Source organism: Cupressus sempervirens, chromosome 1 (genome assembly GCF_028749045.1).
Source record: "Cupressus sempervirens isolate cs-2001-9-10 chromosome 1, ASM2874904v1, whole genome shotgun sequence".
Taxonomy (NCBI): domain Eukaryota; kingdom Viridiplantae; phylum Streptophyta; class Pinopsida; order Cupressales; family Cupressaceae; genus Cupressus; species Cupressus sempervirens.
The window spans coordinates 864981724-865053812 of NC_143118.1; positions in this window are offsets into that span (position 1 = coordinate 864981724).

Sequence of the window (72089 nt, forward strand, 5' to 3'; positions counted from 1 at the left end):
ATGTGTGATTTTGAATACCTATCTAAAGTTCAATTAAGATCAAGGAAAATACATAGTTTTGTTTCATTATTTTAGTATAGTGAAATGAAGGCAATTAGAGTATTGCTTGAAGTTGTGGGAGATATCTCTATGTATTGTTTAAGGTTGGATTTATTTGCATGTTAAATTTGACCATTTCATTTTCATCTCATACTTTATTGCATTACCAATGCTGGGGAGTCATAAGATGTGTGAATTTTAAGGATTGACTATGTTTAGGATCTAAAACTCAATGTCTAAGTTAGTTATGTCTAGGACTAGCTTGATTTTCCTCTTTCATTCTTAGGTCAAGAACGTATCCAATTAGTTTAAGAACTAAAAAAATAATTAAATATAATTCACAAGGGACTTTTACCTTTCAATTTAAAGGAAACCTATCAACCTAATGATGGATTATTCAACTGTTAGTAGATGATCATCTCTTGCAAATTTTGGCATTTGAGAGTTTATAGAAGAAGGAAAAACTATTTACCAATATATTTTTGGCTACTTTGCTAGGGACTTTGAATAGTCATTAGACCAGAAAAAGGTTTAAAATGAGGAAAAATAATGCTACCTCATGAGAATGTGTTTCTTGTACTCCAACCTAAGCTTGGATTCCAAGATGACCAAGAAGATATCATTTCTTCCTCAAGCACATTTTTCTAGAGATATAGAGAAAATACTAAGTACTACAACAATGTTAGTCAAGTGCTTGAATAAGAAGAAGCTAGTGCTGAAGCATAAAAAAAGAGAAATCTAAAGGAGAGAACTTTGAAGAGTGTAGAGAAGAGAAGAACATGAAGCTTGCCAAAAAAATTAATTTGAAGTTCTAGATCAAAGAAGATTTCTCAAGAGTACCATAGAGCAAGGTGGGCAAGATCTAGTATTCAAAAGGCTTGCAGAACTTGCCTTGCCAACATTAGAAGTACCCCATTGAAGAAATGATAGGAAGAGTAGAAGTAGACCACCTTCATCTCCCAAGGCATAAATTTAATTTTCTACCACTTGTCAAGTATTGAAATTACATGAAGTAGCCATTCCTCCTATTATTAATTTTCTAGAATACCTTGCATAAATAGTCATGGCAGCTCCTTGGGCCACTACAATTGTTCCTTTACAATTTAAAACATATCATCCACTTCCTTTGGGCTCTAGGAATAATTTTCAAAAAAATTAGGAGAAGGGAAAATTTGTACAGATGAAAATATCAAGGCTTTCTTTCCAGCAACTCATATTTTGGGAGTTAGATACAAAGATTTGGCTGTTAGATTGTTTGTTGAGACTCTGGTTGAACTATGACCAATTGGTTCTATCATTTAGGTGATGCCACAATTCCATAATTACAAGTTGGGAAAAAATGAGATCAACATTTGAAGCATGATTTAAAATAACCAAAGATGAACACGCATTATTATCATTGCTAACTTCTATCAATAAGTAGGCTTCCATAAACATGAGATATTTTGTTGCTCACTTTAAAAAAAATTCTAACAAGATCCCTACAACTAATAAACCCATCACAAGTAACCTAAAGACATTATTCATAAGCTCTATGCCACCTAACATTAATTGAAATCTAAGGAGGGCTCGTCCTACAAATTTGGAAAATACATAGAAAATGGATGTGGAGTTGAAAGATGCCATGATCTTGGTGAGTAGGTGGAAATGTGAGATACAAACTAAGAAAAGTACTAGTGGTACTAATTCCTCAAGTGAAATGATATAAAAAATTTCCAATGAACTTATTTCCATAAAAGCATAGCTTCCTAGATTTATCATTCCATACTAGTGAAATTTCCAAGATTAACCTAGGAGGAACAATGATGAAATAAATTCCATTAGAAGAACTTCGCAACTACCTAGTCTGCAACAAAGGCTTTCCATAGAACCCTCCACTAAAAAAAGGGAACATGTGTGTCTTCCACCTAACAAAAGATCATGATGGTGAATTTTTACTTAAGATAGCTCATATGATTTAGTTACTATCAACTAATGAGTTGGACACTGTAGTACCCAATGCTAAGATAGGTTTGTGCTCGAATGATGAATTTGGCAATTTATTTTTTGAGCATGAATCTAACTGAGAGAAACTAGGGGAATGCTAGGCTACCATAGATGGTACCTCATACACTATGCTAACTCAAATTCAAAAAAATAAGACATTGGTTCCTAATCCTCCTTCAATGACTAATGATGTGTTTACTTTAGGTTCTAAAGATGTCACCTGAGGAATGAGAATTCTTGAACTAAGTAAGGAGAAAAATTCTTTCAATTTTGTAAATATTCTAGAATTTAAGTTTCCCCTATAGATTACTTTAAATCTAACCATGTTGGGTTAAAAAGGTTCATAGATAATTGTAGGGGAGTTAGTGAAAATTTCACTCATAATGTTACTTCTATGGTAGAGGAAGAGTCCATGATGTCCAACCTTTTTGAACAAGGAGAGTCTTCTATTTTGGCCACATCCCAAGTTAGAAACCTGATTTTTTGTATGTATCCTTGTATATGGTTGTAAGATGAGTAATTTTATAATTTATTCAAGTTCTTCTAATGATGTGATGCCTTCTCCTATAGCTAGATCCTTAGGCCTCACTCTTACAAAAGTTCATGGTAGGTGCTACTCCATGGATGCTAAGCAAGTCCTATTGCTTGGCAGATCAAGTATGCTCAAGTAGCCCTAGCCACCCATCCATAGAAGAAATTAGTGTTACCTATTATGGTCACTAATATTCCTACCAATTATAGATTGTTACTAAGTACAAGCTTTTACAAAGATCTCAGTAGAGAAATAAAATTGGATTGGTCTTAAGACTTAATCCCTATGGGAGGTAAGAAAGTTAAATTAGAACCAGAAGAGAAGGTGAAGTTCACAATGTTGAAATTTGATAACCCAAAGGCCCAAATACTATATCAAGAGTTATAATTTGGAAACTAAATTTTATTTTCTAATGATAGTGTCAATAAACAAAAAGATGAAGAGGAAAATGAAACCTCCACTAAAAAAGAAACACCACAAGTTTGGATGCTGGAATTTGATGAAAGTTTCTCCTCATCTAGCTTTGGTACAACAATTGTATTGATACCACTAGAAGGTGAACCCAAACCAATGGTATTAAAACTAGAGCTTAGGAATACAAAAAAATAGCCAAATATGAAGCTTTACTACTTAGAATAATTGCTACAAAAGAAAATGGGGTAAAGATTCTAAGAGCTCAAGGTGATGTCGAGTTGATCATACATCAAGTAAAGGGTCAATACTCTATTAAGAACCATAGGTTGAAAAACTACCAAAATATATTGTTGGATGATATTGAAGGACTAGATTCCTTCTCAATTAAATCCATGCTGAGAGGGTTAAATACCAAGGAAGATTCATTAGCAATATTTGCATCTTTACTATTTCCTCATCCAAAGTTTAAAGATTAAAGATATTAAGAGAAGATCATGTACAAACCATCCATTTTTGAAAACATAGAATATTAGAAAGTTTTTAAAGATGATAAAATCTTGCAACTATTTTTGGAAAATACAAGGACCCTCCATAAAGATGATTTAGAAGACCACCCAAAAAGTTGTCCTAGGAATCAAAAGAAAGATGAATCTGGTGCAATTTAGTTACAAGTTAATCTTGTCCCTCCTTACTTTGTATCATTGGAAAAATTGTTTAATTGTCATGATACCTCTATTAAGGAGAAGAGGAAAAGAAGGGGTCCCACTAACAGGGAGTATGAGGAGATGAATATTGGATGTGAGCAAAATCCCATGATGAATAAGATTGGGAAGTGTTGCACTCAAGAAGAGAAGGAGGAAACTAAGAGACTCTTTCTGGAGTACCATGATGTATTCACTTGGAGTTATGAAGAATTAAAAATTTTCATGGGTGGGGAATTCAAAAATCAAATCCCCTTGAAGCTTGATGCCACTCCATTCTGGAACAAATAAAGGAATTATAATCTAAAGGTGGTTGATTCAATATTTTGAGAGATTAATAAGATGCTATAAGAGAAGATTGTATACCCTATCCAATATTCTACATGAATAGCCAACATTATACTTGTTAGAAAAAGAATGGAGAAATAAAGATATGCATGGACTTTAGAAACTTGAATCAAGCATCCTTGAAAGAAAATCATGCTCTCCCCCACATGGATCATTTGTTACAAATAGTAGCAAGACTTGAGATGATGTCTATGCTCAATGGTTTTTCAGGCTACAACCAATTTCAAGTAGAAAAGAAGGATCAACACAAGACTACTTTCACCACTCCATGGGGTATGTTCACATACCACATAATTCCTTTCAGCCTTATTAATGTTGGTGCCACTTTGCAATGAGGTATGAACCTATCTTTCACTGACATAAAATATAAAATCATTTTTATATATCTTAATGACCTAGCATTATTTTCAAAGAAAAGAAAAGATCATATAGGGGACTTGGACCCCTAGAAGTTAGTCTTTTGTGTGGATGAAGGAAAACTACTTGGCCATATAGTATCTTAGGAAGGCATAAAAATTGACCCAAAATGAGTCAAATCTATCCAAAGGTTGAGTCTACCTACAAATAAAATTAGGGTAAAATCATTTTTTTATTAGGTAAATTTTATTAGAATATTCAACCTAGTTTTCTCTGAGATTACTAAATGTATTGTGGACATGATGAAGGGAAACTCAAATTTCAAATGGAGTGATTCTAGGAAGCAAGATTTCAGAAACATAAAGAATGCAATAGCCCATGCCCCTATTCTATGTTATATGGATTACAAAAATGATTTCATAATTTATTGTTACTCTATTGAACATATTTTATTAGCTATACTTATGCAGGAGAATAGAGGAGCCTAGACCCCCATTTCTTTTATGAACATACCTCTAAAGAACCATGAGCTTGAATATTCTCAAAATAAGAAACATGCATTTATTGTGGTAAAAGAATTATTTTATGTTTTACATTCTCATTTTATAATGTATGTGCCTGATGATGCAATAAAGAGCATATTAACTCAGTAGGACGTGGGATGTAAAAATAGAGGAATGTGGATAACAAAGACATAGGAGTATGGCATAGAAATCAAACCTATAGAACTGATAAGGGAAAATGCATTGGGCAAGACTATGGCAGAAAATGAATTGAAAAAAGATCCTAAAGAAAAGTAATTGATTTTGGTGGTAATTCTACAAGACCCATGGTTTGAAAATATTATATATTTCTTGACTTATGGTGAATACCCTAAAGGATTAACAATAAAATAGAGAAGAGACCTAAATTTGAAATTTGACAAATATGTCATCAAGGAAGATAGACTATAATAAAGATCAATAGATGGAACATCCCTCAGATATGTGGACAAACAAAAACAAAGAGATTTTTAAATACATTCCATGATGATGCTTGTGGTGGACACTTCTCCTCTTTGTTTATTACTTTCAAGATACTAAGATAGTTCTATTAGTAGCTAGGAATGTTCAAAGATGCCTACCATGTTGATCTCAGATTGGTTTTGATAGTGAGTGTCTATAAGCTTAAGTCATTTACTTAGTTCATGTTGAACAAGAAATGTATGCTAAGCACAACATGTATAAGATAGAGCATGTTGAGTTTATAGTGAGTGTTGAGTCACTCAAGTACTGAGCAGACAATGTATGTTGAGCGATATAGAAGCTAACTAAGTAGTACATGTCGAGTCATTCAAATGTTGAGTCACAGTATAGAAATAAATGTTTGTTGAGCATAAGAGACTACTAATGCTGAGGAACACAATTTTTTTGAATTACAAAATTTTGGTGATAAGGATGAATCTCAAGTTGGAATCCCTATGAATTACATGCACCCAATCAAGTAAAGGGAAGGTTTAAGACACAAAATGGATGAGTCATAGACATTGATTCATACCCAACCCTAAGTCGCCTAGGTCTTCTTAAGGAGGATAAACCCTAAATTGTATACGTGTGTGTAAGAAGTGAAGAAAGAAGTTTGCATGCACAAATAAAGCATTCATGGTGACTAAGGTATTGTGAATTTAAATTGCATCACAAAATTAGTTAAAGAAGAATAGAGGAAGGAGATAGTGATCAATAGAGAGACATCTGATTAAGAAGGATCAAGAATACATTAGTTTAGAGGTGATCCATCATCAAGCAACAAAGTGCTAACCACATGATCAATGTTGAGACATTCTAATAGGTGAATTAGTTAAATCTCTTAATAGGATAGTCCTAAAAAGTTGTATTGAAATCTTTTAATAAGGTCCTCACTTTATTGTGAGTTAAAGTCATTTAACAAGGCACACTTTTAATAGAGTTTTGAAATCCTTTAATAGGGTAAGATCTAATAGTCTTTGTAAGCCTCTAATAGGGTAGACCTTTCATAGGGTAGATTATGTCTTATGATCAAATATTGTAACCTTCATTGGATATACTTTATTACTATAGGAGTGAAGATTTGTGGATGTCATCCCCATGCCAGTTTTACCTTCTCATTGGAGGGTTTATGGGTAATCATATTTGGTATCATATATGTTTGAATTCTTACTTGTTTACATGATTTATATGTACATGCATTACATGTTATTTTAGTTTACTTATTGAATGTATGAGATCAATGTGTGTTGAATGCTAATATTGATTCACACCCCCCTTATAATTCCAAAAATTGGTATTAGAGGCTTGTTCTTGAAAGAGAAGCTTTGTATCTTTTAGGAAAGATCTTCAAAATGGAAGTCTACAAGTTGGAAAATATCATTAAGAATTAGGCAATTGAAATACAACTCATTCTACATCAACTAAATGAAGCAAGAGAAGAATTAAAGAAATTTTTAAAGAGAAGGGAGGAAATTTCTATTGAGGAGAATGACACACAATATAGAGAGATGGACACTACTAAGATATTTCCTAATGGAGAATCCAATGATTTTGATGCAACAGTTGTTGACCTAATGGAAAAAAATAGAGCCCAAGCTGAAGAAATCATAAATTTCAAATTAGAGCAAGAATCACAAGCCATACTACTATGTGAGATAATTGAATAGAAAAATAAAGCTATGGAAGACAAATCCATGATCGAAGATGAAAAAATAGTTTTGAACAAAAGATTGGAAGAGAAATCATTAGAGTAACTAAGATTGCTAACATGTAATTGGATACTTTGAGTCAAATGATGAATGCCAACTATGAATTCAATGTCAAGGACATTGAGATAACAACATTGAAGTTGTAGAATGAGCAATCACACTTTAGCCAATAAAAATTTTAGGTGGAAGTAAATTGCATACATGTAAATACATCAAGTAAACATGAAACTAAACACATGCATCAACAACACATAACACTAGAATTTGGTAACCCAGAAACCCTTCAGGAATAAGAAGGTAAAACTGGGGTGGGGATGATACCCACAAAAATTACTACAGCAATATTGTTCAACCACTTTTGATGGTCTGCCCTATTAAAGGCCTACACTGTTAAAGGCTTTACACTGTGTCAATAGTGACCTAGTTAAAGGATTTCAAACACTTAACATGAAGTGTCACCCTGCTAAAGGATTTAATCACCTTTTGATAAGGATCTACAAATAGTTGTTAAGCCAACCTATCTACATGGGATTTTCTTTCTAATACAATGGTAAGAGAGTATTAGGTATTATAAACCTGATTGTTTGCAATCCTTGATTACTGAATGCAGGAACTTGTTCTAGCTCTTTCTCTGATTTCAATCCTCTGAGATCTTATTTCTATTTGTCTACCTTTCTTTGCTCTGATCAACTAATTAATGAATTGCTGCTCTTACTTTCTAAGTCTCCTCTCATTTTTTTCAATGAACCTTTTGTCTTCCTTAAAAAGACTTTGAATACTTAGGGTTAGATATAGATCTACGATCCACATTGAATCTCAATTTCCTGCTCAATACTTGTCTTTTGCTGATTGGTTGCATGCCTTTCCAAGTTTTTCAATTGGATGCATGTAAATTACATAGGAAATGTAAAAGATTCGTTCTTATCTCTATATCTTTTGAGATTTATCTTATGTTAGCTACAAAAATAGTTTACATCATAGTTTGTGCAATCACAAACTCTTATGCTGATATCCTGAGTTACTCGGCTCCTGAAGCATTTCTGATGCTCGGCACATGTTGTTTCCTAGATAGCTTGGCACCTAAACAAAATTATATCACTCGGCACCTACTGTTACATGGCACTTGTTAACACTCGGCACCTACTGTTACTCGGCATTTGTTAACACTCGACACCTATTGTTACTCGACACTTGTTAACACTTGAGACCTACTGTTACTGCTCGATACTTGATATAGCTCGACACTTGATATAGTTCGGCATTTCATATTACTCTGCACCTACTCTTTTTTTGGCATTGTTTAGTGGAAAAATGGTTAAGTGTATTGACACTCAGTTGTCAAAATTATTCTTTAAACTAAAAATCTCCCCCTTTGACATGAGTGGCAAAAACACTTAACTAAGATCCTTATGACTCCTTGTTAGTTGATCCTGTATGTACACTCAGTGATTTCTGTCCTATTTCTGCATTCTGACTAATCAAAATTTGCTATCTCCCCCTTTTATCATACTTATCATTTCATTCTTGTACTTAACTCCCCCATACTGAATCTCTTCTTATCACTCCCCCATACTTATTCTCTCCCTTGTTGACACTTATGTCAAGGGTCTTACAAGGAAATGTTGTATTTGGAAAAAAAATGTACTATTTACTTCAAGGAGTACCTTCAGAGCTGCATCCCAATTTGCTAGTGTGACATCCAATGACTTATGCTGGATGGAAATCTCTACTGCTAGGTGTACAAGTCCATTAGATGAAGAAAGATTGGGGTCTTTCTTGAGGATTGTCTCTGCATTTATCTGCTCCTTGTGAAGTAGTTCCAAATGAGGAGTTATTGAGGATTGAATTTGCATCAATTTAGCTTTTGTGGTTGCCTCCTCTGCTACTAAGACAACTACCTCTCTTTGTGTGTAAAGTGATTGGTAAAAATACTTCTCACTCTGAGCTAGATTTGTGGGGAGTTGCATGCTAGAAATCTTCAAATTGTTCTCCAAGCTTAGTTTTTTCTCGCTAGTGTCCTATGTGAATGTGGAAAAATCACACAACTTGTTGTATAGGGAAAAGATGTTTCCTAATATAGTTTTAACTGTTTTAATTTTCTTTGCCAGTTCTACTTGTGACAGTGCTATATCACCAGATATTTTATTATTTACCTTGCCTTGGAACTTCCTTTCTGACCATTCAAGCAATTTGGCATTTGTTTCCTGGTCTTCACTAGTCACTTGGTCAACTATATCAGATAGTTGCTCTATAATTGGTCTTGACTAATCTAGAAATTGTAAGCAGAAAGCTTCTATGAATATGTCTTTGATTTCATTCAAGGTAAGATTATTCTTTTGTTCTTTTCTTAGTGCTTCTTGCCTCCTTCTTCTATCCAATGCACTTTGAATTTCATTGATCTTCTCTTCAATGAGAGTGCTAGATTCATAATATGGGATCTTTATTTCTTCATCAAGCTCAGGAACTCCATAGTGAGGTTTCCTAACTACCTTTGATGAGCTCGAGCCTAGTGTCCTAATTTGTAGTTGTAACCCATCAGTGCTCAGCTGCTGAAGAGTCTGTGTTGGATTACCAGATTTTGGTAATGCAACTAGTGTTTGTATTGTAGACTCCTCCTTCTTCTTTGTCTCATCTTTTTCTTTAGCTTGAGTATCCCTTTTATGATCGCTAGGTGGGGTTGAACTTGTTTTTTGTTCAAATGTTTCTTTTATTTCCCCTGCTACTGTACTCGGCATTTGAAGTGTATAAGTGACTACACTTGGTGGAGGTGGTGGTGGAAGAAATAGAATACCAGTAGTTTGTATGGTCAAGGGTGGCACTTGTGCTTTTACCTTGACTATCTTTGGTTTAACTTCTGGATTCTATAATTCATCAACATTGACCAATATAGGATTTGAACTTAATTTTCCTACTAGTGATGATTGGTCAAGGATTTCTAAATCCTCTACAGTTAATGGATTGATGTTTGGATTTGAAGTGTGTAACATCTTTTATTTTTATAATATCTACAAGTGTGATGGTGGCATGAGGAGGACTAGGAGGAGATACCTGTGTGTCTTGCACACTTTGATCTTATGGCTCAACTATATCTTTCTCTTCCTCTTTCTCCTCTGTATGTGCCTTTTCTTTCTTTTCTTCTTCACTCTTCTTCTCCACTTGTTCCTTCTCGTTTTCCTTGGTTCCTGACACCTTTTTTTCACTTATCTTGGCACTTGCCTCTACCTTATATTCTTCATTATACACATCTTCTATTTTCTTGTAAACTATTTTCCACAATCTTGTGGATGTTGTAACTACCTCTTCAATTTTATTTTGTAATATGTTGAATGCTCTATGCTTGGGAGTGAATCTATTATTATGCCTTTTTACTGCATTTGTTACTTGATCTCTAGACAAATCAGGCAACAATCTAGCTAATGTTGACTCCCTTATCTCCCTTTCCATTTATAAACAAAAATGTCATTTATCCTCTACAATTTTGTACAATTCTTTAGGCATTGATTCATCTAATTCTAGAGGTGTGTGCTTATATTCAGCCACCATAGCATACACAAATTACTCTAATTTATTTTTCTCTTCTTTGGTGAGCTTAGAAAAATTCAAGTTCTTTAAACCTTTCAAATCACATTCCTAATTTTTGAACATAATCTATCAACATCAGTCTAAGGTTTGTGTCTTACCACTTGAAATTGACTATTGTGCTCTGACTCTGTCTTCTCCTCATCTGTTTTAGGCTGGGCAACAAATTTTCTTTTCTTAGACTTGCCAACAGTCTTCTTTGAGTCTTTCTTCTTTCCTTTTGCCTCCTCTTGGGCTTTTTGTGCTGTAGCCCTTGTGATAGGTCTCTTTGGTGCAAGAGAAGCTACTTTCTTTCCCTTGGATTGAGGAGCAGGAGGAGTTGTGGCCTTTCTTTTAACTTGTGCTTCCTCGGCTTCTTCTTCCTTAGCACTTTCCTCTTTATCTTCTCCTAACCCTTGAGTCAGACCTTGAGGTTTATCTCCCTCTTCTTCAATGTCTTCTCCTTCCTCTTCTGATGTTCCTTCTTCTTCAACACCAAATTTTCTCTTGATTTGTCTCACCATTTTTTCTTTCTTCTTTACTGCAGAAGCAGTCTTCAAATTTTTGATCACCCTTGATTTAACAACATCATAGGTTCCAAAAGATTTTACATTTTTATCAGCTTCTTCTGCAAGGAGGGTTGTTATCACTGCAGAAGCTTGATCAATATCAAGTTCATAACCTAGTGGCCTAAGCCATCTTACTCTAGGTATAATTGCTTGTATATAGGTATAATCTATATCTACAAGAAAATGAATGTCCTTTTCATATTTCTCAATCAATGAGACTGGAATCCTCATTCTTTGTTTCATGGACTTTTTAAAGTCCTCAAAGTAACTAGTCATTTGGGCATCAAAATTTTCACCCATCTATTCAATGTATCCATTGATTTGTTCAACAATTGTTTTGTTTGGACTCCATCTTACCTTACCCACAAAAGGGAATTCTTTCATCTGATAGAAAAATGTGCACACCAAAACTGATCCAAATTTGCATTGGGTTCTCTTGCTCTTCCTTATAGCTCCTAGATTCTCATTAATCTGTTGAAACATGAGCTCTGCTAGATCATAAGTGTGATCCTTTTCAATTATCTTGTATGCAACATCAACTGCTATACAAGGTACACTGTTTAACCTGCTTGATTGATAGAATCTGTGTGAAATGATTCTCACAGCAAAATCTAGTAGGGGATCTATGACTATGTCAATAGTCATTCCTCGATTATTCCATTTAGCACTTGTGTTTTTCTCTATTACTTCCCTTTTGTCACTTCGTAGGGTCTTTGGTAGATCTAGGGTTGGAATACCAGTAACCCTATGAATAGTTTTCTTGGTGAATTTTACTGGCCCTGACTCTAATTAAAAGGCTCCATCGTGTATTCTGCTCAAAACTATCCATACCCATTCAATTTTGAAAACAATCAGAAATTCTAGGGTTTTGGTTAATCCTTTTCTTTCTATTATTGAGAACTAATCTTTCAGTCTTTTGTTCTCACATAGCTTGTCATATGCATTGTAGATCTCTAAATCTCCTATGGCTCCAATTTTGTAGTTATAACATCTACAAACATCTTGGACCATAACAAATTTATTAGGAATAACTGATAATGCACCTGCGGGATCATTCTTGTATGCTACTTCTGGAATGGGCATGAATTCAGGTTGTTTAACTTCATTGCTGACTAGCTGTATTTCATGACTCTCTCTACCCTTAGTGGTTCTTAACCTAGATGCCATTGTTTACCAAAATAGGGTTTATGATTTAAACAAGTTTATAAATTTTACGTAGCTTGGCACTTAAGTAAAATACCTCAAATTGATGAAACTTGTCCTGAATCACTATTGAAATCTTCACAAATGGCTTCTAAGTTGACCTTGATCTTCTCCGCTCTTCTCAGCTTTGCTTCATGTTTGAATGGTGGGAAAGTGATCAAAAATTGAATTTATTTACCCTTCAAAATAGAGTAATTAATGCTTAGTGCACTGACAACTGTCTACTCAGCACCTAAAGGGTTTCAACATGGCTCAGCACCCATTGTGTTTCACGTTGCTTGGCTCCTATTGATATTTCACAACTCGGCATCATCTATCAACTTGGTCGCTGTTAGCAACTCAAAACCTGAAGACAACTTTCACAAATCTTGCAAAACTCTAAATTTTGACTTAGCATCTTTGCTTATGCTAATGTTTTTTTCTTTGCATTTCTTCTATGTCTTGGAACTGATGTATGATGTAACTTGGTTTATCAATCCCACACACTTATTCTTGCTTAATTTGATGAAGTGTGATCACTTGACCTATTAGGTGAAGTGATCTCTACACTTGATGTGCTATACTCATCTTTCTTCTTCTATGTCTTATTCATTTCACTTCTGATATGTCCAACATCTATCTTTGCCTTTCCATTGCTGAACTCAGAACTTGATGCCTTTGACCTTGTTGGGCAATTCTTGCAGACATGACCAATTTTTAAGCAACTGAAACATGTAGTTTGACTCAACCATCTTTTATAGTTTCCCTTGAAATGCATTCTTATGCAATTTTGGGGTGTATGTCCATATTCTTGACAATAGTGACAACTGTACCTGGTGTTGTAATCCCAAAATTCATGGTTTGATGTCTTTGCTGGTTGATTTAATTTCCACATAGGCTTTGATCTACATTCAAAAGCTCTATGTCCATATTTTTTGCAATTATGATAGTGACCCTCAAATCTTGATGTCTTAGTAGTTTTGGTTTTGCATTCATATGCTTGATGACCTTGCTTCTTACATTTATGACAATGGTTTATACTTTTAGGTTTATCATGTTTATGGGCATTCTTGCTTCTACATACATTAGATGTATGTCCTTTCTTTCCACATAAATGACATGTAGGTTTATCATCTTTACTTTTATCACTTCTTTGTTCTGCACTCTTTGATGATTCTCCAACTTCAGTGCTGTTGTATCCAAGTCCTGATGTATCATGGGTTGATCTTGGGGATTTTAGTAAATGCTCAAAAAATTTGATGGCTTCACTTGACTTGTTGAGATTCTCTGCCACCTCTTTTTCTCTGTTCAATTCATTCTGCATCTGTTCATTTTGCATCTTCAAAGTAGAGATCTCAATATCTTTCATATTGAGTTCATGATGAAGGTTCATCATTTGGGCAAGTGTATCCATCTGCATGTTTGAGATCCTTGTCAATTCAGTACATTTTTCTTCAAGTCTGTTTGCAAGATTTCTTTTGTCATTTTCCATCATGACCTTATCATCAACTACTCTTTTCTTTTGTTCGGTAATTTCACATATCATTATGGCCTGTGATTCATGTTCCATCTTGAGAGATTTTATCTCCTCTGTTTGAACTTTGTTTTTCTCCATTAGTTCTGCTATTGCTGCATCAAACTCTTTAGTGTCTCCATTGGAAAATATGTTGGTGGTATCAATCTCATTGTAGTTTATCTCATTTTTGGATATGGCTAGATCCTTCCTTTTTTTTAATGAATTTCTCAAGTTGTTTCTAAATTCCTCCAAGCTATCCAGAGAAAGTTGCACATCTATCACCTGATTTTCACTGATCTTTCCAAGTTTGAAAGCTTCCATCTTTAGATCTTTTCCTCCAATTTGTTAGGCTTTTCCTTGTGAGAACCTGGATTCACTCTGATACCAATTGTTGGAATATTTAAATATAGAAAGAGTACTTATGAGGGGGAGGGGGGGGAGGGGGGGGAATCAGAAGTATCACACTTTAGCTAATAAAACTTTTAGGTGGAAGAAAATTACATACATGTAAATACATCAAGTAAACATGAAACTAAAGACATGCATCAACAACACATAACACTCGAATTTGGTAACCCAGAAACCCTCGAGGAATAAGAAGGTAAAACTAGGGTGGGGATGATACCCACAAAAATTACTATAGAAATATTGTTCAACCACTTCTCATGGTCTGCCTTGTTAAAGGCCTACCCTGTTAAAGGCTTTACACTGTGTCAATAGTGACCTGGTTAAAGGATTTTAGACACTTAACATGAAGTGTCACCCTATTAAAGGATTTAATCACCTTTTGATAAGGATCTACAAATAGCTGTTAAGCCAACCTATCTACATAGGATTTTCTTTCTAATACAATGGTAAGAGAGTATTAGGTATTATAAACCTGATTGTTTGCAATCCTTGATTACTGAATGTAGGAACTTGTTCTAGCTCTTTCTCTGATTTTGATCCTCTGAGATCTGATTCCTCTTTGTCTACCTTTCTTTTCTCTGATCAACTAATTAATTAATTGCTGCTCTTACTTTCTAAGTCTCCTCTCATTTTTTTCAATGAACCTTTCATCTTCCTTAAAAAGACTTCGAAGACTTAGGGTTAGATATGGATCTACGATCCACATTGAATCTCAATTTCCCACTCAATACTTGTCTTTTTCTGATTGGTTGCATGCCTTTCCAAGTTTTCCAATTGGCTGCATGCAAATTGCATAGGAAATGTAAAAGATTCGTTCTTATCTCTATATCTTTCAAGATTTATCTTATGTTGGCTACAAAAATAGTTTACATCATAGTTTGTGCAATCAAAAACTCTTATGCTGATATCCTGAGTTACTCAGCTCCTGAAGCATTGCTGATGCTCGGCACATGCTATTTCTTGGATAGATCAGCACCTAAACAAAACTGTATCACTTGGCACCTACTATTACTCGACACTTGTTAACACTCGGCACTTGTTAACACTCGGCACCATTACTTGGCACTTGTTAACACTCAGCACCTACTGTTACTCGACACTTGTTAACACTTGGCACCTACTATTACTGCTTGGTACTTGATATAGCTCGACACTTCGGCACTTCATATTACTCAGCACCTACTCTTTTTTTGACATTGTTTAGTGGAAAAATGGTTAAGTGTATTGACACTCAGTTGTCAAAATTATTCTTTAAACTAACATTGAGAAATGATCTAAAAAAGGAAAAGGAATTTTTTGAAAGTTTTAATAAACCAAATGAAGCCATCAAATACTTTGAGAAATTGATGAGATCCCTTAGACCCAACAATGATACATCTAGACTAGGATACACAAGTACTGAAGAAAGAGAGTTATCCAAAAATGCTAAAGAAGGGAACAACAAAGGTAAGAATTCCAAACCTACTTGTCATAATTGTGTTAAGAAAGGAGACACTGCAAATGTGTGCAAGAGCAAGACTATAAATTAGAATGTTATGAAAAAGACCATGAGTCAAAATCATAAGTACAACAAACAAGATCATCAAGCACATGAATGAAGAACTAATACCATGCACACTCAAAGATTTGAAGGATACTATTATAACTATCAAAAGTATGGACATAGAGCTTTGGAAAGAAAACAAAGGGAAAGAACAATGAAAATTCTTATAACTAGGATTATAATACAAGATATAATTCTCTTTATTGTTAAGAGTATGGAAATGTTCCTAAGAATTGTATTAGAACACACTTTAGAAGTGACTACAAAAGGTGCTTGAGCCAAACCACATGTTTTAGTTATCTAAAGATTGCTCACATCAATTGATATTGTCCAACAAAGTCAAAGGCACCAAGTTGTGAGTTCAATAAAGGTAAAGGAAAAGGTAAGGTAGATATTGAAAATGTCAAAAGTAATATGAATAAGACATGTAAGAAAAAGGAGGATTGCAACACATCAAGTGGAGAAGGGATCACTTTAGCCAATGGGTCAAGTGATCACACTTCATCAAACTAAGAAATCAAGAGGTATGTGGGACTAATATTCAAAAATTATATCATATATTAGTTCCAAAGGATTTAGTACTAAAATGATTACATACACATGAATAAAGATGCAAGATGTTATTAGGGATCAAAGAAAAATCTTTAAGTTTTTCATGTTACTATGATAACCGATTGAAATCCTAGAGAATGTCAAGCTAACAAACTAGTTAATTCTTATTGAGCTACAACTACAACAATTGATTGAAAACCTAGGAGCAATAAGAACTATCAGTGCTTAGTGAAAAGTTGCATCTATTTTGATATGTATCTTCTTCTATGTTCATAACACATTTCCTACATTTGGAACTATGGCATGGAAGACAAATAGGTTTGTTGCAGTTGAAATAGGAGAATTCATTAAACAATTAGGTAAAAAATTTGAGTCAGTAATGACTAGTTACTTTGAAGACTTTGAACAATCTTTGAAGAAAATATTGAGGATTCTAGTATCATTAGTGGAAAAACATTATGATGATGGTTGTTTCCTAGTTAATATTGATTATACTTTTTTTCAAGAAGAAACCCCAAGAGTAAGATCCCTAAGGACATTAGGCTATGAAATTAATGAAAATGAGGCCTCTGTAAGAATACTAGCAATACTTGTGGAAGAGATAGACAAATATGCCAAAGCATTTGGTAATTATGAGATGGCCAACTCTAAGATTATTATAGAACTAAAGACTGCCTCTTTCATCAAGAAGAAGGAGAAATTAGTAAATAAATTCAAAGAAGAATTTTGTGAAGGTGTTAAGCAAGAAGAGGATGAAAAGGAAGAAGATAGTCAGGTTCAAGCATCACTTGCATTGATACAAGGACAAGGTGAAGATGAACAAGAGGAAAAGAAAAAAACTACAGAAGGTGTTGAGGAAGAAGAAGCCAAGGAAGCACCTATTCCTACTAATCAAAAGAAGAGAAAGGCTAAGGCACAAGCAGTGATAAGACCCAAGAAGATTATAAAACCAAGCCAACCCAAACTTTTAGCACCTACCACAAGGGCTAGTGTATGTGTCTGTTGGAAATATAGATGGAGTAACTGAGACAGGGGGATGAATCAGTTACCACAAAAACAAATCCATAGATTCCTTAGATGTCTTATAAACTAGTTACTACTGTTAGTAACCACGCAGAAAAATGGTGTAACTCGGTAGATATAGTGTATGTTATCTTTAACAGAACTTAAACATTCACAATGATTAACATGAATGGATTAATAAATAACATGAACACAAGAGACACTAGATTTAATGTTAAAACCCAATATGGGAAAAACCACCAAGTAACTAGCTACTGATTTTCACTCTTCTGAAGTGAGCCCTATTAGGAGCCAATTGTGTTAAAGGTTACAAAACACACTATTAGGTGTGACCTTGTTAGAGGATTTAATCGCTTTGCTAGGAGCGGCCTTGCTGGAGGACTTTAGAATAACTCAATAGAACTATCACCTTGTTAGAGGGTTTAAAAAAATGGCTATTAGACAAACTCTATTAAGAAATTTAAGAGTCATTGCTACAATGGTGAGAAAGTAACAATGAGTTGACCTAAATGAGATGCAACTAAATTTTTGATACAGATCTCAATTCTACTTCACTAGATCCTCTCTAATCGAATACAACTTTGCTACTCCTCAAGGATATCTAATCCTTCTTCAAAATTCACTCATACTCTCCTCTTCACACAATCAACACACTTGCATACTCGCTCATTGTACTTTAGAATTCACAACTTGACCTTTTATTTATACCTTACAAATTGTCAAGACAACTCATTTACAAGTTAAAATTACCAATAATCATTACATCAATCAGCTACAAACATTACGTGAAATAATTAAACTTTATTTTCCAAAACAATGAAATCCTTCATTGGTTGACCCTGCTCAGTAAATGCTACTCTAGAAATGATTTCTAGTGTTAACCAACTAAAGCTTGGTGAACACTATGAACTCTGAAAAATCTTTTGGAGACCTAGTAAACTTGGTAAACACTAACTTTCCTTTGCTAACTTTGTGAGCTTAGTTACACTAACTTCTGCCATAGAATTCATCGATGCCTAAGTGACCTTGGTAGAAACTATTTCCATAAAGTAATTTCTAGGAATGCTTGGTAGATTCTAGAATTTTCTTTTCTGACCAACTAAGATCAGTAGACTTTGTCTACTGACTAATATGACACTATAGGCCAAATTGTGTGATAATCATGTATTAATGAGTGTAGATGAAATTTAGAAATTAGTGACTAACACTACAAGGGAAGAGGTGAAAACACAATAACAACCTACCATCACCCCTTAAGTCATTAATGTACAAACTTTTGATAAAGTACTAGAAGATACACCTATAAAGGTTGATACAATTGGAGAAGATAAAGTGGAAACTCAAACCACTACTGAAACATAGAGTAAAATAGGTTAGATAGATTTATCTACACCTCTAGCACAAGTTCAAGGTGTAATTCAATCCATTGTGGTAGAAAAGGACAAGCCTAAAGAGACTGGGTTGATTCCCAAGCTATAGGAGCAAGAAAAAATTCAAGCCCTGGTAACTCTACCAGAATATGGGACTCCTTCAAGTCACACTCTTCAAAGGTTGAGCATAGATGCAACACCTTTACAATTCTCAGTACTGAGTCCAAGTTCATCAAAGGTAGAAGAGGTAATAACATATGGAGATGTAAGCTTGAATGAAGATATTTTTTTTCCAAAGTATGATTATCCCATAATGACAATAGAGTAGATGGGTGTACTTCAAGAAGCCCTAGCTAGAAAGAAATATCAAGAACTACTTAGAAGCAAGCATAGGTAGAAGCAAGCTTTGCTTGATAATAAAGCCATCTTCCTAGATGCATTCAGTCTACCTACTCCAGATGAAACCAAGCCACTTATTGAACAATTTACAAATATAGTAGAAAAGGTAAGTGATGCACCCCTTGATACTAATGCAAAATTATTAGAATAGTCTGAAAAGAAATTCCAAAGTAAAGTGAATGATTTAAAATATACAGTGATATAGCACTTACACAAGTTGCATTGGCAACAAAGGTAAAAAGTGTGAAGAAGGTACTTGAGAAAATTTTATCATTATAGAAAAAATTGTGCAATCCCACACTCTTCACACAAGAGTTAAGAAGTCACATTTTGAGCTTCAAAAGTCAAATCAATTCATCAGGTGCAAAATTTCCTATGACTCCAGCTCAAAATGAGAAGCATTTTAGGACTTTATTTCAAACCCAAAGTCAGTAAGAAACATTAACTATAGATGAAGAACATAAGGGCAAAACTTATCAGCATCCAAACCACATTGACTCCACACATAGATATTTTGCACAATGAATTAGGCTATGCAGAAACTCTTATAAACAAAGACCCCAGTCTTTCTACATTAGATGGCCTAGTTCACCTTACTACCAAGCTAACTATCCAAATTATGTCTTTGGATGTAGCTTGTGAAAATTGGGATTCCACTCCTAAAATTATTCTTGAGGTCCATAAATCTTTCTTGGAAAAATATACTATTAGTGTATAGCCCATTGACACCAGTGTCAAAAAAGGAGAGAAAGTTAGCTTAAGAAAAATGAGATGAAAGAGTATCAATTGAGAAAGAGAGATAAGCTAAAGAAGAGTAAGAGCATGGGGGAGCAAGAAAAGAATAGAAAGCATAGGCAACATGCAAGTAAAAGAGTATAAATTGATAGGAGTAATATTTTTTAGTACAAAATGAGATCAAAAAAATTAGGGGGAGTTATAAGATTTTGAGGTATAAGTTGTTGCAAAATTTTGAAATTTTGAAATTTTGTACATAAGTCAAATAAGAGATATGTTAGGCTCGTAAGAATAATAGGATTAATGCATGACCAAGTGTTTTTGACACTCATGTAAAAGGGGGGGATTTTTTATCTCAGATTAGTTTTGACTGGTATAAACTTAAGTCATTTACTTTGTTCATGTTGAACAAGTAATATATGCCAAGAAAAATATGTATAAGATAGAGCATGTTGAGTTCATAGTGAGTGCCAAGTCACTCATTTGCTGAGTCACTCAAGTGCCAAGTAGACAGTGTATACCAAGTGATATAGAAGTCAAGTAAATAGTTCATGCTGATTAATTTAGATGCCAAGTCATAATATAGAAATTAATATATGTTGAGCATCAAAGACTATAGATCCTGACGAACACAGTTTTTTCAAAGTTGTTTGTATTGGCACAAAATACTATTTAAACCATTTTTTAGTAGACTTACAGATTGAATTATGATATTTTGGTGATAAGGACAAATCTCAAGTTGGAATCTCTATGAATTGCATGGACCCAATCAGGTAAAGGGAAGGTTTAAGCAAAAAAATGGATGAATCGCAACCATTGATTCATACCTAACCGTAAGTCACCTAGGTCTTCTTAAGGAGGACAAACACTAAATTTCATATGTGTGTGTAAGAAGCAAAGAAAGAAGTTTACATGCATTAACAGAGTATTCATGGTGACTAAGGTATTGTGAATTGAAATTGCATTATAGAATCAGTTAAAGGAAAACAAAGGAAGGATATAGTCAACAATAGAGAGACATTTGATCAAGAAGGATCAAGAATACATCATTTTAGAGGTGATATGTCATCAAGCAACAAAGTTCTAATTTTATGATCAATGATAAGACATTCAAATAGGTGAATTAGTAAAATATCTTAATAGAGTAGTCCTAATAGGCTATTATAAATCTTCTAACAAGGTGCTTACTTTATTCTGAGTTAAATTCCTTTAAAAAGGCACACTTTTAATAGGCTATTGAAATTCTTTAACAAGGTAAGACCTAACGCTCTTTGTAAACCTTTAACATGGAAAAAAATTTTATAGGGTAGATAATGTCTCATGATAAAACATTGTAACCTTCATTGGATACATTTTATTATTACAGTACTGAAGATTTGTGACTATCATCGCCAACCCAGTTTTACTTTCTCATTGGAGGGTTTCTAGGTAGTCATATATGTGTGAATGCTTACTTATTTACATGATTTATATGTACATGCATTACATGGTATTTCAGTTTACTTATTGAATGTATGAGATCAATGTGTGGTGGATACTTTATGGGTAAAATTTTAAACTGTTGATTGACTTTCCCCCCCTCTCATTAGTTTACCTTTCCTATTGTAATTCCAACATACCATTGGGTTTCAAAATGCGAGAAATGTAAAATATTCACTGGTAGACCTCAATTAGCCTCATTTCCGCTTAGACTAGTGATAATCAAAGGCCCTTTCTAGCAATGGAGTCTCAACTTTATTGGCCCTATAAATCATATGTTTAGTGCTAATCATACTTATATAATTACCACAATAGATGAATTCACAAAGTGGGTGGAGGGAAAAGAAACAAGGAAGACTACCTCTGAAGTGGTATGCAAGTTCATAAAACAAAATATTTTAGTAATATTTGGTGTGCCCACTAAAAGAGTGATAGATAATGTAGCATATTTATCTACCACTAAAATTATTGAGTTTTATTTTAAGTATGGTATAACAATCAACCACTCATCTAATTACTTTCTACAAGGGAATGGTCAAGTTGAGTCTAGTAACAAGAATTAGTAAATATTGTGAGAAAACTTGTGTTAGACAATAAAAAAGAATGGCAGAAGAAAATTCACAAAGCACTCTGGGGTGACAAGGTGACTTTGAAAGGAACAACTGGCATTTCTCCCTTTGAATTGGCTTACGGAGTTGAGGCAAGTCTCCCCTGCCATTAGAATTGGCTACTAGTAAATTGAGAGCCTTGATAGAAGATCAAATTTATAGAGATGGTTTAGAAAAGTAGATCCTATATCTAAACAAACATGAAGAAAGAAGGTAGGATATTGTAGATCACATTACACTACATTTAATATAGGTGAAGAATTTGTTTGATGAAATACCCAGACCCTATAAGTTTACGATGAGAGATATTGTACTATTATGGGATAAATAGAGAGTACCTAAAGGCATGCATAGAAAATTTGATGCACTTTGGATGGGGTCATTCACTATTCATCAAGCTTTTGAAAGAAATTCCTTCAAACTAAAATACCCAAGTGATGAAGTGCTATCCTTGACCTATAATGATTAGGATTTGAAATTATATGAGATTGCTAATTGAAAATAGGTAATCCTTGTATTGTATGATAGTAATGTTTAGTCCCTATTTTCATTTTCCATATTTTAGTTACCTCTTTTCCTACTTTTATTATGTTGTTTTCTTGTGTTGGTTACCCTTCCTCTCCACCATCTAATTTCTCTATGATTTCCTATGCTATTTTATGACTATGTAGCCCAATGGATAAGGCACTGTTCTTTGCAAGCTCAAAGTGTGTTTCTCTATAATAAAAGAAGTAAGTAGTTTTTTGTTGTAGTTGTTGTGTGTGTGTGTCTGTTTCTGTAGAACCCATGCAAACTAGAGATTTTAAGTCCCTTCGTAGATATTTTCATGTCTAAGTACCCAAGTCAAAACCAACTATTTATATAAATTTTAGTTCCCTAGTTTTGAACTTTAATTTGTTTTCAAGTCCAATCAAGTTAATGATCATGTTTAGGTGATGACTAGGAAGTCTTTCTATCTCATCTCCCACATTCAAAGCTCAAACAAGTGGGAATTCAATAATTATTTGTCTACTAGGTGTGTCTAGGAGGGTGGTTAAGTGTAAAGTATATTCCACAAATGAGAAGAAAGTTGTCTATTTGATTAAATCCAATGTATGTTCAATAAAGACTCATCCTAAAAGATAGATTCAATTGGAGAAAGATCACATGAACACAAATGGATGTGGCAATGAGAAGAGAAAGGTCAAAAGAAATAATTTCATCTCTAAGGCTGAAAGGAACAAAACCAAGCTCACTAGAATCAAGCATGAGGTTGTAGAAACAGGTTGAAGTGAGTATATTCTAATCAAATGTAGAGGAGGAAGTAGAAGCTTTCAAAAAAATTCAATCTATTTGGAAATGGTGAATACCCTAGTCAAAGGTGGTGAGAATGAAAGTTGAAATAAAATATATGATACAAAATACACTTGGAGGTCCATGTCACTAGTTGAAAAGTCAATTTCCCTTGGAGATTAAGTTTGGGCCATCAAATGAGATGGAGATCAATGAATGCTACTCTATATGAAGATGTACACCATGGAGTAGCTAAAAGGTCAACAATGAATGAATGAATGCCATGTGCATAGACTATTGTCATATTATATTTTCTTGTATCAAGAAACATTTACTGTCATAGGTCATAGTGATCATCACTAAGTATAGGAGACAAAACTCATTTAAAACAATGAGCAATGAGATATGTCCATTGCCACAACCTTCAATTATCATCACCTAGTGTAAGAGAAAAAACTTTGTCACAACAATAAATAATGAGGAACAAACGATTGATGAATTTAGTGTCATAGGTCATAGTGATTAGGCTTATTACCAAGTGAAGGAGATAAAACTTAGTTACAATGATGAGAGATGAGAGATGTCTATCACCACAACCTTCAATGATCATAATCAATTCAAATGAGAAAAAAATAGTTGTACTAATGGATGATGAAGTTATTAGCATATGTTATGGTGATGTGAAGATCAAGCTCACAGTACATAATAGAGAGTTTATCGCTATATCATATAGTGATGATCCCATCAAGGGTCAAATTAATGAGTTAGATTTTGTGGTGATGATTGATGAAAATGAGACATCACTATATTTTATAGCAATAAACCAAGAAAAATGTTATTTTCATTTTGGGAGTTTTTGAACAAGGACATGAAGACCCTCCATAACCCCTTAAGGTTTGTGGCCACATTATGCAAGATCAGTATTCAACATTTGTTGCTACCTTTTGTAATTGATAACTAACATCTTGTTGTGAGTTATTCTAGTATAGAAGATTAATTAGTTTGGCTATTTTCTATAACTCTCCATCTCTGATTTCTATATGTATTCTTTTGAAAATCAATATAAAGGTTGGCTAATTTTTGGTGTAAAGTACTTAATGTTATAGAGACAAGATCAAATGTGTTTTATGCAAATAATTTACTATGCCATTTCATGTGTGATTTTGAATACCTCACTCAAGTTAGGCTGTGATAAATGAAAAACATAGTTTTGTTTCCTTATTTTAATATAATGAATTGGAGGCAATCAGATTATTTCTTGAAGTTGTGGGAGATATCTCTTTATTTTCTTTAAGGTTGGATTTATTTTCATGTTAAATTTTACCATTTCATTTTGCATCTCAAACTTTATTTCATTACCAATGTCGAGGAGTCATAACATGTGTGGATTTCTAGGATTGGCTAGATTCAGGATCTAAAAATCAGTGCATGAGTTAGTTATGTCTAGGACTGGTTTATTTTTCCTCTTTCATTATGAGGTCAAGAATGTATCCAATTAGTTTAAGAATTAAATAAATTAATTGAATAGAATTCACAAGGGAGTTGCACCTTTCAATTTAGAGGAAATATATCAACCTAATGATGGATTATCCAACTGCTCATAGATGGTTATCTCTTCCAAATTTGGGCATAAAATGGTTTAGAGAAGAAAGATAATTTTTTTACCAACAAGTAGCTTAGGGAATTCATATTTAATCTCCAATATTACTTGATTGTGTTCCTTCTTCTATTTCAATTATTTAGTAGTTGGGGCTCTAGCTAGATGAACATACTCAATGGTAATGGTTAACTATGCATAATCTCCAAGACCTCCTAGATGTAGCTTCATCAAAATTTTCCATGTAGGAAATTTGTTCGTATTTAACTTGGGCACTTCCTTTTTGTATGCCTTAATTTTTAGCTTTAAGTACCTTCAAACTTTTCTCTTCAACAGAACTTGGTGCTTTAATACTAATTTTTGGAATACTTTAAAATAATTGAGAGGTGGGGTGAATCAGTTATCCAAAGTCCAAATGTACAATTAAAACCTTTGAGTACTATAACTTATCCTTATGCATGCATTAATTATTCAATATCTTAAAAATATGCATATTGTTGTCTTATGTCAAAATAACTTTGCAGAAATGTAAACATGTAAAACCACAAAATTAATCACACATTTTGACAGAGGGATATTTTGTGGAAATCCAATTTGGGAAAAACCACCAATAAAATGCCACCAATTTTTGCTCTTTCAGAGTGAGCTCTATGAGGAGCCAACCATGTTAAAGGTTACAATGCACATTGTTAAATGTGACCTTATTATGAGATTTCAATTAACCTATTAGGAGTGAGCCTTGAGGACTTCAAAAAATTCCATTAGAATGTCACCCTATTAAATGATTTAATAATGACTATTAGTTCAACCTTAATCCAAAGGATTTATCTAGACAGATATAATTTTTAGAGAGTAACAATAGGACTTGATCTAATAATAATAACAACTCACTTGCAAATTAAAAATCTTATATTTAGTCCTTCATTCTACTTGGAATTCATCCTCTTTATCTCTAACAACTTTTTCACTCTTCAATAATTCATCCTCTTAAGCCTTCTTGTTTTGTATGCCAATTTCAGACTCTTCTATTCAGCCAACATATGAAGCAACACCCTAGACTTCTTGTCTTCCTTAGATTCTCACACATGAAAATTATTTCTTTTGGCCTGCTATCTCCTTATATAGAGAATTTAGGTCTTTTTCCTCTTAACCATAATCATCCATTCTAAAGTTGGGTAAGATTCATTGAATCTATGTGATTTTCCATTTTATTCTCTTCTAGAAATTTGCTCTACAATCCTCTTTGAATTCACCTCAAAATGTTTTATCTTGAACCTTATACCACCAAATCATCATAGTTATCTTCCAATGCTTCACATAATTCATGAAATCAAAATTTTCAGCTCAAATTCATTAAATCTTTCATCTAACACATTTTACTAGCACTCAGCAATAACACTCTATTTGCTTGGAAGATACTCTATTCTGATGCTCGACCAACACTGGGTTTTTGAACATCCACTAGGTCTTTTCTAGTGCTTGACACATACTAACTATCTTCATTTGGCACCAACTATATTTATCTTACTCGGCTCACACTAGCTTTCTTCACTCGATATAAACTAAACTTCTTGGCATCAACTATTTTCTACTCAGTCTTCACTGACTTTTCTTAGTTTGCATTATTTTCTCGACCAAGCTTGGCATACATATTTTTTTAGTTAGCCTTCTTCTGATTTTTTCTCAATTATCTTTTCCATATAGCCTAAAGTAGATAACCAATACAATATATCATCAATATCTTGCATGGTCTTAGTGCTGCTTTTATATACCAAATAAGTCAACCTTTCTCTATGTTCTCTTGTTATCCTTTCTTCTCAAATCCTCTTCATCAATCAAAAAAATGATAGCATTCATACCAAAGTAAGAAATTGTCTTACAAAAAAGTAGTAGGTTTTAAATTAGTGACAAAATAATGATTGTTCCATGATAGGTTTCATCAATATTCTTCACTTCAACAATCTTCTGTCAATAATAACCTTTTAAATAAAACATTAAACAATGATGTTGAGAAAGCATCTGTCATTTTCTTCAAGCACATTAGTTGTAAGATGGATGATGGAAATAAAGGGGAGAATCTAGTAATAGTTAATATCAAGGATAGTAAAAATATAAAGTGTGAACTATTGGTCATTTTTGGCCCCCATTCAACCCATCATCAATAACCGATTAGAGATATCTTCAATGGACTATTTTCTTTGTTGTGGGTTAACATGCAATTTGGTTAGAGTTAACATTTCATTTTCCCTTAGTCTCTTCATAAATTTAGTTGGCTCAATTCCTTCAAGCTAGTTTAGTTTGTACATTGATCGAGTGAACTTGGTTTCCTCATTTTCTGAGTTGTGAGTTAACACACATTTTTTGTCAAGGTCAACATTTCATGTTAACCATTTTTTCCATTTCAAAGAATGACTTTTATGCTTATTTTGAAATGGAGAAACTCACAATTTCCAAAGGCTTACCTTTTTGCTTCTGCAAAAACATGAAATTGTATACTACCTCCTCAACCATACATTTCAGAATGAGTCAACCAACAGGTTCATTCCATGTGGTGGATTCTTCTTGTTTAAGGTTGCCTTTGATTAGATGGTTCTCGCATTTTTGCATTGCCACCCTTTTCTCTTGTGAAGATGCAATGTCTATCAAATCCAGACCCATCTTGTGGATATTTTGAGCACATCTCAATCATTCATTTGTTTTGAGGAGGATCTTGATCTACTTTTGGGCTTTATTCACTTATTGGAGAGATTTTTATAGCATCTAGGATGTCAGATTTAGAATGAAGATCTACATAAATAGTACACCGATTTTGGGGCAAATCATTTATTCCATGTAAGTGTACTCTATATTTTTGCAATGGGTTAACATTGTGTGTCATCCCAACCACATTTTCTCACAATGGCATGAATTGATTTGTTGTAGCCATGAAATGTCACAAGGACCATTTCTTCGATGAAAACTAATATTTTGTGCCTTGTTCCATGTTGTTAACACGTCTTCATGCCTCTTTATTATATGTAATGCTTAGATCTTTTGGATTTGATCACTTATGGTTGGATGCATTGATTTTGGTTCCTTGTTGTCACTTATATAGCATATTAAATTTCATGATCAGATCTCACTTTAATATTCATTTATTGATGGTCTCATCAACTCTAGTCTTGTGGGGTTTGAACTCCATAATTTAGGACTGAGTTATACCTAATCTATAAAGGCAAGTTATAAATACCTTTTATGGGTTCTTCTTTGTTCTTCTTTTCCTTACATTAATATAATTCTCTATTTTTTACCTATTCTCACATTTTTCATCCATACATATTGCTTTCCTTATGCTAAATGTTTCTTTTTTCTTATTTTCTCAAGTTTTTATGTTGAATTTACTTTCTCATGGATGTTATGTAAGTGAATTCACATTCCTTGTAGTATCTCATTTATTCAAATCTGCATATGAGTCTTTAGGAAATAAATTAAAACTGAGAGTTGTATATGTTTTGAGGATTCTATTGATGTGTAGTACATTCATAGGAAGAGGTAGTAACCACATTTCTATCTAGTGCATCACCCCACTTTCATTTTTGCAATTTCTTTCATGTTCTCATTCTACTTTTGCCCTCAAAATGGTAGCATAGGTGCATCTTGATAGTAAGGAAATCGGTCTTCTCTAAAGATTCAACCTGAGAGTGCAACTCCCATACTTGGAGGTTGTTTCCATGTTACAAAAGGTCAATTGAGGGTCATACTTCAAGAAATAGTGCAAAATTTTGTATCAATAGTTTTTGGCATCCCTAGTGAGACAAACAAATTCAGCTACATAAGTCCATTGGTAGCCATTGCAATTTTGACTCTAGTGTACTTCTACTGGTTTCAAATAGACCCAATGCTGGTATGTATAGGTAAACCTTGATTTTTTGTGATTTCCAAATATTTCTATGAAATTTTAGCTTTTATGAAGCTCTAACCATGGACCTACTTTATAAGAAAAACTACAACCCCCCACCCCCTGCCCCAATTTCATGAAAAGTTTAGTTCTCAGCCCTCATATTGCCATTTTCAAGCTTAGCCTCAAGCTTGTTATAGCCTATATGCTCAAAATTACTACTATCCTTCTACCCCTTCTCCATAAATTCCAACATCCCGATATAAAAATCTTGAAGATATTATGTTGGAGTTCCAAAGGAAGATGGAATGGAGGTTTCATGAATGAGATGAGGAGTTGCTGGCCTATGATAGGCAACTTGGTGAGATTAAGAGCCAATGGAAGATAGAGTGACAAAAGGAGGAGATGGCATGATAGGCCTATCTCCAAAAAAAACAAGAAGATAGGGATAAATAGGGACACATTAAGGAGACTTTCTATGCAAGATGCTATAGCAGGAGAGGAGGAAATGACACTCTAGTTAGCTCATTTTCAAACCAAAGAAGTAGATGCAATGCCTTCTCAAAGTATGTCATGTAGAGCTTCAAGAAGCCCACTCCATTACAAGATTCCCTCCACTCCCCATGTGAGAATGATGTCCCATGATCCTTCCATACCTATCACCATTTCACTTTTTGAGGGTGGACTAGTTGTATGGACTCCTGATGGCCCAAACATTGAATTTTGGGAGAGTGAAGAAAAGCCCAAAATACTACCATGGGAGAAACTAAATATTTTTGAGGAGGAAAAGGTGTTAGCCATTGAGCCAAAGGAAGAGGATCCAATCCTCTTATTTGAAGAGCTTCCCTCTTTTGTTGGGGAAGAAAAAGAAGAAAAGTTGTTCCTTTCCCTAAGGAAAAAAAATCATGGTTTTTGAGCCTTTACAAGAAAATACGGATTTTCTATTGGAGAAGGAAGAAGACCATTTGTTGCAACAAAATTTCCTCCATGATGTGGAGGATAGAGAAGAGAGCCTCAAGGATAGCTCTATCCTTGAGGTGGAGCATGTTGATATGCATGATTTTGCTCCTCAACCTATTGATTTTACTGCAACAGAGCAAGAGGACTCTGATGAAGGAAACTTTTGGAATGAGTTGGAACTATTTTTCTCATCCATGGATATCAAGAAATCTATTCCATTAGAATATCATGAGTTACAGTAGTAACAAATGGAGACTCACACCATATAAATAGCTCTCAAGGAAGTGGTTCACAAGTAGTATGAAGAAGATGTGGAGATTATTTCTATAAAAAATATGGAGAAAATTCCAAACCAACAGGATACCATCATTACATAGCAAAATGACAAGGTCAAGGCTGTTTTCTTAGACCTAAAACCATCAAGGGGATGTCTTATAATACATCTAGCTCTACAAAAATGCCAGTTTCCCCCACTCATGCTCATTCTAAAGCATGAGGATGAAGATTACAAAGAGGAGCAACTATGTTTTTCTCCACAAGTAATGCCCTAGTGCTAGAATGATTCATTATTTTTAGCATTGGGAGAAAGGTGTTCCATGCAAAAATATGCTTGTCATGTTGGATGATCTATCTAGTTGCCCATGTGCATGGGAGAATTAACCAACTTGTGAGCAAGGGAAACTACTTCAACAAGCTAGTTAATGGCTCTATTTGATTTTTCTAATTGTAAATATTTGTACATAGTAGAGTAGATTTTCAACTTCCAAAGAAGTGCACATGTACAAAACTTTGGAGCTTTCTTGATCTTTCTGGAGCTCCCCAGAGTTGTTTTATTTTTTGTTGGTCGCAAATTTTGTGAAATTGTAGGTGGGATAACACATCAATTCTTATTAGTGACTTCATGCCCAATCAATTTCTAAATGGCACTAATCTATTCTTAGTAGGAAAGCATCCCCTTTGAGTTACCAAGAGTGTTGGCCATTTTTGCCCCCCATTTAGCCCATCATCAATAACCAATTAGAGATATCTTCAATGGGTTGTTTTCTTTGTTTTTTGTTAACATGTGATTTGGTTGGAGTTAACATTTTGTGTTAACTTGGACTTTTCATGAACTGAGTTGGCTTGGTTCCTTCATTAACCAAGCTAGTTTAGTTTATTCTTTGATTGAGTGAAATCAATTTCCTCATTCGCTAAGTTATGGGTTAACATACATTTTCTATCAAGGTTAACATTTCATATTAACTATTTTTTCCATTTCAAAGAATGACTTTTCTACTCTTTCTAAAATAGAGAAATTCTCTATTTCAAAAGGATTACCTTTCTACTTCTATGAAATTGAAAAATTGCATGCTACCTCCTCCTCCATGCATTTAGGAATGTGCTAACAAATAGATTCATGCCACGTGGTCAATTCTTCTTGTGCTAGGTCGCTTATGTTAGAAATAGGAAGTACTTGGGGGGGGGAGGTGGGGGTGAATTAGTAATTTACAAACTTTAGTTTCTAACTAGATATTATTTGTTACTTTAAACCATACATAACAAAGTAATAAAGTAATGTTGAATAGTAACACTAACCTATTAGAAATAATAGTCCACCAAGATAATTGGGGTGAGGGGGGGGGGGGGGTTGAATCTATTGACATATTAGTCAAGTTTTTTATTAGTGACATACACTTATTCAAAGTGTAAGTATTTATCAAGCTTATTGTACAATTAACAACATTTTCCAAGTATTTTAGTTGTCACTAAATTCTATAGTTGCTACCGAGTCCTTTGGAAAAATTCAAGTGTTTACCAAGTAGTTACAATTACTATGAAAATTAGTAGTATAAATTGTACATCTTAGTGTATTTTGAGTTTCCTAGTGCAAACTGAGTTGTGTAGTGCTTATCGAGCTCATAGTTTATGTGATGTGAGTCCAGTGTTAACTAAGCTACTTAGTGTTAACCAAGTGACTCAGTTTATACCAAGCTTGAGGAGATACCTTGAACCAAGTCATACAATGTAAAGCAAGAGATATTTTATATGATGAGTTTTACAATATCTACCAAGTCACTAGTGTGGATCGAGTTCAAGACTACTTGAAAGTGATTAGTATGGACCGAGCTTCTACATCTATTGAGTGCATGACAATTATGAGAATTGACAATGGATGTCAAGTATCAGAACTTCACCGAGTTAGTCTTTAGAGCATGAGTGTCTTCATTTGATCCGACTTTGTAATATTTGTGTAAACTTGTATTATGGTTGACATTTTAATTTGTATAATTGGATTGGTATATATATAGTATATTGTATCACATCCAATGTGATTAGTAATGATGCATATGTAATTTAATCTTAAGAGAAGAGAAAAAAGTGTGAATTATTAAGGGTACAATAGTATAAGGAGTATCAAAGAATAATCTAACATAGCAAGGTGATTTGTACACTTAAAGGAATCCCCTTTAGCAAACTAAGTTGCAAATCAAATATCAGCTACTATTTCACCCTAATAGGTGGATCAGTCAAATCCTTTAACAAGGTAGACATAAGAGTCTTTTGCAAATCTCCTTACCAAGTGCATAATTCATTGTATGTTTGTAAATCATTTCACAAGGTGGACCTAGCAGTCCTTATTGCTCCTAATAGAGTGGATCATCAAAAGTGATCAAAGTAAGCCTTAACAATCCAACTTTATATTGTAGTACTAAAGGTTGTGGGTATCATTCCCACCTTTGTTTTACTTTCTATTTGGAAGGTTTTTGGGTCACCAAATCTTTTTGTCAAAGTGCTATGAATGCTTTCATTTTTTTAGTTTCTTATGCATACAATTAGATCAGATTATATGTGAAGGATTAAATGTTAATTGGACTATTGGATTAAGAGTTAAAGTAGTAGAAGTTTTAGAAGTTACTAATTCACCCCTCCCCTCTCAGTAAATTAGCATTGTTAAGAATATTTCCAACAATTGGTATCAAAGATTTGTGTTTCTCAAAAGAAATTTTAACAACTTGAGAAAAGATCAAAGCCATGGAGATATTTAGACTTGACAAAGCTATTAACAATGAAAAGTTAGATTTGGAAATAGTTGTTGGCCAACTCAAGAAAGGAAAAGAGCAACTCTCTCAATCCTTGAAAAGAAGAAAATAACTTGTAATTCAAATGAATGATCATCTCTACATTGAAGAAAAGGTTGAAGATCTTCATTCAAGTAATCAAGATGAATCCAATGAAGCAATTAAAGAACTGCTAGAAAAGAATGGTTCCCTGCATGATGAAGTAAGAAAGCTAAGAAGAGAACAAGAAATATAGTCAATAAGGCTATGTCAAGTCATGGAGTAGAAGAACAAGATAAAAGAATGGATAGAAGGAAACAACAATGAAATCTAGCACCAATCCCTTTAGTAAGAAAACCTTATTGCTCATCTCTCCAATGTAAATGAAGAAATCATGAGCCTAAGATTTGAAAATGAAAGATTGTGAAATGATCTAAACTCTAAAAGGTAAATCAATGAAAGAATGATGAAATCCCAAGTAGACATGAATCAATTGAATAAGAAAAATCTCTATAGAAAAAAAGGAAAAGTAGGAATTTTATCTACAAAAGAAGGAGAATCATCCAAGAAAGGAGCTCAAAAGAATCAAAGACCTACTTGCAATCACTGTGTAAGATAGTTCATACATCAAAAATGTTGGAGCAGTGCAAAAGCAAAATTCAATAGAAAATGCTATAATTGCAATCAACATGGTCATAAGGCTAATGAATACAAAGAGAAACCAAGATTTGAAGGAAAATGTCACAAATGTAAGAAACATGGACACAAGTCATTAGAATGCAAAACCAAGATATTGAATCTAGTAGAGCAAATTGTGAAAGCAATATTTGGTTGGGACTACAACACCTAGTGTAGATGTCATTGTTGTGGAGAATTTGGATAGATTGGAATAAATTGTGTAAAACATCATATGAGGGAAAGAGATACCATGAAAAGATGTCTTAGTTGTATAGAACTTGGTCATCTTGCCATGAACTATACGAATACTAGTAGAGTAGAAGATGAAAAGAAGGCAAAGGTTGATAAAATTTGAAAACAAATGAGACAACAATGGGTTCCAAATTCTACTAAGAATGAAAGATGAAACAATGATGAACAAGTCACTCAAGAATTGGGTGACTCCACAATCTCTACTTAAGTTCTCAAGGGAGAACTGGGACTAGGCTATGAAAGAAGACATCCAAATCAGTTCTACTTAAAAATTCAAAAAGGTCCATATCTATATTGAAGATACAAAGGGATCACTTAGTAAAAAGGGGTACCAACTACTACCAAATTACTTTCCTTACTGAGTGAGATTAGGTCATAGACTTTACCAAGCATGGCTAAGAGTAATGAAGATACATATGGTTATCGAGTTACAAAGAATTCATCAAGTGTTCAATGTAAAGAAGTGGATGAAAGACTGTCAACATAATGTCAATCAATCTACCTTTTGTACTGAAGTATTTATGGAAAAATTTTGATAAAAGGCATGGAATCAAAGTTATTCTTACTATGAAATTATTGAGAGCTATTGTGAAGTGCGATCTTTAGAGCATCCAACTGATTTGAGAAAATTGTCAGTGAAGCATTTTGAATTCTCTCAAACCCTATCGAGTGAAGATGGCATCCAAAACTAGCAAGGCAAAGCAAGCATCAAATATGTTAGTTAATTAAGTGGAATGGAAGGCACTAAACTTCAAGCTCACTCTTACAATCATCAAAACCCTAGATTTGAGTGGAGCCCAGTCTCAAATCCCTCCAAAGTTACTATTGATCAATGACATTTGCACTCACTTTAAATGTGTTATTCAAGAGATTGGCACTATAGAAATGGATGATGCCCTAGACAAACTATGTGTAAAAGGAGTTTTGAAACCTGAACACCAACACCTAGAAACTAAAGGGTTAACTCATATCCCTCACATGCTTCATTAATTTAAAATAAAATGGATTATTTTTATCATTAGTCAGGTGCATAATGGGTAGTTATGGTTGGAGCAACCAGTATTGATCACAAAGAAGATGATTTATCGAAACATTGGTCTCCCAATGTTAACCAAAGCTAAAATGACCAAAACCCTAAGTTAGGCTAAACTTGAAAAGAAAACCCTAGTAGAATGGGATAGTAGAGGCATGAGAATTAGCAATGTCACTAATGTGGAATTAAAGTTTTGCATTCATATCATTGCACACAAGATTTATAGCTCAAGTAGGTTAAATAATGTGTTATTTGGAGTAGTTGACCTTGCATACAAGGTAGTGAAGAACAATCTATCTTTTGACCTCGTCAAGCTACTATTGAAATAGTTCAACAAGAACATGGAAAGCATTAGGACATCAAAGAATAACCCATGTAAGTTTGGCTCCTTATTAACCTATTTATTCTTTTATGTTCAAAAAAATTTCCCTATAAAAGTCTCTGTTGTGTGGAGAAAAGATGTGCCAATGTTATATCAGATCAATGAGTATATTGCTGAGATGGGTGAAAACTACAATACTATTATGGATAACTATTTTGATTCTTTTAAGGAGAAATTTAACTATAGATACCGAATCCCCAAGAAACTTATTTAAGATTATAAGAATGATGTGTTTTTTATGTTGGATAGTTACAAAGTATACATTTAGGTAGTTAGGCCTAGAATAGCATGGGTGAAACCTCTTGGATATGAGGTTAATATTGATGAAACCAAAGATATCATTGAGGCACTTGTTAATGAACCAGTTCATCCTAAGGCTACATATTTTAATACATATGATGAAGAAAAAGCTAGAATAGAACTAGAAATAAAGCTCCCTCAGGTGGTTAACACAAGAAAGAAAAGAATTGCTAAACTGAAAACAAGGTTTATCTTTTTGTTGACTAAAGGAAAAGGTGATGATGAGGAAGAATCTAGGGAAGAACAATTAAAGAAGAAGGGTAAGGTAATTATCACCAAGCCACAAAAGCTATCAACTATAGTATTTACAAGAAGATCCTCCAAGAAGAAAGTTGACAAGGAAGAAGGAGACATTATATTCAAAAAACCTCCACCCACCTTCCAAGATAGATTGAAAGATTTGGAAGCTAGAGTCAGTATAAAAAATTTTAAGGAATTAAAGTATGAAATTAGAATAGCTAAAGAGTATAAGAAAATAGAAGATCTAGTGATAGACAAAATGGGTAAATGGAAATACTTACTAGACCAACTTGCTTTTTATATTCCTAATGTTTTGATGGAGAAAATTATGCTAAGATGGGAATTTTCCATGCAAACTATCAAATACATCTATGGGAAAACTCTAAGTTATCTCATACCAAGCATATTAGATGCAGAGGTTAAAGTGTCACTAAAGAAAAATGAAGAAAAATTAACTCTAAAATTCAACACTTGTTTGATTCTAATGAAAGATATTGAACATGTTGTAAGGAATGCAACTAACACTTGGAAAAATGTTTATCATCTTCATAAACTGACTAATTTCCCTATGAATTTAAATGATGATGATAAAGAGGAGAAGGAAAAGGATGAAGAAGGAAATGATGAAGAGCCAACACATTTCGATAATGAAGAAGATGAAAAGGAACAAGAGCAAGAGGCTACCAAGGAAGCAACACAAGATGATGAGGAAATTGATCCAGTTAAAATAGCTATAGTAGTCAATTCCTCACTTCCTTACTCTCCAATCAAACTAGTGACAACATCAAGCATGGAGACATGCCAACAAGATTGATTGTAATCACCAGTGACAACCCAAATGTCCAATCACTCATTGCTCCAATTCAACTCAGCACATCATTGACTGAAGTGACCTCGACTTCATCTACCAAGTTGTAAATGCTTCCTTCTTCTATCAAGTTGGCTACATCAATTTTGAATACATTAGTTTTGAGCACAATAGTTTGGGACACATCTATGATTGCTACATCAATTTTGGGTTCTTTAGCTATTTTTGTTAGTATTCCTTCAATAAGTGCAGTATCAATTTTTATAGCTAGTCCTAGTATGTCTATAATTATTTCTATTTTGGGCATACAAGCAATAAGTGTAAGGATAGTTGAGACCAAGGCTCAACTAAGCACAAAATTTTTGGGTAAAGGAAAAGGGATGGAGGAAGAAATAGACCTAGATGAGGAAATTGTAATCCTAAATTAGGACATTTCCAAGCTCACTCTAGACCAAATGTAGACATTTGGTGAACTCCTCTAGAAGAAAGCTAAACAACAGAGATTAAGAGAGGAAAGGGATAAAGAATTTAAAATTATTGAGGATACAAAGAATATTTTCATGAATATTATGGTAGATACTATAGGTGTAGACATTGATTCTTCTTAGTCAATTTTGTATCAACTAGCAGAGGTAGTCTAGAAGTTTAATGAAGATACAGATGGATAGGATAAGTTAGTAGAAAAAGCAAAAAAGAAGTTTGAAAATAAATTGTTGGAGCACATTGCTCAACAAATAGGTATCTATCAAGTAGAACTTTCTACAATTTTGGGCTCTTTGGAAACATCTTGTACAAATGTATCATCACTTTTTGGTAAGCTATGTGATGTTTCTAATTTTACTAAGGAAATAAAGGACAAATTGTCCAAGATAGATGAAGACCTTAAGGAAAGTGCTTAGCAGTTGCAGCTTGACCCTAGTTCAAGTTCTTCACACTTCAAGAGGATAAGGTTTTTGACAAATATGCAAGTAGAGATTCTTAGAGAAGAAGCAAGGATCGGATCTACATTAGTAGATATACAACATATGATTCTTCCTAACATGGATGCACTGCTAAAACAAATTGTACATTCTAAAAATCTCATCCATGACAATAACTTCTCCATAGCAGACCATATGATAACGTTGTCTATAGACATACATATTACACTACACAAAAGTAAGGTCTTGTAAGAGGACAGGGACAAGACTTTGGCAATCATACTTAAGGTACATTCAAAATTTCTATCTTATTTTGGTATTAAAATAAAAATAAAAATAAATAAAATAAATCTTTGGCATTAATGTCAAAAAGGGGCAAGAATTATATATGAATAGGGGGAGTATATACTGTGAATAAGAAGATATGAGAAATATGTATAGGAGGATACAGATGGACAAAGATGTAAAAAGTTATGGAGGAGAAAGTGTAATAAGTTGCAAAATCAATTGGGGATAAAGATATGTATAGTAAGTATATGTTGTATATAGCAAGAAGATGTATAGTATATTGTATGAAAGAACCTTACCATGTACAGATATATATCTTACACAACCAATTTTGAAAAATCTCAAAAATAGTATACTCTACAAAGCTAAGAATCACTATGTGATAGATAACGGTATGACAAAAGCTTTTTGAATTCAATTTTGGTTGATAAGTGTTTTTGTCACTAATGCCAAAGGGGAAGATTGTTGACATATTAGTCAAGTTTGTTATTGGTGACATACACTTACTCAGATTGTAAGTATCTACCAAGCTTATTGTATGGTTAATAATGTTTGCCAAGTATTTCAGTTGTCACCAAGTTCTATAGTTGCTACCAAGTCCTTTACACAAATTCTAGTGTTTATTGAGTAGTTATAATTAGATTGAAAATTAGTAGTATAAATCATGTATCTCATTGTATGCTGAGTTTACTAGTGCAAATCAAATTGTACAGTGCTTACTGAGTTTGCAGTTTATGTGATGTGAGTCTAGTATTAATTGAGCTACTCAGTGTTAACCAAGTGACTCAATTTATACCAAGCTCAAGGAGTTAGTGTTTACCAAGTCATACAATGTAAACCAAGAGACTTAGTTTATATGATGAGTTTCACTATATCTACCAAGTCACCAGTCCAAACCAAATTCACTAAATCAATCTTTAGAGCTTGAGTGTCTTAATTTGAGCTGATTTTGTAGTATTTGTGTAAACTTTTATTGTGGCCAACTTTGTAATTTATATAATTGGATTGGTATATGTAATTTATTTTATTGCATCCAATGTTAGTAGTAATGATGCATATATAATGTAATCTTAAGAAAAAATTAGAAAGTATGAATTCCAAAGGCTATAGTAGTATAAGGAGCATCAAAGAATCATCTATTACCACAAGGTGATTTGTACACTTAAAGGAATCTCATTCAATAAACCAAGTTGTAGATTATAGATTAGCTATTATTTCATCCTAACATGTGGATCATTCAAATACTTTAACAAGGTAGACCTAATAGTCTTTTGTAAATCTCTTTACTGAGTGCATAATTCATTATATATTTGTAAATCCTTTCACAAGGTGGACCTAGCAGTCCTTATTGATCCTAATAGGATAGATCATTATAAGTAATCAATGTAAGCCTTAACAGGCCAACTTTATACTATAGTACTAAAGCTTGTGGGTATCATCCCCACCCTAGTTTTACTTTCCATTTTCAAGGTTTTTGGGTCACCAAATCTTTGTGTCAAAGTGTTATGAATACTTTCATGTTTTTAGTTTCTTATGCATACAATTAGATAAGATTATATGTGAAGAATTAAATTTTAATCGGACTATTGGATTAAGGGTTAATATAGTAGAAGTTTTAGAAGTTACTGATTCACCCCTACCCTCTTAGTAACTTAGCATTGTCAAGAATATTTCCAATAGAATCAGTTATCCAACAATTAAAACATTTATCTTCTTAAAAAAACCTCAATCATTAAATCAAAGTAAACAAAAACCATAATAAGATGCATATAGACAATTACACCATATATGTTAAGTAGAGAAACCCTTGATTAGAGAGAGAACCCTGTGGGAATGATGCCCACAAGATGATATACTAATATATAAGTTCCTTGTTAGAGGATGGACCCTATTAGGAATCTATTATAACATTCAGTACATATGAGTCCCTATTGAGAGACATTGAATCCTTGTTATGAGTTGCGCCAACCCTATTAGTAGTTGTAGTACAATGTACATAAGAAGAGCCCACTAGCCAAACATGCAATTTCAACTAGAAGAAGAGCTCACTACTTACACATATAATTTACTATTATGTTCTTCTTTCCTTTGTTTTTCCCACTAAACCAATCACTATTTTTACCAAGTCATAAACCTTATTTCCAAATATCAAACCTCAAATTACTTAGCAAAACCTCAACAATGAAGTTTCCTTCACATTCACTCTGCTCTGTTCAACTTCACTTTCCACTCTCTTGGTTTCTTACAATTCCAAACAATACCATACCATGTCATACTCCATGATAAAATAAAATGTCCTTCCTTTATACCAAGTCTATAAAATAGTTCCCTAAGTCAGTTGTTAGACCTTCTCAATTAATCATTATATGACCACATTAACAACACATTACACTTAGCGATAATACTAATCTTCCACATTGCAATTTTAATATATTTTTGTACATATAATATTGTGACAAGAAAAATTATCCACATCATCACAAACATTTCTTATTCACATCCTCAACCTTGATTCTTAGAATAACAACTCTACTAAGAGATGTAACAATTTTATCAAAACATGCCTCTATAAACTCTATCTCAAAACAAATATCACCAAAACTGACATAACTTCTTCCAAACTTATCATTTATTCTTTAGATGTTAACTACATATACTAAATACTTAGATGTATCTTCCATAACCTTGGATAGTTAAAAAAACTCAACTATCCATCCATACCAATTTGATATTTACATTGTTCTTCTATCAGATACTATAAAAGATTGCTATGTTGGCATCAATGACAATCTCAGTCATGAATATAACATATCATCGTAGTAACATATCTACCATAATCCCCCATAGGAATATCATCAACATTCATGCTTCCAAAAATTGATCAACAATCTCCCCCTTTGGCATTGATGGCAACATAGATGAAAAACATCTAGTTCTAAGAATATTAACAAAATATTGTTCATCTTCCTTTTCAAATCCTCTTCATCAATCATTTTCTCTCATTGGTATACCTCAATGTGCTTTCTATAAAACTATCATTCTATTTTTTACTTCTTCCAAACATGGTTTACTTTCTCTTGGTTTTTTTTTCCTCATGTTGTTCTTTCTCATGATCTTCTCATGATTTTTTTCGTTCCAAACTTCTCCTCCACTGACATCAATGCCAAAAGTTTTAGAAACAAACTTTATTGTATTAAATTCTACAACAATTGATTCTTACTTAGCTCAAGTGTCCAAAGACACTATTCAAAAAAAAAATCCAACAAGAGTCCTAGATGACTTTTTCCATCACTCTCCCATATAGGAAGCATCTACATTTAGTCTAGACAAATAATGGTGCTCTATTACACTAGACTTATGCACTTTTGCATCATCTACTCTGATGTAGCAAGGGGCATAACCCCTAGCATACCTCATAAATACTCAAAAGTCTCTTTGAGAAGAGGCTTAGAGAATATATTTACAATCTACTCTTTAGTGCTCACATACTCCAATCTAATTTCCTTTTCTATAACTTTCTCTCTCAACATGTGATACTTAATAGAAATGTTCTTGCTCTTAGAATGTAACACTAGATTCTTAGACATATTTATCATACTTGTGTTGTCACAATGTATGACAACATGTTGATTGATTTCAATCCTTATATCCTTTAGCATCTACTTCATCCAAACAGCTTGATTGCAATTGTTTTCTACTGCAAAATATTCTACTTCCACTATACTTTGTGATGTACAATCTTGCTTCTTGGTTAACCAAGAAACCAATCTTCCTCCAAGAAAGGAGGCTCCACCAATGGTGCTCTTTTATTCATCCATATTGCCTACCGAATTAGCATCAGTATAAGCACTTAGAGTAAAATAATTAGATCTATCATACCATAATCCAAACTCAAATGTTCCTTTCAAATATCTAAATATCTTTTTGACTGCTACATAATGTGCTTCTCTAGGATCAGCTTGAAATCTTGAAACAATTCCAACTAAATTTTCTATATCCAACCTTGTGTGAGTTAGATATTGCAAACTTCTAATCATAGATTTGTACTTCTTCTACTCAATAGTAGCTATCTCATCCTTTGAAGATAACTTATGTCTAGTTACCATAGGTGTTCCAATAGGTTTGCATGTTTCCAAACCAAACCTTTTCAGTAAATCCTTCAAGTACTTAGTTTGAGAAATAAAGATTCCTTTTTAATTCTATACAATCTATAATCCTAGAAAATATTTCATTTCTCCTATCATACTCATTTCAAATTCTTTCTTTATCTCTTCAGTAAATGTCTCACTTTCCTCATCATTTCCTCCAAATGTGATATCACCAACAAATATTACCAAAATCATCAAACCATCATCAAATTCTTTTCAATAGAGATTACTATCTATCATACCTTTTCTATATCCAAGCTTTGTCAAATTTTTGTCCAAATTTGCATACCAAGTTCTGGGTGCTTGATTTAAGTCGTACAATGCTTTCTTCAATTGCATACTATGTCCTTGTCGTATGTTAAAGGACAACTTTTAGGCTGCTCAATGTAAACTTCTTCTTCAAGTTCTCCATTTTGAAATGTTGATTTGACATCCATCTAATTTACTTTGAATTTCTTTTGTGTTGCATAGGCTAAGAATAATCTTACTACTATTCTAGCCACTAGAGCATAGATCTCATCATAGTCCATTCCTTCTTACTATGAGTAACATTTACATACCAATCTTGCCTTATTACTTACAAGTTCACCTTGCTCATTCATCTTGTTCTTGAATACCCATTTAGTTCCTATCACATTCTTGTCTACTAGTTTGGGGACCAATTCCCATGTCTCATTCTTTACTATATGATCCCATTCCTCTTTCATAGCTTGTTTCTAAAAATCATCTTTACATGCTTTATCTGCATTCTTAGGTTCAACTTGAGATATCAAACATATTTCTTCATTGACTCTACTTTTTATCATCACACCTTTATCTTTTATTCTAATTATATGGTTAGATGGGTGATTCTTTATCATATTCTTTCTTGAAGTAGGAGTTGCTATCTAAACTCTTGGTTCTATTGAAGATTCTAACCTTTGTTCCTACCTCATCTCTCCTTCATTCTACAAATCATTGTTAATCTCAAGAAACAATTCATCTTTCCTTGGTTTAGTATCAACACCACCATCTAAATTGTTATCAACTATTCTCTCTTATATCTTAAATTTATAATCAATTCTTTCATTTTCACTTTCCATAATAGTCTTAGTTCTCATATTATAACATCTAAAGCCTTAATTTTCAATGAGTAACCAAGAAACATAATATCATCACTTCTAGCATCAAACTTATCAATATCATCATCTCTTTTGATATAACACTTAATCCCAAAAATTTTGAAATACTTAACTTTAGGTGAGTGACCACATTACAGTTCATAAGGAGTCTTATTTGTGTCCTTCCTAACTTGTACTTTTTTCATAGCGCAGACTATTATATTCACAACTTTTCTCCAAAATATCTTGGATACATCATTCTCTGCTAACATAGATCTTGCTACTTATGTTGCTGACCAATTTCTTCTTTCTACAATGCCATCAAGAGTCCTCAACTCAACTCATTCTTCTTCTCTAGGATCAAATCTTTTCTATTGAATCTAATTCCCATTGTTCAAATCATTGCTAATGATAACTTTCATATTTTTATGGTTAGCCTTTGGATCAACAATAATTACCAAGCTATCTCTTCAACTACATCATTTTCCTTAACCAATTCAAGCTTATTATCTTTATCACAATCATTTAAGAATCTTTCCATACTTTCTTTAAATTTTTCATCTTCATCAAAAAGTAAACTCTTTCTAGTTTTCCTTACTCTCTTAGGGCATATAGATGAAAAATTACCAAACCCATTACATATCCAAGAAGAAAAAACTTCCATACCTTATGGTTCTCTATTCATAAAAAGATCAATACCTTCCTTGATCTAGATCTATCTTTACTTATGCCTCTATCTAGAAACTCAATGGTTAATTTTTTACACAATTCAGATCTCTTACCAAGAAGCTCCATCAGATTTAGCACTATCTTTTCCAAAGTAACTCACCACTAATCTCCCAAAGCTTTTAAGTTTTATCTTCAAGGACCTAATACTCTAATATCAATTTTTATAAATAATAGTCCATCAAGATAATTTGGGGGAGGTGGGGGAGGTGAATTAGTAATCCAACAATAAAACAATATATTTTCTTTAAACAAACTTAACCATTCAACCAAGGTAAACAAAAATCATAATAAGATGCACATAGACAATTACACTAGATATGTTAATTAGGGAAATGCTTGATCAAAGGGAAAACCCCTATGGGAATGATGCCTACAAGATGATATATTGATATATAAGTTCGTTGTTAGAGGATGGACCCTATTAGGAGTCTGTTATAATATTTAGTACAAATGAGTCCCTATTAGGAGGCTTTGAATCCCTGTTAGGATATTCCAATCCTGTTAGGAGTTGTAGTACAATGTATGCATGATGCTAGAGCATCTTGGGTGTAAGAGAATCCCCCCAAAAATATTTGTATTTTAGTCTTTTCTATTTTAATAAGGACTAGTAGACAAGGTGGTTACTATTTATGGGAACTTGTTATTTTTAGTAAGTTTGTCATATGAGCTTGGAACGTTCTCATTTTTTATAAGAAGGTTCATTTTAGAGTTGTAAGCCTACAATAAAAATTTCATTTCTCAAGCATAAGTATCAAAGAAGTTATTATGGATTTTTGGTGGAAAAAATTGTAGAAAAATCTTTAGGCTCATTATTGGAGGCCCTGGATTTCCCAGACGAGATTTAAAAACTCAATGAAAAGGCACTAGCATTTGTTTGAGCCTATAGACTAAGAGCTAGAATTTCTAAAAAGTGGTTATAATAGCCAATCAAAACAACTATTTGTGAGTTATGGCCTTTCAACATTGGGCTACCCGAAACATCTAAAATAATTGTTAAAGATGTATTTGGCTGGATCTATATGTATTTTTAGGGTCTGTTAGCCGTAGGTATTAAGTTTCAATATCTAGAACCTTCCTAGGTGGCATAAAATTACCTATTTAAGAAATGCCCAAATATTGTCTATGATAGCTTTAGGTGATAGTTCACAGCTTGTCATGTAGATTATTGTAATGAAGCCACCCATGTGGGTTAGCATATTGTACTTGAGAATTCTATAATTTTGCATTTGTGGCACAAATAAGAAGTCCATATTTTGTTCTCACATTGGCTATTATTTCTTTGTTTTTTTTATGAGTTTGTGGTTTTAGGGGAGCACCCTTCATCAAGTGGTATCAGAGCTAGATTTCTTTAGTGTGTGGACAGATCGTCAATTGTTAGAGGATGGACCCTATTAGGAGTCTGTTACAATATTTAGTACAAATGAGTCCCTATTAAGAGGCTTTGAATCCCTGTTAGGATATTCCAATCCTGTTAGGAGTTGTAGTACAATGTATGCATGATGCTAGAGCATCTTGGGTGTAAGAGCATCCCCCCAAAAATATTTGTATTTTAGTCTTTTCTATTTTAATAAGGACTAGTAGACAAGGTGGTTACTATTTATGGGAACTTGTTATTTTTAGTAAGTTTGTCATATGAGCTTGGAATGTTCTCATTTTCTATAAGAAGGTTCATTTTAGAGTTGTAAGCCTACAATAAAAATTTCATTTCTCAAGCATAAGTATCAAAGAAGTTATTATGGATTTTTGGTGGAAAAAATTGTAGAAAAATCTTTAGGCTCATTATTGGAGGCCTGGATTTCCCAGATGAGATTTAAAAACTCAATGAAAAGGCACTAGCATTTTTTTGAGCCTATAGACTAGGAGCTAGAATTTCTAAAAAGTGGTTATAATAGCCAATCAAAACAACTATTTGTGAGTTATGGCCTTTCAACATTGGGCCACCCGAAACATCTAAAATAATTGTTAAAGATGTATTTGGCTGAATCTATATGTATTTTTAGGGTCTGTTAGCCATAGGTATTAAGTTTCAATATCTAGAACCTTCCTAGGTGGCATAAAATTACCTATTTAAGAAAGGCCCAAATATTGTCTAGGATAGCTTTAGGTGATAGTTCACAGCTTGTCATGTAGATTATTGTAATGAAGCCACCCATGTGGGTTAGCATATTGTACTTGAGAATTCTATAATTTTGCATTTGTGGCACAAATAAGAAGTCCATATTTTGTTCTCACATTGGCTATTATTTCTTTGTTTTTGTTATGAGTTTGTGGTTTTAGGGGAGCACCCTTCATCAAGTGGTATCAGAGCTAGATTTCTTTAGTGTGTGGACAGATCGTCAATTGTGAGGTAGTTCACACCAGGACCATAGCTTGGGGTGAGTGTGTAGATAGATTGTTGATTGTGAGGTAGTTTGTACTAAGGTTTCAGCAAAAGCACAAAAATGCCTCCATGAAGAGAGCAAGGAAGAAGAGCCATAGGTGTTATACTTGAAGGTTTTTGAGCCCTCGAAGGGAAAATACAAGTAATGGAAGAACAAATATGAAGAGGAATAGATCTTCCTATGAGAGATGAAAGAGAGGATGAGGAAAAAATAGAAAAGAATGCTAGAGCAGAGGTAGTTCTAAATTTGGAGGAAGAGAGTCATTTTAGGGCCATCTCTAAGATTGGAAAAAATCTAAGTTTGAGGTTCCCACATTTTTAGAAAATCTTAATCCAGAAGAGCTGATCGATTGGATCAATGAACTAGAGGAGTACTTTTAGTATGAAGATAATGGGGATCCAAATAGGGCCAAGTTTACAAAGGAAAAACTAAAGGGACATGCAAAGATCTGGCGGCAAGAGGTTCAGTTGGAGAAAAATAGAAAGGGAAAGGAAAAAATCACCAGATGAGATCAAATGATAGCTAAAATGAAACAACAATTCATTCTTATGGATTATGAGATTGATCTATTGAGGAAGATGCAAGGAATGAATCAAGAAAGAAAATCTATTAAAGAGTATACCAAAGAGTTCTACTAATTTTTCATTAGAACTAACTATGTAGAAGCTGATAAGGAGAAAGTCACCCATTATCTTAATGGATTAAGGCCAAGCATTAAGGATGAGCTAAGTCTAGTTCAAATGAATAGTATTGAGGAGGCATACTAGTTTTCCCTAAGAGTTGAGGAGAAACTAAATAATAAGTTTGACAATAAGAATAGTAGAAGAAGTCATGGTGGAAGATATAGTGGATGATCTTATGAAAGCCATTGTGATGACTAGAAGAAAAAGAATGAGGCTAGAAATAGCAATCAGAACCAAAGGGGAAATAATTCCAATATTTTTCATGATAAAAAAAAAGAGATCAGAGAGGAAGAGGTAGAGGACAAGGATCTAGAAGAGGAGGCCCTCGTGGGAAATTTTTTCATTGTGGAGAAGAATGACATAGAGCATTTGAATGTACCTAGTGCCAAGGAAGGATAGATCAAAGAATCAAATTCCCAACTAGAGTTGCACATGTTGATGGAGGTACCAAATCATCGCATTCTAAAGATGCTAAAAGAGGAGAATTCCTAGTTAATAGAAGAGTCTTGCTAAGTGGTGAGAATGAACTTAATCAAATAAAGAGATTTTTTTGCACTAGATACAGATGTGAAGACAAGTATTGTGATATGATCATTGATGGTGGCAATATTGAAACTCTGGTGTTAGAAATTATGGTCACCAAGTTGAAACTAAAGAGATAGAAACACCTACATCCATACCATATTTCTTGGGTGCAAGATGACCACAAGATTATGGTCAATGAGTAGTGCTTAGTGAAGTTGAAGATTTCAAGCTACCAGGATGAGGTACTATGTGATATTATACCTTTGGACATATGTCATATGTTGCTAGGTAGGCTATAGTAGTTCGATAGGCATGCTATACATGATGGGTGAGTAAATACATACATTTTGACAAGGATGGAATGAAACATAAGTTGAAACTATTGAAGGATAAAGAAGTAAAGGTATGTAGTGTTGCCAAAATATGTTGTGTTGATGGAAAAGAGTTTCTAAAAGGTATGAAGTGTTAGAATGTTTGTTTTGAAATAATTCTAAAAGATAGTAAAGAAGAAGTATAGGAGGTACCTACAAAAGTTGCAGATATATTGGGAGAATATTTTGATATTATATTAGATAATGGACCTGATGGATTGCCCCTAATGAGGAAGATCAGCCACCAGATGGATTTGGTTCTAGGAGTTAGTCTATCAAACAAAGAAGCACACAAAATGATGCTAGCAAAAAGTAAAGAGTTGAATAGACAAGTTCATGAGTTGTTATAGAAGGGGTTGATTTGAGAGAGTCTAAGTCCATGTTTTTTACCAACATATTAGTACCAAAGAAAAATGGAGAATGAAGGATGTGCATAGATTCTCATGCTATCAAAAAGACCACAATAAAGTATAGATTTCCATAGCCAAGGATGGATGATATTATAGACTGTTTGAGTGGAGTTGAGTATTTCATGAAGATATATCTAAAGAGTGGATACCATCAGATTCATATCAAAGAAGGTTATGAGTGGAAGATTGCTTTCAAGATAAGGGAAGGATGGTATGAGTGGTTAATCATGCCTTTTGGGCTAACCAATGCACCAAGCACTTTCATGAGGCTCATGAATGAGGTACTGAAGGAATTTATGGGTAAGTTTTTCATTGTTTACCTAGATTATATATTGATCTTTAGTAAGACATTGAGAGAGCATTTGATCCATATTCACAAGGTGTTTGAAAATTTGATGGAAAAAGGTTGCTAATAAACCTGAAGAAGTGTAGTTTTGTAAAGAAAGAGTTGGTGTACTTGGAATTTATTGTCTTAGCAAAAGGTCTAAAAATAGATCCAAAGAAATTGAAGGCTATTCTTGAATGGCCTACTCTAAGGAGTGTGATAGAGGTAAGATCTTTTCATGGTTTGGCTATGTTTTATAGAAAGTTCATAAGAAGTTTCAGCAGTATTTGTGGACCCTTGACTAAAAAAATGAGAGGGGATAGGAAAGAGTTTAAGTGGACTATAGGAGTAGATAAGAGTTTTAATATATTGAAACAAGAAGTTACTAAGTAGCCTATTTTAGCACTTCTCAATTTTAACAAGGTGTTTCAAGTAGACTATGATGCTAGTGGTACTAAAATAGGAGTTGTTTTGAGCCAAGAAGGTAGTCCTATTGCTTATTTCAGTGAGAAGTTGAATGATGCAAAAAGAAAATATTCTATTTATGATTAAGAATTTTATGCTATAGTTTAGGCATTGAAGAAGTTGAGACACTATCTTCTTCCTAAGAAGTTTGTTTTGTATACTGATCATCAAGCTTTGCAATATTTGAATAGTCAAGAAAAGTTGAACTAAAGGAATTTAAATTGGGTCAATTTTTTGCAGAGTTATACATTTAATTTGAAATATAGGAGTGAGAAGTCTAACAATTTTGTAGATTCTCTTAGTAGAAGATAACTTTTGTTGATAGAAATGCAAATAGAGGTGGTTGAGTTCAAGAAACTTAGTAATTTGTATCCAGATGATCCTAACTTTAGTGAAACATGGAAGGCTTTTACAAGACCTATTACAATTGATAAGATAAGATGGTGGGATTTCATGATCCAAGATAGTATGTTGTTCAAAGGAAGCCAATTGTGCATTCCTAGAAGTTCAATGAGAGAGAATCTCATCAAGGAGAAGCATAATGGAGGATTGGCTAGACATTTTGGAAGGGATAAAACCATAGCTTTGGTTGTTGAGTATTATTATTAGATAGAGTTGTAGTAAGATGTGAAGAAGTTTGTACAATGTTTCTGAGAATGTCAAATGGCAAAAGGAGTTAAGTAGAATATAGGATTGTATCAGTCATTACCTATACTAGAGAAGCCATAGGAGGATGTCAGCATGGATTTTTTTCTTGGATTACCAAGGACTTGATGTGGTCATGATTCTACTTTTGTGCTAGTTGATAGGTTTTGAAAGATGGCACATTCTATTCCTTGCAAGAAGACTAGTGTTGTTGTTCATGTAGTAGAATTAATTTTCAACGAAGTGGTGTGACTACATGGCCTACCAAAGAGGATAGTTTTAGATCAAGATACCAAATTTTTTTGGCATTTTTTGTGTACATTGTGGAAGAAGTTAAAGACAATTTGAAGTTCAGTTCATCACATCATCTACATATTGATGGATAGATAAATGTTGTGAATCACAATTTGTGAAACTTGCTAAGATGTTTGGTTGGAGACAAGCCAAAAGGATGGGATCTAATTTTATCATAGGTATATTTTTCATATAATAATTCTTTTAATAGGGGTACTAGAAAATTTCCATTCTAGATTGTATATGAGAGTAGTCCCAGAAATGCTTCTAATTAAGGTTTTTGTATAAAGGAGAGATAAGTAGTGCTAAAGTAGAAGATTTTGCTAAACATTTGAAGAGCATCCTTGAGGAGGTGAGGAAGCACATCATGAAGATGAATACATAGTATAAGGCTAATGTAGATGTGAAAAGGAGGTATAAGGAATTTCAAATTGGAGATGATTTCATGGTTCATTTGAGGAAGGAGAATTTTTTAGTGGGTACATATAATAAGCTGAAAATGAAGAAGTTTGGCCCATGCAAGAAAGTGAAAAGGCATGATTTTGGAAATTCTTATGAAATGGAGTTCCCTGTTAAATTGAATATTTCACTAGTATTTAATATTTTAGATTTGACAGAGTACTATGAAGGAGATGATGGAGATGAAGTTGCAGAAGTGTAGTGGAGTATTCTAGCAACTAGTTTGGCTATAAAGGAGATTGAGGAGATACTGGATAGTCATGTTGGCAAAAGTACAAGGAATAGAACTTATGAGGAATACCTACTCAAGTGGAAAAGGAGGCCAGTAGAGGATTCATCATGGATAGCAAAGGAGGAGGCTAAACATCTTAGTTTTCCTCAAAACACTTAAGACATGACAGAATCACTTCTCAAATTACCCTAAGTGTCTAATGTAGGAGCATCCAAGGTGTAAGAGTAAACTTGCATCACCCCAAAAAATATTTGTATTTCAGTCTTTTCTATTTTAATAAAGACTAGTAGATAGGGTGATTACTATTTACGAAAACTTGATATTTTTAGTAAGTTTTTCATATGAGTTTTGAATGTCCTCATTTTCTATAGGAAGGTTCATTTTAGAGTTGTAAGCCTACCATAAAATTCTCATTTCTTAAGCATAATTATCGAAGAAGTTATTGCAGATTTTCAATGGAAAATTTTGTAGAAAAATCTTCACACTCACCATTGGAGGCCTTAGATTGCCCAGATGAGGTATAAAAAATTGATGGAAGAGCACTAGCACTATTCTAAGCCTATAAATTAGGAGAAGGAATTTCCAAAAAGTGGTTATAATAGCCAATCAAAGCAACAGTTTGTGAGTTATGGCCTTTCAATTTTGGGCTACCCAAAATATCTAAAATAATTGTCAAAGATGTATTTTGGCCAACTCTATATGTATTTTTAGGGTCTATCAACCCTAAGTATTAAGTTTCAATGTCTAGAACTTTCTTAGGTGACATAAAATTGCTTATTCAAGAAAAGTCTAAACATTGCCTAAGACAGCTCTGGGTGATAGTTTGCAACTTTTCTTGCAGATTATTGTAGTGAAGGCACCCATGTGGGTTAGCATATTGTACTTGAGAATTTTGTAATTCTACATTTATGGTGCAAATCTGAAGTCTATATTTTATTCTCACAATTGTTATTGTTTCTTTGTTTTTGTTATGAGTTTATGGTTTTAAAGGGAGCGCCTTTTATAAATTCAAGAAGAGCCCACTACCCAAACATGTAGTTTCAACTAAAGGAAGAGATCACTGCTCAAACATGTAATCAACTATTATGTTCTTCTTTCCTTTATTCTATCTGTTGGTCTAAATTTTTGCATAGTAAGATTCCATTGTCTAGGTAAAAAAAAAATTCAGATTGGGATCCATTAATGGTGAGTAGGTTTCTAACTAAGTCATCTTTTTTGTTAGTCCCTATGTTCCATTCCATTTAAATTTTTCCCTGGCAAGAAAGTTTTTTTTTTTTAAAAAGGGGGCTAAGTGAATATTCCTTCCCCACCCATGTTGAAATCATTCATTCAATCCTTGTGAAAGAAGTTTTACCCCACCATTGGATTTTCTTTGAATCTATGGGCATTGTTAACTCGCTATGGAAAAATGCTCGATTGTTACATATAGCGAGTTAGTGAGCTGTTGGCATATGTTTGTGATACTAAAAAGAGAAATCCAGCATCAAGAATTATGTTGACATAAGGTAAATTTTGGCACATGTTGTTTCCTAGGCTTGTCAGTTTTACAAATGAAAGCACGTGAAGAAAGCTGTGAAGGATATCACTAGCATCCAAGTTTCTTCGACAATTCGTTAAGTCGCTATCAGAAAATCCATGTGAGTTATCAGTGACAACATAGAGAATGCCCAGATTCTTGAAAAAGGTAGCATTCTTTTTAAAGGTTGATATGATCATTGAAGTTCCCATGTAGTATTATAAATGTGCATGGCTACCTTCTCTGACACCAGCATTAATTGGCAAGTTTTTCAATCAGGGTGGGTTTTGTTTTCTGTCACCAGAATCGAGAATTCGTCGAAGGTCGCTATATCATTAGTCGAGATTACACTATTTTTCTAGTAGTGACATAGCGAGGGCCCAATCATTCCAAAAGACAATGTTCTTTTATGGCCAGAAGTGATTTGGAGAATCCCAAAAAATCCTATGCAGATTTAGCCTTTACTTCTATGAAAGTTGTGCTACATTTCTCGACATCTATTTACCGGGAGGTTGTTGTATCACTAGCCGAATATTTTGTGTTTTTCTAGTAGCAATGTAGTGACCGGCCTAAAAGTTAAGAACACGGTGAGGCCCAAGACATGGGATGATTAGAAAATATATATATATGTGCCAGTGTGTTGTGCCAGCTCAGCGATAGCGGTACCATGGACCAACTTCCCATGTATAAAGTACAAAGATTTTTTATCATGAGATTGAGCCAGGATCAAAGGCCATCGTTAAATCACTATGAAGAAGTGCTCGAAATTTATGTATAGTGAGTTAGTGAGTGATGGCCCGCCACTATTGCAGTAAATTGTTGTCCACAAGATCAAATCTGGATCGACAATGCTCATTAACTCGCTATGAAGAGATGTGCAATGAATAAGTATAGCAAGTTAGCAAGTGAGGGACCCACTGTTGATTCTTTGAAAAGTCATTTCAAATATATTCCATATGATTGAAGCAAGATCAGCGGTTATCACTAGCTCGCTATGGAAAGATACTCAAGAGATAAGTATAGTGAGTTAGTGTGTTGATGACACATGTCTGTGGTCATCCATGGGCACAATTTGAAGCACTGGCCTTGAAGGAAAGGTATAGATGGAGGTATTCTATTGGCTTAACTTCCAATGTGTTAATGATAAAACTGAGTCAGCTTAGTTGTCATTCCCAGATCGTAGGATTTTCCAAAAATTGACAGCGCAAATTTAAAAGGAAGTGTGATGCTACTCTATTTTTCTATTTCGCGCATTTATGATGAATGGAGGCTTCACGTGTGAGAAAAAATAGAGTATAATTTAGAAGATTTTCATTCATTACAGTCTCACACCAACAAATATTTCATGTTCTCTAAGCATAAGAACCCGTCGATCACATTGTGTTAAGCTTGGTGAAGACGTGAAACAATCCCATATCTGTTCAAAAGCAACTGCAGAAGTTCAAAGAAGGATAATTCTGGAAAATCAAGTAAGTACTCACATATAACCTCTGTGACATTCCAATTCCTATTATTACAATCAAGATGCCTCCTAAGAAAGCATTCTCTTGGCAAGTTAACTATATGGATAGGAATGTCCACAATGATTTGTTACAATTACTCCCAAGATCCACTACAAAGTCTGCACAAGTTAAAAGGTTAATTTCATTAAACCCTAGGCTTACAATTGCTGATGGCTTATATGACAAGGGGAACTAGGTTAGGGATGAAGTAACTAATCAAACTAGCCTTGTTTTGTTTAAAAAGTGGTTTTCATAAAGGAATTTGTTTGCCCCTCATGCCAATATATGGAATTTTGATTTGGGAAAGTTAGTAGTTCCAAGTGTTTTCATGGACTATGACTCGCTAGAAGACATTGCCAAGAACTATGACCAAGCCATTAGGGTTGTGAGAAGAAATGATGGTGTGCCTCTAGTGTCAATTAGCCCTAAAGAAATTAGAGTTGTTTTTCACTTGGAACCATTATCAGATTACCATGTGCCAATCAATTTGCTATAATTAGAAAAAGAATACAAAGCAAAGAGAGATGTAATTAGGGGAGGTGCACTGAGGGCACACATTGGTAGTATAGGAACTTTGCCAATAATTACTACAGCCTGTAAAGAACCTTTTATGAAGAGCCTTTTCACTTCCTAGATTGTAGAGATATATAGGACCATGTGCCATGTTTTTGGTGAAGATGAGCAGGATTTCATGCCTATTGATCTTATGTATATGATGATTCAAATTGCTTCTTTCTATGTAGATGTCATTTTTTATTTTGCCTCCTTTTTAGTTGAAGAAATTCACATTGGTTTGGTTGGAATTGTGAGAGGAAAAGTGGAGAAAACTTTTGGCCACTACTCCCTATTAATGCATATGTTCTTGTTCAAGGGGGTGACATATTTTGGTAATGAGATGGAATTGAAGAGAGAGGAAAATGGGGAAACACTACCGGTCTAGTTGTGGAGCGTAGATATGACCTAGGATGCAAATAAAGCCAGTTTTGTCAGATTTGATAGATATTTTGCTTCTAAATTGAGATGTCTCATATCGAGTGACAATCCCAGAATCCCTAAGGTACTGATGAATCTCATCAGGCCTATGGATAGCCCCCATAATTTGAAAGTTTCACACAATTGGGGAGATGTTATTCCTTACCCTGTTTCTACAGATTTTAGAACTTATGGTTTTAAAGGGAGTCCTCATGTCTTGCCTTACCAAGTGCCCCTAAAGGTAGGAATGGTAGAAATCTTATGGCAACTAGGAGGAGTAGAAGAAATATTCCTATCAAAAGGCAACTAGGGTCGATTTTCCCTACCTGCATAGTGGCCCATCAGTTTGTGATTACCAAAGGAGGATGGCTCTTTTTGTACAAAATTTTGGACCAGTCTATGATGGCTATATCCCACCCCCATTTTTGTGATTATGAGGAATTTTTCAATTAGGCTTTAAGGCATAGGATTAAGCTAGGACCAGTCAAGCATGATTCATATTACCCAGAGGACATTACAAGAAATGAATTCTCATTGCAGGAACAAGAAACTAAAAAAGAAAAATGGAGAGTTTACTCCCAGGTCCTAGAATTCATTCATTGTTTTGATTTGAATTATAGTCCTATAGATAATGCTAATATAGAGGCTGATAGAATAAACAAGCTCATGAGTAACTTCCCTACAATAATGGAAGCCATGAATGAGATGAAACAATTTTTTATTGATGCTTATCCTAATAAGGCCATAGAAGTCATGAAGAGGTTATTTTTCACTCCTAATATAGGAGCTGGTCAAATAATTGTATAGAAAAAGCCTGGTTAAACTGTAATCCAAAATAAAAGGGCTCCTATAGATAAGGGCAAAAAAATAATGGAATACACCAGTATAGCTCTAGAGGAGAGACCTAATGAGCCTAGCCCAAAGAGGCTAAAGGTAATAAGAGAAGGGAGACATCAAGTTGAGGAATATTCACCCACCCAATCTCCTTTGAGAATTGGAGAAGAGTAGCTCACAGGTGAGAAAGTTGAAGAGATGGGATCACAGGGAGGTGTTTTTATTACTCAAGTAGAATTGGATGAAGGTAACCCTCTAGAACCTCCTCTCCAAATTTTGGATCTAACAATAGCTGATTATAGAGGTAGGGAATTGGACCCTGTATTAGAACAAGCAAGTCATCAATTTTTGACTGATGATAGTTTTGTGAAATCAAGAGCTTTTCAACAGTTTGCATGGAGGACAAACATGAACATTTTTTAGGAGAAATCTAAAAAGATGAAAATAGAGCATCCAAAAATGGATGAAACTTCCATGCAAAACCAAATTAAAGAAGAAATGATGAAGGAATTCCAGAACATTACCCCTGAAGAGGGAAGGCAAGACTTCTAATATACTATTGTTGTCAAATTGGGATATTGCTGATGCCTTAATTTTCAATTCTATTTCAAATAAATTGGAATTGCAAGACCCAAATAAAAATAATTTCCAAGGAATTGCATTTATTGAAGATCAAGCTGCATTGGTCAGTTGGTCATTGAAAAGAGGATCTAGAGCCACATAATCGCAACCAGATGAGTCTAGATTGATGGGCAATATACTTGTAAGAAGGGTTGCTGACACCTCCCATGTACAGGTAGCATATTGGAATGTGGATTCTTCCCAGTTTCTTTTGGCCACTGCTAAGAAGGAGTAATAAGTCATGTTTTAATTGCAGAGTAAGTATGAGACAGTGGTGGATGCTTACAAAAAAGAGGTAAAAAAGAGAATTAAGCTTGAGAATAAGCCATTGTGAGAATCCACCAGGCCTAGAATAACATACCCTCATCCCCCAGTTGAACCTTTCAAATCTACCCCCCTCATTGAAATTCCAAATACACCCCAAGGGCCACACTACTACACTGCTGAGGATCTTGAAGAAGAGAAGGCTAAACTATGGGTATTACATATAGAGTTGGAATCTAAGTATGAAGATAAACTAAGAAAAGCTCTTACATATCTGGGAGACAAAGTTGAATGGCCACTAATCCATGATCAATTGGTCAGGGTGATTAACATTTGGGAGGAGTTAAAAGCAAATGATGAGGCTCTAAAGCCTATTGTGAAAAAATGGCTAAGAAGGGAGAAAGAAGTGACCTTTTTGTGTTTATCTGTTATAAATAATTCTCATGATCAGATTGAAAAAACCTTTGACATTGTTTTTGATCTTGCTGACTTTGATAATAAAAGGATACATTTACAAAAGATAATAATAGGCTACTTAGACAAATATAAGAGCCAAAAATTCAAATTATTTCCTCATGCCCTAGATAAGAAAAATATTTTGAAAAGCAAAGAGGAATGGGTGAAGGAACTTGATGATTTATTTTGTTTAAGAATGAATCAAGCCATACATGAAATAGGGCATGCATAGTGGGTCACCACAACAAAAGAAATGGTGAAAGCCTAAATATTCTTTGATTCTTTAAAATAGCAATTCGTTGATATTGATAATGAGGTTGATTATATAATTAAAAAAATAGAAGGATATTTTGCAATTCAATTGGCTAGATGACACATTATTTGACAGGTGGATAGTAGAAATGGCTTCTAGTGAATAGTTTGATGCAGATGAATTGATAGTAATGAGGTGTAGGGTGAGGTAGTCCAAATAATTAATACCATCACTACTCAAACCCAATTAGAAGAAGAAGACAATAAAAACCTATCACTTTCAGTTGTAGGCCCAAGACCACAGGATGTCGATATAGCTAAAGAAAAGGAAAAGGTAGAAGTTGTTCCTACCATACAAGATAAAGTTGGTGAAAGCCTACAGGTAGAAATTAATGTGCCATCGTTAGAACAAGCTTCATCATTGGCTAATTTGGCAATTTCTTATGAAGAGGAATCAGATCAATAGCCAACTCAGTAACACTAGAATGTGTAATAGAAGCTGACCCACCTAAAAGAATGTTTTGATTTAGATATCTTCTATTACCCACATTTTTTTCATTTTGTGATAGGTGTATGTAAATATACCTTGTAAATGACACCTGTCATTTTCTCTTAGCCTGAAGATTGTTGCATCTCATAGTATATAAGTGAGATTCCAAGGCTAGAGAAAAGGTCCGAATTCTATTTTTCTAAGTGATATGCTTAGTCTATTTTTGGTCCATTGTATTGAGAAAAAGTTGGTGGTGTATTTTCTCTATCAGATCTTGAGAATACATAAATACAGAATGATATGTGTTTCTTTCTGAAGGTCATTTTGAGTCTATTGTAAATTGTATACAATTTTCAAGGAAAATGAATACAAATTTTGAATTGTCCCCATATCAGTTCTTTTGAAACTTTGTCTCCTTTTGATTACTTGGTTATATTGATGTTGTATAGGAAAAGGCCTGTGCAATTGAATGCAATCTAGTTAGGTTGTATATATGTTTATCACTACTATTAATTCAATGGATTAAGTAAAAGCTTTGGTGAATGTGATAAGGTTGCTATAGTAGTTGAAAGGGTTTTGAATGATAAATTATGATAATTATTGCTAATAAAATTTGTTGTAAAGAAACAAATTAGATCTAGAAATTTGTAGTAGACTCTATTGCCCCAATGGATTAGGCACTAATCAAATTTGATCTAGCTGAAAGAGGAGTATGTCACAAATGATTGTCAAAAATGCAAAATTAAATCAATTTTACTTTTGTTTCTTGTAGATCTTAAAAGTTTTCCAGTACTTGTCTGCATGGAATATTTTAGCTTTAGTTAGCCACTTTTTCTGAGAGTACTTGCAGATCTATAGAAGAATTTTTGCGCATATCTGTTATGTGGGATGTGTTTATCAAGTTATCAAGAATTGTGTATGTATTTGAGGATTTGAGATGAGAATCAAAATGAAACCAAAAATAATCCTCATACTCTTTTCCCAGTCTTGAATCATCCCTAGGTATACCCACCCTAGTTTTGCAGAGCTAGAAGAGTAGAAAACCACCCTTGATTTTGTTGAAGTTGGGCCCAAATGCTTTGCACATGCAATTGTTAACAAGAATTGGCTAGTCTTTAGATTGTATGAGTACTCTCATCTTGGTATTAAGCATTTTGTTACTTAGTAGTTTTAGTTTATTTTAAAACACCAACGCTCTCAATTGAACCAATCACTGTCAAAAATTGTATACTAGGTTGCGAACCTCAAATCCAAATATCAAACCTTGGATCACTCAGAAAAACCTTGATAATGAAGTTTCCTTCACTTCTACTCTACTCTTCTCAACTTCGCATTCTGCTCTCTTATATTCTTACAATTCTATACAATACCATTCCATATCATACTCCATGATAAAGGAAAATTTCCTTCCTTTATATTGAGTCTATAAAATAAGTCCCTGAGTTATTTGTTAGAACTTCTCAATTAATCATTATAGAACCACATTAAGAACATGTTACACATAGCGATAGCATTAATCTTCTACCTTGTAACTTGAATATTTTTCCATACACATAATATTATGAAAATTGAACTTAGCCACATCATCACCAACATGTCTTCTTTACATCCTCAACCTCAATTCTTAGAATAAAAACTCTGGTAAGAGACATAACAAGTTTACTAGAACATGCATCTATAAATTCTATCTTAGAGCATACATCACCAAAAATTACATAACTTATTCTAGACTTATCATTTTTTCTTATGATGTTAAATAAATATACTAGATACTCAGATGTATCTATTATAACCTCTAATATTTAGAATACTCAACTAGCTATCCATACCAACTTGATATTTTCATTATTCTTCTATCAGATATCACAAAAAACTACTATGTTGATAGCTATGAAAAATTTAGTCATGAATGTAACATATCATCATAGTAACATATCTACAATTCTTCCCCATAGGAATATCATCAAGATTCATGCTTCCACAATCTCTCAACATAACCATGCATAAAGATAATTTAGTATAGAGAGTCCCTATTAGGAGACTTCAAATCCCTATTAGGAAATTTCAATATTATTAGGAGTTGTGTCAACCATGTTAGGAGTTGTGCCAACCTTGTTAGGAGTTGTACTACAATAGATACAAGATAAGCCCACTACCCAAATATGCACTTCCAATTACAAGAAGAGATCATTACCCAAACAAGTAATCAAAATTTTGGAATATAGATTATTTCTCAGTTCAATCTCGAATCACAAAATAGCTTCACAGACTTCGCATATATCACCTTCACAAAAGTTTGCATACAATTGCTCAACATAATTTCTCCAAGATAGCACACTTGAATTCACAAGATGTCCTTTGCATATATACCATGCCTTTACACAAATTTATACTAGGTTGGCTAAGACCACAATACACCTTTCTAACTTAGAGTAAACATCTAGGATGTCATCCCTAATTAGTCAAATAATTATTTTGTAAAGAAAATAATTTGTTTCCTTTAATGTTTTTGTCATGTTACATTGGTCAAACATGAATATCTCTTTTCCATATATTCTTTACTAACTTCCATGGTTATACACATCATCATCAACATGTATACTATCTCCATCTAACTTCACTAGTCATAATATGACATGAGCAACAAGTTCCAAACAAAACAATACACTATTGTATACCAAATTCATACTTAGATAGTTTTCTAAGTACCAAGAGCTAAGTATCTTTATTTTTTAGGCTTCCTATAAGAAAGTGTATCAGGTGTTGCCATAAATGAAAATAATTACATATCTCCATTAGCCAATTTTCAACAATATCCCCCTTTGGCATTGATGGAAACAAAATAGGGAAAATTGGCTAAGTATCAAAAACTTAACATAAATAACAGATCAATATTACATCTATTATGATTTGTCCATTTTACACATGTGCTCCCCCTTGCAATATGAGTTCATACTTTTCTTTGTACTTGATTTACAATTTTATTATATACTTCTCCCCCTTTGAAATCAATGACAAAGGTTAAAATCTCAAAAACAATCAAAAAACTATCCTTCTACTATCAAAGTCTCTATAAACATCTGCCTTAAACTGATAGTATCTTAATGCAATCATCAAAAAAAAATTTTAGACTGTCCATACCTTTTGTCCATGTATCTCTGGCTGATTTAGTAGAGGTGAGAATTTTACATAAGTCATATGATGAAATCTCAACTACATTAAGGTTGAAGTATAAAAAGTTAGAATAAATGTCCTTGGCCTTGAAACATTATTCCAATAGTTTCTCAACAAAAGATATTTTCAAAGCAATAGACTCTCTAAAATCTGAAACTCTCTTCAAAATTTGTTCCTTCCAAAGTTCTAGTTTCTTGATATCACTCTGAATACTAGTCTCTTGTCCTTCAAAATCATCACTTTTACTAGCAAGATGCTATAATTGGCTAGATAGAACTTCTAGCTCACTCATTTTTCCTCCAATCTAACTATCAATATCCTTAGTCAGCTTGTGTGTTAGAGTACACTTGATGTACAATATCTTTCCATCCTATTGACACTTCCAAAGTTCCTTGATACAAGTATCAATACTTGTCAAATCATTTTTAATATTTTGACAAATGGTGCTAAACAAGTTAGCATCATGTGAGATTTGTGCCTTAGATTCTGTAGCATTCAATAAATTTGTGAATTCTTCATCAAAAGACTTTAGCACTACCTATGCCCTCTATTATGGATCTACCTTTGTGTGCTACACTACCAAAGTACTATGTAATCTATTAGTAACCTCCATCAAGATTCAGTATAGGCTCTTCACTATCATGTTCCTATGAATAAGCTTTGACAAAGATGAGATCAAGTTAATTTGATCATCATCATTAGTTTTCAAGCTAGCAAGAAAAAATGGAGTAAATGAACTAGAAGGTTTAGTGTCATCTTCCCTTTACTTCTTTTTAGTCACCTCTTTGACTCTTCTTTCTTCTTCCTCTTTCTCTTCTTTTTCCTTTCTTTATTTCTATTTCTTCTTTTCCTCTTCTAATCTCTTCTTCTCATCTCCTTCTATTTTCCTTTTCATTTCTTCTTTGGCTACTCTTTTCTTTTCTTCCTCTTCTTTTCTTTTCATCTCATCTTCAATAAATTTCTACTTGGCCTCTTCTATTTTCATTTTCTCTTCTTCTATTAACCTCTTCTCCTCTTCAATTTGTCTTATTTCTTCTTCAATATCCTCAGTATGAGGTTCATTCTATTCAAAACCTTCAAATTAATTTGTATCATCAATTTTAATGGTAACATTGGTTTGATCTACCTTCATTGTGTCACCACTCACTAACACTTCCAAGGTTTTGGGTGTTGGTGAAGTTGTTTCCTTGGACTTTGTTAACATCTGATTTATGGTTGTCATAGTTTCACTTCTTATCTTATCTTTCTCACCCACCATTAAAAAAAATAGTCTTACCTTGTTTCTAAGTAAGGCACTAGATTATTTAACAATCTCTTGACTTCTTCATTGTCATCAGTCTTGCATATGGCTTCTAAAGTTCTATGTCCTCTTCTCTAGTTGGTGTCTTCTTTTCTATGAGTCTTTCATAGACCTTTTGGTTTACTATGCCTTCAATATCCTTCAGTTTTAGATTATTGGCAACAATTTATCTCATAGTAGAGATATCAATTTGATCTTTCTCAAAATTGTTATATAAATCATTAAATTTGTTCATCTGAACAAAGTTGCTTTCATTAGCAATAGTTGAGTTTATCTTCTCTATCTTTGGCTTCTAGGGTTGTTGAGCTTTTCCTACTAAATTCTTTGAAGTTTTTACCTTCCCTATCTATTTAACTTCTTCTTATTATTCTTCTTCTTCACTAGACTCAACAATTGTCAACAATGTCTTTTTTCTCTTCCCTAATCTAGTGGCTTGCTATTTGACCCTTTTAGTCTTTATGGTCACAACTTCTACTAATCTCTCAAATTTTCTTTTTGGCTCACTTGTTTGAATATCTAAAACTACTACATAAGGAATTCTTTATTCTAAAGATGTCTCTACAATAGACATTGAAAAAGGTTGCACATTCAATATACCTTGCTTCATAGTTTGCCTAACTACTTGTGACTCACTCTTAGTCATACCAGCTTCTAATAAGGCTTTCTACATTATAGTTTCTATCCTTTTGTGAGATACCTTCTCCAAGGATGCTTGATGAGCTGATTATGTAATCTCATCATAAGTTCCAAATCTGTACTCATCTTGCTCCTTCTCTAATTTCAGCAATAAGTCAATGTATCTAACTACTATATCATCACTTAATTCATAACCTAAGGGATCAAGAAATGTTTCCCAAGGTTATATTGCTTGAATATAAGTAAAATTTGTATCAACCATAACACAAATATCTTCCTTAAATATATCTATAATTTTAGGTGCAATTTTGAATCTTTGCCTAATTTCATTCTTAAATGTTTTCATAATCAAATTCCCACTATCCAATATTTTATATATTGTATGTCCTCTACACACTTTTGTGATCTGCTCCATTGTACACCTCCCACTACTCATAATCTTTGTTACTAAAAAATATGGAAATCTTTTAAACACATGAAAAAAAATTATTGATTGGTGACTGAAATCTAAACACACCATTCTTAGTCTTCTTAATCTTTTCTAGGTTTTCAAGAAGTTGCATTCTTATTATTTCATTAAGATTAACTTGTTCCTTCTCAACACATATTGTGTAGGCTCCATAGATGAATCTTGTTGACAATTAATTAATCTTTGAACTTGTACATATAGAGTAGACAATGATTCTACTCAAGAATCTTACATCATCTTGCTTAATGGTGTTGATCACCATGGTATTTCCATTATACATTGCCTTTGTGTAGCTCTCAACTTTCTTCTTAACCATTTTCTCACCTATAGGTACACTACCTTGTTTACAAAGACCAATTAACTCATAAATAAGGTCAGCTAAGATATCAACTACACTCTCTTTCATCCATTGTTCCCCATCATGTACTCTACTTAGTATGATCTGTGTCAAAACATCTGTGTCCAATTCTCAATAAAAATGATATTTGAATAAGTCTAGTTCCTTTAAGTGTTCAAATCTAAGTTTCATAGTCATATCATGATTAAAGACAAATTTCATATCCTTGTTCATATACTCACTTCCAATATATTCAAACTTACTGGTAAGATAACTTCCTACATCTTCCAAATGAACTATATTGTTTGGTGTAATGGATAATGTTGAGTTAGGGTTTCCTTCTATGGGTTTCACTGAAACAACCTTTAATTTCAGCCTCTCCTCATTCTCAATGTTGTGAACTACTGATATATCCATGATTCTATTAAAGATGATCCTTTTATCGAATAAATTCTATAGAAAAATGATAAAATACCCTTTTTGAAAATAGGATTTGCTTTGAAATCACCTTGTCAAGTCACTTTTGAGTGCTCTATGCTTTTAATGTGTTTGCAATGAAGTGGTAATCAAGTCTATAATTCATTTATTCCTTTAACTTGAACTTGCATTGATTGCATACTTTGTGAATACAAAAAGATGACAATTGCATTTTGAGATCAAATAACTGCTCAAGATCATCTATCTAATCTTCAAATGCCACCCAAGGTTTACTATACCTTCCTCTCATCATGATAATGGTCCACAATATTTCGCTCCATGAAATTCTTATCATAAACATAGTTTTCATCTTTTACTACAGAATTAACTTTCTCTATAATAATAGTAACTCTTAATTCCTTTGTAACTATTTTAGATAAGCTCCAAATTACAAGTGAGCTTAGATATCATCTAAACTTATCTTGATACACCTTTTCCCAACTTTTCTACATCTAGTTTGATCTCTAGATGGAGTTTTCAAATTTTGGTGCTATAAATGGGCTTAATTCAACTTAATTGAATCAAACTCAGTAAGTTCTTCTCAAAGTTTATTGAGTACATTTATTTGTTCCTCATTGTCTTTGTTAGTTGTAAAGTTCCTTTCATGGTTCCTTTTGTCATTTTTGATGTTCCTTCCATAATTTCTTCTATTTCTAAAGTTTCTTCCATTGTTCCTTCTATCTTTGAAGTTTTTGTCCATTTTGCAATACTTTTTTTTATGTCTAAAGTTGTTGCATAACTAACATACTAGAGTTTTGCTTCTAGGATTTTAGTGATCAATAGGTGCATAAAAATTTTGAGATATGTCCAAATTTATTACACTTATAACACACAAGATGTCTTCTTTCCTCATTATGTCTTCATTCTCTTGATGTCCTTTAATTAGATCTTCTTCTATCTATAGGGCTAGTATTCCTAGACATTCTTTTCTTCCTTCTATTATTATCATATTTAGGTTCTAGTAATCAAGTACTTTATGACCCATACCATGACAAGTATGACAATAAAAATCCTTAACATGATTAAATGACTTATTTGTACAATCTATTTTCATATAACCTATTTCATTACATGGAAAAAACTTACCTCTAAATTCATATCTAGTTTTCTTAGGAGATTCCACTTGCTTTGGTTCATCCAATATTTCAACTTCCTTGTCTTGTCTAACTTCTTTAGGTTTATCAGAATATTGACTGGATTAAATTTTATCATCAAATTTATCTTTTTCTTTCGGATATAATATAATCTTAGTATCTTTGTGCATATGTTAAATAGATAACCAAGACCAGTCTTATCATAAGTAGGTCTCTTTATTGACATTGAATCATCAAGCTTTTCTTTGCTATAATAAAGCTTCTCAAGTTGTTGCTTGCTCTAAATTAATTCACCTTTCACAATAGTATTGTACTTATGAAATTCTTAATGATTTTCTTTAAATATTTTAACCTCGAATGTTTTCTTTACCATACTTTCTCTAAGATCTACATTCTTAGTCTTCAGATTAGTTTCAATTTTGCTAGGATCACTCCTCAAATTTAACTTTAGATTCATAATATTCAATTAATGCTTGATGATCTTGTACTATGTCTTCATTTTTGAATAATCATCATCACTAGTTTTAGATTCAATAGATTCGGGCTTGGATTTGAGATGTTCAATATTTTCCTTCAATTTTCCAATGTATAATTTGGATTCTTCATATATGTCCTTTAGCTTATCTCTTTCTTTAGTAAGGGGATCAATTTTTTCAAATTCCTCTTCAAAGTTCTTCATCAACTATTCCATATCCATAGGGATCTTACTCAAGTTGTTAAGACTTTTCTGAGGAACTATACTCTGATACTAATTATTAGAAATAGGAATTACTAAGAGGGGGGCATGAATCAATAATTTACAAACTTCATTCACCAATTGAATATTAATTTTTTAATTTAAACCATACATAATAAAGTAATAAAGTAATGATGAATAGTAATAGTAGCTATACACAAAGATAACTCATAACACCATATTTTGTTAACTTGGGAAACCCTAGCCAAGGGAAAACCCAGGTGGGGATGATACCCACTAAATAATATAGGGATATATAAGTTCCTTGTTAGAAGATGGGCCCTATTAGGAGTCAATGAGTAAATTTAGTATAGAGAGTCCCTATTAGGAGACTTTGAATCCCTATTGTTAGAATTCTTTTTAGAATAACTGAGAGGGGGGGTGAATCAGTTATTTAAGGTCCAAATGCCCTATTAATACCTTTTTAATAACTCTATACCCTTTTCATCTGTTCAAACTTAACTCAGTCATATAAGCAAATTACTATAAATCAACATACAAAGATAAAACATTCAAGATCAACACATAACACAATGATTTACGTGGAAACCCAATTTGGGAAAAACCACCAGTAACATGCTACTTGATTCTCACTCTTCTAAAGTGATGCCCTGTTAAAGGCTTACAACACACTGTTAAATGTGACCTTGTTAGAGGATTTCACCAAACTATTAGGAATGGGCCTGATTAAAGGTCTTTAGAACATTCACTTGGAATGTCACCCTATTAAAGGATTTATCTAATGGCTACTAAACCAACCTAAGTCCATAGGATTTATCTTACTATTACAATTGCTAGAAAGTAACGATAATGATCCTTTGATCTGACATAACTTACAACATACTTTGCAGATTTTAGATCACTCTTTCAGTTCAATCCTTATGCTTGGCTTCAATCACTTCAGCTCTGACTACTTGACTCCCTCTCAAGCTTTGTATTCTTGAGTCTTCTTACTCATCTTGCCAATGCAATTATCCTTGTGGTCATCTATTTAAACAGAGTTCCTATGTTTTCTTCTCCTTAGCACATTCTACAGCACTTCATGCTTTTATGCTTGACCACAGCTCTCTCTCTCTCCCTATCCCTTTTTTTTCATTAACTTATGTCTTCTTATATAGAAGTCTGATTTTCCTTTTTTCCGCTCAATTCTCCCTCTCCAATTTTGGGTTTCAAAATGGATTAGTTAGGATACAATGTATCTACCCCATATCTTGTTCTCTTCTAGAAACTTTGCCAGTTGTATCTTAAAAATGTTCTGCATGGTGTTCTGTGCCACCAACTCATCATTCTTATCTTCATTTTAATTCACAGATTTCTAGATAACAACTTTGTCAGCTTAGATCTGATGAATCTTTGATTTCCAAAATAATACAGCAACTCGGCATTATTGAGTTACTGGTGCTCGGCACCTTTGTGTTACTCGACATTATTGAGTTACTAGTGCTCAGCACTTGGTTTTTCTTGGCACTTGATTCTGCTTGGCACTTGGTTTTGCTTGGCACTTGATTCTACTTGGCACTTGATTCTGCTCGGCACTTAGTTTTGCTCGGCACTTGGTTTTGCTCGGCAATTGATTCTGCTCGGCACTTGATTCTGCTCGGTACTTAGTTTTGCTCGGCACTTGATTCTGCTCGGCACTGGATTCTGCTCGGCACTTACTAGCTTGCTCGGCTCCTTCTCTGTAATAATCTTAGTTTGAGCTTTACAAAAGACTTAGCTAAAACCTTAGATCTTTGATATGTTTCAGTGTGCTCATTCTTTGTATCTTTTAGTATGTCATCTGATACACTGTTTCATTAATGGCTTGACTGATCCTTGTACTTCATTACAACATCATAACTTCAACCTTTCTGTAGGTGTTCTAGTTACATCTTATTGATTGCCTCCACCTTGACAATCAACTAATTGATAGTATTTGGATCACTAAAGCAATTTTCATCCCTGCAAGTAGCAAGTTTGACATCAATGACAAAACAATGATTGAGGACATTCTTTACCAGTTCCATAGATTATTCCAACAACTTTTCTTATGATCATTTCAATCATTTCCAACAATCTCCCTCTTTGGCATTGATGGGAAACCAAACTGATCAAGTAATCAATTCAGTTACCACCAAGATTGTATACATTGGCTTGCTACATTTTCACTACTGATCACATATATCTCCCTCTTTCATATATATCTCCCTCTTTCTTTGCATTGATCAGTTTTCTACATATTTCTCCCTCTTTGACATAAATGCCAAAGATGTAGCATCTTTATCATGCAAAATATAAGCTTTGGCTTCTTGTTGTTTTTCTCCCTCTGTCACCATGCTTGTGACTAATTTGGAGCTTCAGTTCCTGTTGTCATCCTTTGCATCAACCTGTTAATATTTCAAGGATTTATTCCTGTTGATGCAAGGCAGCTTCCTTGTTGCCTTAAACTGCTTGACTTAGGGGTATAACCCCCAACTTGCATCTAAGATATTCATAGGCATCCTTGGGCAACGGTTTGGTGAAGATATCTGTAGTTTGTTCCTTTGTGTGAATGTATTCCAACTTCACTTGTTTGTCTTCTACCAATTCTCTGACATAATGATACTTGATTGCAATATGCTTGGTTTTTGCATGCATTACTGGATTTTTTGATATATTTCTAGCACTTGTATTATCACAATACAATATCACCAGTTTTATTACTTCTTCTTTCATTCCATTCAATAGATGTGTGAGCCATACAATGTTTGTACAATTGACTGTAGCTACCACATATTCAAATTCTGCAGTGGACTGGGATATACATGTTTGTTTCTTGCTAGTCCAGGTAACTAGCCTTTTGCCTAGAAATAATGCACCTCCACTTGTGCTTTTTCTGTCATCAATGTTTTCTCCCCAGTCTGCATCTGTATATGCATTAAGTTCAAATTTTCCATTCTTTTTGTAGTATAGACCAAAGTCATCAGTCCCTTTGAGATATCTCATTATTCTTTTTACTGCTATGAGATGATTTTCTTTAGGATTAGCAGAGAACCTAGCCACTATTCCAACTGCTAATGCTATGTCTGGTCTACTATGTACAACATATTGTAGTTTTCCAATCATGGATCTATACATTGTTTGATTGACTTCAGCTGACTCATCATTTTTGGATAGCTTGTTTCCTATGGCCATTGGTGTGCTGACTAGTTTGGATTCCTCCAATCCAAATGTTTTAAGAATTTCTTTGATGTATTTTTATTGTGTAATAAATATTCCATGTTTGAGTTGATGTACTTGCAATCCAACAAAAAATTTGATTTCTCCAAACATAGACATCTCAAATTCATGTTTTATTTTGTCAGCAAAGCCTTTGCAAAGTACTTCCTTACCACCAAATACTATGTCATCCACAAAAATTTTAGATACAATAATGTCTTTGCCTTCTTCAGCTTTGATGTACATGTTGTTGTTATCATCAGTTCTTTCAAATCCAATTTACACTAGATACTTGTGAAGTCTCTCATACCATGCTCTAGGTGCTTGTTTCAAACCATAGAGTGCTTTGTGTAACTTACACACCATATCCCTATTGTTTTCATCAACAAATCCTTCTAGTTGTTCAATGTAGACTTCTTCTTCTAGTATACCATTTAAGAAGGCAGATTTTACATCCATCTGATAGACTTTAAAATCTTTATAGGTAGCATATGCAAGTAAAGTTCTTACTCCTTCCATTCTAGCAATAGGAGTGAATGTTTCTCCATAGTCTATTCCTTCTTCTTGAGCATAACCCTTGCATACTAATCTAGCTTTGTTTCTGGTAATCTCACCATTCTCATCTAGTTTGTTTCTGAATACCCATTTGGTGCCAATCACATTCTTGTTAGTTGTTCTAGGAACCAAACTCCAGGTTTTATTTTTTCTTATATGATCAATTTCTTCTTCCATAGTTTTATACCAGTCATCATCTTGTAATGTTCCATGTACTATCTTGGGTTCAGATTGGCTAATCAGACATGATTCATGTCTTAGTTTGTTCCTTTTCATTGGTCTTGCATCTTTGTCACCAATTATTTGTTCAGCAGGGTGATGTCTTTTCACATATTTGGATAATCTTGGCTCTGTCCTTGTTTCCATATTTGATCTTTCAGATTCAGGATCACTATGTACTTCATTGTCAGGTTGTTCTTCATCATGTATGCTGTCTTTAGAATCAGATTGTGCATTTTCTTCATTCTGTAACTTGGCTTCTGAATGCAACTTCACATTCACTGGTTGTGAGTCAGATGAAACTGACACTTGTTGTTGATTTTCAATTTGATTGACATCATCCTCATCAGAAGTCATTCCTTCATAAGAATATACAAAGGTTCTGTATTCTTCCATTTTCTTTGGTATTTTAGCTTGGACTTCTGTGTGCTCATCAAAATTTACATTTGCACTTTCCACAATTTTTTAAGTGTTAATATTCAAACACTTATATGCCTTACTTCTAGTGGAGTAACCAAGAAATATACCTTCATCACTTTTTGCATCAAATTTTCCATTTCTAACATCTTTAAGGATAAAACATTTGCAACCAAACACTTTCAAATGTTTACATTTGGTGAGTAACCATACCATAATTCAAAAGGTGTTGTATTTGTACCTTTCTTGACTTGTACTTGGTTTAGTGTATGAACATCTATGCTTACAGGTTCTCTCCAGTATTTTAGAGCAACATTCTTTTCCATCATTAATGTTCTGGCACAGTCAATTATAGATCTATTTCTTCTTTCAGCAATTCCATTCTGTGGGGGAGTTCTAGAAGCTAATGTTTGTCTTTTGATTCCATTGTCATTACAGAATATCTCGAATTCATTTGATGTAAATTCACCACCTCTATCTGATCTTAGGCATTTCAGGCTTTTTCCAGTTTCCTTTTCAACTCTAGCCACATACCACTTAAACATTTGAAAAGCATTAATTTTTGTTTTAAGAATATAACAGTCATCATTCTGGAATAGTCATCAACAAATAACATTATGTATTTATCTCCTCTATAGCTTTTTATTTCCATTGGACCACATAAGTCAATGTGAACTAACTCAAGTATCTCTTTAGATGTATAGTTTTTGCTTTTGAAACTTGATTTTGTCATCTTTCCTAGCTTACATTGTTTGCACATGATATTATCAGGCTTCTTTAATTTTGGTAAACCTCTGACTTTCTTCATTCTACTGATGTTGACTAGATTTTCAAAGTTGACATGACATAATCTTCTATGCCATAACCATTCATCATCAAATTTTGCAAGTAGACAAGAAACATTATCCATATCAAGGTAAAATGAATTACTCTTTGTTTGTTCTCCTTTTCCTATCAGTTTACCATCCTTGTCATAGATTTTTGTAGTTTTGTTTTCAAATTCCACTTTGCAACCTACATTGTCTAATTGTGAGAAACTCAGTAAATTGTAGTTTAATCCTTCAACATAGTATGCATTGTCACATGAAATTTGTTCAGTGAGCTTAATGGAACCTTTTCCTTTGATTTGACATGGAGCATCATTACCAAATCTAACACTATTTCCATCATACTGAGTAAAGTTAAAAAAATTACTTTTGTCTCCTGTCATGTGATGTGAGCATCCACTGTCTATGATCCATTTGTCATTCTTGTTTATACATGTCACTAGTGCTATGGCTTCTTCTTCATCAAATTGGTCCTTCATGGCTACATAAACAACTTCATCATCATTGTCATCAGAATTTTCTTCAACAATATAACACTTCTTACCTTTTTCTTTGTAATCTCTCTTGTCATCATCTCTTATGTTCTTGTATTTGTTGATTTCCTTGGAATCCTTTTTCTGTGGACATCTTGTAGCAATATGACCTACTTCATTGCAATTGAAACAAATGATAGGCATCTTACCTTTGAATTTTCCTTTGCCCCTGTGAAATCTTCTAGTGAGAAATGCTTCCAATTGTTCTACATCTTCCTCATCAGTGCTACTGTCACTAGATACATACTTCATTTTTCTTCCTTTCCTTGATTTCACCTATTCAGCATCGTTCAGTGATAACTTGGCCTTAAAATCAGATTCAACATTTTTAGGTTTGTAGTTGTCAAAGTTAGATAACTCAAATGCAGTGAGTCTACCTATTATTCCTTCAAATCTTAGATTATTTCCTGGTATACATCTTAGCTCTTGTATTACTGATACTCTAATAGCATAGATAGGGAACAAGGTTCTTAAGAACTTACTATTAACAGTATCTTCATCCAGTTGACCATTCAAGCATCTTATTGCACTTACCACTTCCTTTATTTTTGCTCTGTACTAAGCAACATTCTCATTTTCTTCCATTTTCATGTCATCAAATTTTCCTCTGAGACTTTCTCTTTTTGCTCTTTGTACATTTTGATCTCCTCCATAGATTTCTGATAGGGATTTCCACATTTTGAGTGCAGTGTCACATCCTTAAATATCATCAAATTCAGCATAGTTGAGTGCAGAGGCAATTTCCAGCTTTTTCTGGTTGTGTTCTTGCTTATTTTTCATGTCTTCA